The sequence below is a fragment of the Chenopodium album genome, chromosome 25 (assembly GCF_948465745.1).
Source record: "Chenopodium album chromosome 25, dcCheAlbu1.1, whole genome shotgun sequence".
Taxonomy (NCBI): domain Eukaryota; kingdom Viridiplantae; phylum Streptophyta; class Magnoliopsida; order Caryophyllales; family Amaranthaceae; genus Chenopodium; species Chenopodium album.
Genome location: NC_137858.1, coordinates 18660944 through 18733032, shown reverse-complemented (window position 1 = coordinate 18733032; position 72089 = coordinate 18660944). Strand labels below are relative to the sequence as shown.

Sequence of the window (72089 nt, the reverse complement as noted above, 5' to 3'; positions counted from 1 at the left end):
TACTATTAGTGCTAGTTCTAGTAGTAAAGTTTTGAATAAAGCTTGTGATATTTGTCCACAAGCCAAACAAACACGGGATAGTTTCCCTGATAGTGATAGTAGAGCAAGTCGTATGTTTGAGATGATTCACTGTGATTTGTGGGGGTCATATAAAACACCCTCTACTTGTGGTGCTCACTATTTTTTGACTATTGTTGATGATTTTTCACGAGGAGTTTGGGTTTATTTATTAAATAACAAAACTGAAGTTTATTCTTCTTTTTGTTCTTTTTTTGCTATGATTAAATGCCAATTTGATGCTTCTGTAAAATGTGTGCGGAGTGATAATGGAACAGAATTCAAACACATGATACCCTATTTTGATGAACATGGCATTCTTTTTCAAACCTCTTGTGTTGGTACCCCTCAACAAAATGGTAGGGTAGAGCGTAAACATCAACACATTCTCAATGTTAGTCGGGCTTTGTTGTTCCAAGGCAATTTGCCGATTAGTTTGTGGGGTGAATGTGTTCTTGGAGCAGTTTATTTGATTAATCGCACTCCATCTAGCTTGCTTGCCAATAAAACTCCATATGAACTTCTTTTTGGCAAACCACCTAATTTTGATGAATTACGAGTGTTTGGGTGTCTTTGCTTTGTCCATAATCAAAAGGCTAAGGGAGACAAATTTGCTCCCCGAAGTCGGAAGTGTGTGTTTGTGGGTTATCCTCATGGGAAAAAGGGTTGGAAAGTGTATGACCTTGAAACGGGGGATATTTTTGTTTCACGTGATGTTAAATTTCATGAAAATGAATTCCCTTTTTTGAATGGTGGTGACTCGATAAATTCTAGTGTGGATTTAGAAGGAGTGTCTCATGTTGAGGGAGGGGTTGATATGGATTTCTTAGAAGATCTTTGGAATGTGCTCGAATTAGGAGAGGTCTCCACTGAGCTTGGTTCACATGATAACATTATCCACAACCCGCATCATACATCTACTTCTACTGCTGCTCCATCTTGCTCTCACAATGCTGCTGCCCCGTGCTTTTCTACTGCTGCTACTCCCTGTTCTGCTGCCGCTGGTAGCCTGGTCCGCGACTCCCTTGCGGCTGCCAGCGCTGACCGCAGCAGCCCTGCGGTGTCACCTGCTGACCACGGCACTGCTGCAGTGTCTCCTGCCGTACCCACTGCCAACAGTACGGACAGCAGCACTGTGGCAGTCTCGGATCACTCTTCTCTTGATTTATCTCGTGGTCAACGAACGCGTCATCCACCGGGTTGGCACCGGGATTATGTCGCACATACTATTACTCTTCCTAGTCCATCTATCTCTCAATGTTCATCGTCTACTCCATCAGGTACTCCCTATCCTTTAGCACATGTTGTGAATTTTGATAAATTTTCTGTGCCACACCGTGTCTTTATTGCAGCTGTTGATACGGTGGTTGAGCCTCGTAATTTCAAGGAGGCAATGCAACATGAGGGGTGGAAAGAGGCAATGCAAAAAGAAATTGATGCATTGGAAAATAATGGAACATGGGTAATGGAAAAATTACCTCCGGGCAAGAAAGCTCTTGGGTGCAGATGGGTTTACAAAGTCAAGCTTAATTCTGATGGCACAATCGAGAGATTGAAGGCACGTCTTGTTATATTTGGTAATCATCAGGTTGAGGGTATTGATTACAACGAGACCTTTGCTCCCGTTGCTAAAATGGTCACTGTTCGGGCTTTTCTTGCTGTCGCTGCTGCAAAGAATTGGGAATTGCATCAGATGGATGTCCATAATGCATTTCTACATGGTGATCTTGATGAGGAAGTTTATATGAAGCTTCCCCCTGGGTTTTATGGTTCTCAATCTGGTTTGGTGTGTCGTCTTCTGAAGTCGTTGTATGGTCTTCGGCAAGCACCTCGTTGTTGGTACTCTAAATTGGCCGCCTCTCTGAAAAGGTACGGATTTGTGCAATCGTACTCTGACTATTCTCTTTTTACTCTGCAATCTGGGTCTATTCAACTGAGTGTTCTGGTATATGTTGATGATTTGATAATTTCTGGTAATGATTCTTCTGCGATTTCAGCATTCAAGTCATACTTGAGTGACTGTTTTCATATGAAAGATTTGGGTGTTTTGAAATATTTTCTTGGTGTTGAGGTTGCTCGTAGTCCGGAAGGCATATTTTTATGTCAACGGAAATATACGCTTGACATCATTGCAGAGTCTGGTTTGCTAGGTGCTCGTCCGGCAGGTACTCCTATTGAGCAGAATCATACTCTGGCGAAATCAGAGTCCTCTTTCTTTTCTGATCCAGAGCAGTATCGACGGCTTGTGGGCCGTTTGATTTATTTGTCTTTTACTAGGCCGGATTTGGCATACGCGATGCATATTTTGTCTCAATTTATGCAACAACCGCGACAGGACCATTGGGATGCAGCTCTTCGTACTGTGCGGTACTTGAAGGGATGTCCGGGTCAGGGAATCCTTTTGAGTTCAGATTGTGATTTACATATTACAGGTTGGTGTGATTCTGATTGGGCAGGTTGTCCCTCGTCTCGCCGTTCTATCTCTGGCTGGTTGGTGTTTCTTGGTGCTTCTCCTGTATCTTGGAAGACTAAGAAACAGGACACTGTGGCCAAGTCTTCTTCAGAGGCCGAATTTCGCTCAATGTCTAAGACTACTGATGAGTTGAAATGGTTGAAGGCCCTTCTTCTGAGCTTGGGTGTCTCCCATCCCCGTGCTATGAGTTTGTTTTGTGATAATCAATCTGCTTTGTATATTGCGAAGAATCCGGTTTTCCATGAGCGTACCAAACACATTGAGGTTGATTGTTATTATCTTCGTGATGCGATTCAGGATGGTATCATTAGTCCGTCTTATGTGAGGACAACGGATCAATTAGCGGATATTTTCACCAAGGCTTTGAGTAAAAGTCAATTCATGTATTTACTTGGCAAGTTGGGCATTTGTGATTTGCATGCTCCAACTTGAGGGGGGGTGTTAGGGCCTATAATTAGTGCTTATATTGTATAGTTAACGGGCCTATTTCTTGAGCCCTAATCTCTTGTATAAATACTCTATTCTACACTCTAATGATACCACGGAAAATTATTTTGTGACATTTATGGAAGGTTTTAACATGATTCTTGCCCTACTACTGTTAGTGTCATGTAAGGAACATCCCTAATTTATAGAGTCATGTTTAGGGGCAAGTTTTGGTATGATTTCATGCCCTAGATTGAGGTTGAGGTCTGCTGTATGTTCAGGGTTGGGGGCTATACGAAAATGGAAAATTAGGGAGTGAATTGCTCAATTTTTATGTTCAAACTTGTGCCTATTATGTCCTAGTATGGTTTATGGTATTATATATGGATGATTATATGGTGTCATTCTTAAAAAAATGACACTATAACATGACGAGGTGTCATGTTATGATTGGTCGAATTTTGATTTATTTTTAAATACCTAAATATATAATACATGTATGTATAATTGTAAATACATGTATTTTTTTTATAGAATACGTAATTATAGTTTTTAAATATCTATTTTAAACTTAATTAAATCATTTTCAAAAATTAAATTAGAATTACAATATAGTAAAAATAAAATCATCATTGTTCTTCTTCATTCCGTCCACAATTCCGACCAAAATTCCGACCACAACTCCGACCACAATTCCGACTAAATCTCGACCAAAATTCCGTCCAAAACCCCATCCAATTTCGGGTATAAATTTCGTTTAGGGTTTGATTGATGTAAAAATCACTTTATTTGATAGTTTTGAGAATGGAAAAAGCCTTAGTCGTGTGTAACATGATTATGTGAAATGCTTAATTTCTTGTTTTTTTAACGTCAATGGATAACGAGGGTTTGCTCTTCAGTTTAGAATTCGAGTTTGTTTTTTCTTTTTTGAACTGTTTGATCCAAAATTTTCATTTGCGATTTTTGTAATATGTTTGTGGTTAGGTAATTACCTGTATGTAGTTAGGTCATTACCTTTATTTATGTAGGTCATTATCGTAAATTTTTAGCTATAATTAATTAGGTTATTACCAATTGTGTTTAGTAATCATAATTTTACGATAATCATATAATAAAAAAAAAATGATTTAAGGAATTTTTATCTTATCATTTTTGCAAAAAATATTTATGGTATCATTATCTTATTGTATCTTGAATAAAATATTTTTGACATTTTTATCATAACATTTTAGCCAAAAAATATTTATGAGATTATTATCTTATTATAATTTGGAAACAATATTTTTGAAATATTGGGCATATAATTTAGTGGCTATAATTTTGGGATATTCCTAAATTAGTAAATTGTGCTTTATCCATGTTCTTAAGTAGAGTTTTACTTATTTTTCTTTTTTCACGTTCAATTGTGGATTCATAAGTCCTTCAATCGAAGTTGGTACTGCTGAACTCCAATCATGGTCAAGAACACATATGTAAGTGTGCTCACCTAATTGACTTTTTATCTTATTAAAAAAAAATTACATAATCATACTTGCAATTTCATTTATAACATGATTTTTAAACATAATAAAAGTAATTGATTTCTAAGGATTGGGTAATAGACGACTCTATTTTTTTGTAGGGTGTGTTTATAAATATTTATTTCTCTTAGGCTTGTAATTTTCAAATTTTAATTGAATTTTTTTCGCAAACCCTGTTTGATTCGGAGAAGTGATGTGCGAATTTGGTATTAATCTGTTTGTGATTTTGGCATTTTCCTGTATTCAAATTGGTCATTACCTAAAACGTATTTTTTGTTTTTTTTTTTAATTGGATTCCGCTTGTGGTTAAGGCATCCATCTTTAGTTAATCTGGTCATTACCATGTCAATTAATGTTATTTTATAATTGGAATTTGCTTCTGCAGTAGGCATTTATTCGAATTTAATTTTGGCATTATCTTTTTTTTTTTTAATAGAATTTTGGCATTCCCTAACAATTTAGTTATAATTTTTAATTGGACAGAAAAAGAAAAAAAATGAAGTCGAGGAGGATGTGAATCAAATTCGTTCACAAATGTCAAACTTGGAGAACGATGTCAAAGAAATGCGATCTTCAATTGAGTCTTCATTGGCGCAAATCATATCCAAGATCGATGCATTTACCATGTCAAATGGTGGGGAATCATCCAAGTGTAGAGGATGTTTTGCAAGGAGAGATGATGGGAAAACCCCAACAGTTTTAAATCGTTCTTGTTCACCATTTATTAACAATGATATAGAGTTAATTGTTAGCTCACGCACTAAGCGTAAGCTAGAGGGAGGGACAAGTGGCGATGATGAAGGGGATATAGTTGAAGACAAAATTGTTGAAGAGATAATGGGTGAAGAAAAAATAGATGAAGAAAAAACAGGCGAGGAAAAAAAATGAGTTAAAACAAGTTGAAGGCTCCGATATTAGATCCTTAAGCATTTTTTATATTCGTTTCAATGAGCCTCAATTTCCTCCTGGCCTAGAAACATTGAAGGACCTCAAAAAGATGCAAAATTTGAAGGAATTAAAAGGAAAGGACAAAGTAGAAAGTCCTTCCATCAAAGTCAAAACTCCAAAACAAAAAACAGGAACACAGGAGATGGTAATCGAAGAACCCAAGTCGGTGCCCCATAGGACGCCAAAAACAAGATCAATAAGTTCTCTTGTAGATAAGAATGCCATTTCCGCAAAGGTAATATATGTCATAACCTATCACTTTGTTAATCATTACTTTATATAATTGTTTTCATAATTTTTTGTTTGAAAGAAGTTTTTAATATAATTTTGGCTGTGATATCCTCCAATAATTATTTTTTACAGTCCCGATCATCAACATCAAAACCAAAAAAAGGGAAAAATAGCAATCTAGATCCAGTAGCTGATCATGTAAGTTATTTGTGGTCTATACAAACTATTGGCAGAATATTATTTTGGTATTAAGTGAAGTTGATTAATGTCATTACCTAACATTTTAAGAGATTCCCATTAAATTTGTATACTGCGTGGTGTAGCTTTCAATGGTTGTACATAAATCAACAATAAGCGCGGTCGAGAAGGATGACCAATCTCTATTAGATTTGGTAATCATATTTCAAATATTTATACTTACTTGATATTCAACCCAATATGGTCTCCAAGAGATAATACTTAGCAGTGTATGCAGATCCGTAAATCCAATTCAAAACCAAAAAGGCATAAGAAAAGCATTTCGAATGATGCAATTCCTGAAGAGGTGATGTTTTTCAAATTGTTTATCTATAATTGTGGTATAGTGTTAATTGGTTATAGTGTATTAGATGCAATATTTTTGTTTTGTATTATGTGGTATAGACCTATTATATTTTTGGTTATTGCCTATTAATGTTATTTATTTGTCTCTGGTTGGTAGTTGTACTAAAAAAAATGACTTTGTTATATATTTTGTTTGTGTTCTAAACTCTTGTGAAAAAAACGCAGGAAAGAAACAATAGGATTGAAGTACATAGTGGTGATGAATATGAAAATGAGACACGGCGAAGCATTAAAGGTGGCCGGCCACTTCCATTATTTCAGAGTTACATATCACAACTTTCATCTGTGGAACGTCAAATATGCGAAAAGGTTCTAAAGGAATCAAATTGTGATGAATTTTATTGCCCAATATATAAACCAATTCATCGGATGACCATAGGCGAATATTGGAGTTTTTATCCAGATACGAATATAAGTGATCATATATCCAATTTCTCTTGAATTTGTTTACAATTTTTTTTACACATGTTTACCTAGAATTTCTTGGTAACTAATTCATTTTTCTATTGTAGATTATTACTGTGTACTTATATGATATGCAATTGGAATTAAAAGACAGTACTAAGTTGATACTGCCACCAGCATTCCAGGTACTCTCATCATACCAAATTGAAAATTCAAATCCCCTTGTTTGATTTATTAATGATTGATAACAATGTGGATGTCCATGTTGCAGTGTGTCGTAATGAAATTGGATTCACGGAGCCCGATTTATGGATTTTAATCAATTATTGATTTTTGTGGCAAAATTGTGGCAACCTTTATACCTGATGGTGATGGTGATTTAAGCAATGTTGAGCAGGTTTGGATTTCTGTAGTTGTTTAATGGGTCATTTCCTTTATTTCTTATGCGTTTGAATTTCTGTAGTTGTTTCACTAATAGTATGTCACTCATCAGATATTTATCCCCGTTCTAGATGATTCTATAAAGCATTGGTTCCTATTGGTTTACTCTGTATTGTCAAAAACGGTGTATATAGTGGATTCATTGGGAGTCACGCACGATAGACATCGCCTGGCAATTGATGTGGTAACTTCTTGATTTTTATGTTTCTTTGTATACATCAGTTCTAATTAAATAAAAATATAATAGTCATGATACATGAATCCTAGTTTCCTAAGCATACATAAAATTTGTTGACATTATATGCTTATATGCTCTCTCCATTTAGTAAATTTATGTCTTGTTTGTCTTTTTAATCCTTTAAGTTGCTGATTTTGTTCTCTTTTTCCATTTTGAAGGCAATGTCGAATGTGAATTGAGCTATGAAGACTTTAGGGAGGTTTTTTGCTTCCTTTGACCCTACGAAGAGGCGCATTGTCACTAAAATGGGGTTTGGAAAGCTGTTGTATTGTGCCGGGAAAACTCTCCTTCAACACTTGTCATATTGGATTGCCACCAGAATAGATGTGAAGAATCAAACTTTGGTGACCGTCGACGGAAAAGAAATTCGGTGGGTTCTTAGCCTTCTAATGGGGAAAAGCCTCTTCCAAGGAAATGTGTTGATAAGGCTTTAGAAGACTATTTATACGACAAGTATGACACAGCTATGGGGCACGACACTTCTGGAATTTATAGGACAACTCTATTAAAGCAGTTGAGGCCCCTTTAGATGATGATGTGGAAGAGTTCAAGCAGGTTTTTGTGTTGTTGTTGCTTAACATTCTCTGTGCAACATCCTGTCATAGAGTGAGCAAGAAGCATATGCACCCGGTGCCGTAGCTACTCTGAAACCAAAGAAGTATGACTAGTGTTCTCTAGTGTTGGATGAGTTGGTCCACGCTCTACGTGGTTTCAGTAAGAGTAACTACGCAAAAGGGTGGGCTCCTTGTCTTGGAGGATGTACATATTTTTTGGCGGTAAGTTTCAGCTTTGTAATTTTTTTTTTTTTGACCCTAAATTTTTTAAATCAATGATCCTGATCTATCTTTGCTTACTATCCATGGCTGCCCCCCCCCCCACCCCCCTTTTTCCCTCTCTTCCTGTCTATCTATCTTCATGTACTCCTCAATGACTAAATGTGATTACTGATACTGTAATGGCTAATGTTTCTAAATGCATGCTACATAAACTTTACTGCTCATAAAGAGTATAAAAATAAATTGAACTTATGAATGCATGAATTGTCTCAGGTTACAAAGTGTATAATCATAAATTTTGCATAATTAGAAGTTAGTAATGACTAAATGTATGCAAGAATTCAACACTATATGTGTCATTGTAAGAGAGTACAGGAATGAACCAGTTAGGATAATATTCAAAAAAAATTAGACATATTATTTTTAGTGATTTTGATGCATGTTTTACAAATGCACTGCAGATCTTGTACTTGGATAGACTTCAAAGGGTTCCAGTACAATGGGATGTGTACCCACGCATTAAAGTGTGGACCACCGATGAGCTGAAGATAGCGGAAAAGGAAGATCGGTTGCCAAGTTGTGATTATGGCAAACTCGGGGTAAGTGATGCGGTGTCGAAACGCACACAAATTAATAATAATTACCCTAAGACTACTAACTTGTAATTAGCGAAAGTAGGGGTCGATCCCACGAAGAATGTGCTTGAAAATAACTAAGAATAAGATCCAAGACACTTAATAAAGACTCAAAACAGTAAAAGAACGATTGGGGGTGTTTAAGGATAAGGAACAACTAACAACTTGGAACTTCAACTAATAAGAACAAGAACAGATAAGGAACTTGAGATACTCAGCAACTATATATAGAAATCCACCATGCAAATGTATAATCACGGACATAATACTTGACCCCTTAGAATAGCTTGACTTATGGAACAAGTTCCTCTGTTTTCCCTTATTAATGGTCAGATCCCGTACGACTTTCACTAACCCTAACCAACAGATAACCCCTATACTACGAGCAAGGAATTTAACCTGATGACAGCATTGAGAACTAGGAAAACATCAAGCCCAGACAACCATGACATTATTGGAATACGATTTAACCTAGATCAAGAATTACTTTTCAATTAATAGAGTGGAACGTCCTCCTCTACAATTGTTTGCTACTCGATTAATGTTCCCAAGCAATTACGGACTTAGTAGTATTAATTAGCAAAAGAAATCAGACCCAAACAAATAGTTGTACACCTACTTATAAGAAATCATCATTCGTATGAACAAAACAATGATTCAAGAATACTCCAAAGCATTAATCATTAAAATCAACAATACTCGTCTCAAATACTTACTACATGGCTTCAAACTAATAGTTACTGAGCATAACAAGCTAAGGACTCATAATACAAAGATAAGAAAAGAAAACGAAACAAGAACCCATCAAGTTCCTCAGATTCGGATCTGAGTTCCTCTCAGGAAACTCCGAATTCCTCCGCTGCAATGTATCACGAACAGTGACCAACGACTCCTAACCCTAGAAGGGTTTTGGAGTGAAGCCTCCCTTCTCTCTCGTCTCTTCTTCAGTGTCTGGCTCGTTTTCTCTATGATTTCGTGGCTTTAAATAGGCTGAGAGATAATTGGGAATCTTTCAAAGATAAGGAAAGTAATAAGATAAGATTGTGAAAAATATATCTCTTCCATATCTTAACCAATTGATAAGATCTTCTTTTCATTCATATTTATCTTTTCCAACAGCTGTAGATCTTGTGAATTATTCCCCAAGATTTCCCAAATTCGTGGATTCAATGAACCTAGACGAACAAAACGTGCCCAGCAAGCTGTTTTCATCTCCGTCAGTTTCTCAAGTTCCTCGGCAGGAACTTCCAATTGTGCTCCGCATTGACACCTTCATTTGGTTGATCTTTTTACCTTCTAAAACCACTCAATATCCTATAAAAACACACAAATGATAAATAAGCCACAAAATATCAGAAACCTAAATAAAAACACTAAAATGCTAAAGGAACTTATCTAAAATCTAAGGAACATATATATAAAATAGTGTCAGAAATGACACTCATCAGTAAGTAATATTGTCTTTATAACATGTTCTGTTAAGGCTTCATTTGATTGAGTTCCAACCATGAACTTGGTGCAAGTCTTATGCTAATGCACTCCATTATGATTATGGTAATGCGCTCGCACACACATGTAGCATTTTTTTTGGTTTTTGTGTTTTTCTTTTGTTCATTATGGTTTAGCAAGAGAGACATTGAGGAGTAATAAACGAACCATCTGTACTGGCCTTCAATCCTTGGAAATGATTTAAATAGAGTCAAAACCCATTAATTTAGTTTCAAGGTGCCTTTTTCTTTTTCTTTCCTTTATTGGGTGGGCGGGATGATAATCTGGAAATGCAAGCAGGTTACTCAACTGTAATTGCCATTGCCTCCTTTTTGTTTACATCCTCAATTTACCTTTTCTTATCTTATCATGTATACTTCTGCATGCTTACCTGAAATCTTGTTTTTCTATGAGCCCGGTCATTGACACCCAAGCTGATTTTATTGGTGCACAAAGGCATATATCGTTGATGTATATTATACATGACATTATGTGCTCTTTGGCTGGACTATGGGTGCTGTATACGATAGGTTGTTTTCATATTTTTCATGGTGCATTGCTTTCTTTCTTTCCAATTGCACCATCAAACTGCCAAGAGAACCATCTTCCATCACTGTCTATCTATTTAAGTAAGCTGCAAGTATTGCTTTGAGCTATTGGCATTCACCTGGACCTTAATCATGATATACCTCGATGCTTTGCCCATTGGCAGTCTCTTTGGGTGGCACACACACAGTCACAGACACACACACACACACACAGTCAGACACACAGACACACACACATAGACGCACACACAGAGACAGACACACACACACACACAGAGTCACACACAGACAGACACACAGACACACACACACACCCACAGACACAGACACACACAGACACACACAGACACACACCAGACACACACACAGACACACACACAGACACACACAGAGACACACACACACACACACACACACACACATACACAGACACACAAACACAAACACACCTTGATTGCATTTGAATCTTACGATGTGTATTATACTAATAATTTGTCATGTATTGTAGTGCTTTACTGTGGATGAGGTTTCATACGGTATACTTAACCATCCAAAGCGAGAAATGGACACTCTCCCGACTCGAAGGCATTTGAAAAGGAGAAGGAATGATGAGGTGTTTGAGTCTTCTTCTGACTCTGACTCTGACTCTGAGGACACCGAGGTCGAGTTGGATAAGCTATGTGCAAATGTTAAACAAAGGACACATAAGAGAGGAAAGCCAAAGAAGAAAAAATGTAAATTTTTCAATTGCGGGTCAATCTTAAATTTCAAGTATTTTTTTTATTTTGTTAAAATCTTGATATTTAATTTCAAGTGATGATTTCTTTTTTGTAAAGGCCGCCATCGAGGTAGATCATGATGCTGCTGACTTTGAGGATGATGTGGTACCTGATGATGATGATGATGATGCACCAGGATCTAAAGTTGTTCCACCGGTCTAGGTCCAACCAGAGGTAGAACCGGTCCAGGTCCAACTAGAGGTAGGATCATTGGTTGAACCAGAGGTACAACCAAGGGTTGTACCAGAGGTGCATGGCCCTCTCCTCCATGAACTTAATCTTGATGACACTCATGTTCACACTGATAGTGATCATGAGCAACTTCATGATGCACGCGACGGCGACATGTTAGAATATGGAAGAGGGGATGAGCAAGAGCCTAGCAATCATGGGATGGAGGCAACTCATGAGTGTTTACCTGACAAAAGGAACCCTGTGCATGTGCATGGTGACCCTCAGCAGGTTAACTCTCTCATTACCCTTCACTGAGGTGCAAAATAATTACAGATGGATGCATAGTTGTAATAAATGGCTTACAGAATTAGTTGGCCATTATGAGATAATTTTTTGACAGTATTTTTGGGGAGAATTTTTTACACAATTTTTTGGTATCACTTTTATGGATTTTTGCATTTTGACAACTAGTTGGATATAAATAATTATATTTGAGACAATCAGACATTTTCTTTATTATGAAATTTTGGTTTATTCATCAATCAGACAATTTGAAAAAAAAAATTAATTGATGTGCCTTTTCTGACAATATTTGTGAGTTCTCTGACATATACATGCTTTTGACAATCATGTTTGATGTGAGAACTCTAACAGTATATGTGCATTGATGTGACTATTTTGACAATATAATTGAGTATATTGATGTGACTATAATGACAGAATAATATCATATAGGAACAGTATAATCTCATATAGGAACAATATAAGTATAATGCAGTTTACATAGGTATGCTTACATTGTAATGTCAGGTTACTGTTGAAAATCTGGATGTAAATGACAATGGTGATGATGAACAAGTAGGATCTGGGATATTGGCTGCAATAAACTACACACCCTGTGATAGTGAAGGCCCAAGTGGGTTGACAAAGTATGTGTTTAACAACCCGGTGGGATTGCCTTTGGAACGGAAAGGTTCTTTCTCTATTGAGGACGTTGAGAAATTCCTCAAACAGGTTGATGAAAGTCCATCCGTTTTCTTTGGGTCGAAGTCTTCCTTGGATGGTAAACATCTTGCGTTTGATCCTTTGGAGAGTAGCAAGCAGAGTAGCAAGCAGCCTGGTGATGGTGAAAGTCCATCAGTGATGGTATTTTCTTAGTTGCTTTTTAATATATACTGTCTTTACAACTTTTTTTGGTTGTTTGTGCATGCTTTTGGCTAGTGATCTTGAATATCAAACAACTGATATCGTTGTCTATTTCTTGCAGAGGACATGTACTAGTCAGGTCGGGGTGGCCTGTACGGGTGAAGTAGGTGTGGCTTCCACTTGTCAGGTAGGGTTGGCCTCCACTGATCAAGTAGGTGTGGCCTCCGTTGGTGAAGTAGGTGTGGCCTCCACTGGTCAAGCCACTAGTGACGTAGGGGTGGCGACAACTGCTCAGGTTGATATTCAGCAACCTAGAGTAATCGGAGACTACATAGGCTACTCTTCTGAAGAGGAACCTGTCACGCCACTTCACAAGTTCACTAAAGCTCAACACATGATACTCAAAAAGAAGACTGAGAGAAGCAGAAAGCGTAGGCAGTTGGCTCCAGCTTTGTTGGAAGCCTCTTACGTCAGAAAATGGAGGCCGAATTGTATAAGGATGTACTTTGATCCACTTTATCACTTTATGATGACCAACGCGGTAGCTTCACCAAGGTTCCCACATGATGAGTAAGTGTTTATACAAGTTAAATTATTACATATATTAATAGTTTATAAACCTTTGCATATCTTGGACTTTGCTTATATTTTGGTTACATGTTTTGTAACAGCTCTCCACACACATTCATCAAATGCGGAGTGGATATTGTTACGATGGTTTATTGTGGGAAATTATCCATCAGAATGGCATGGTTTATGATACGGTTAGCATCAATTAGTGTTCATCTTTATACGTGTCAAACATAATTTAGTCCTAAATATATTATTTAAGCACACATGATATTTGATGCAGTATGTGAGGACTTGTTCAAACCTGTATGAAAAGGTATGGGAGAAACAGTTTGGTAATCAAAGTCGGAGATTCATGCTTGACCCTGCATTTTCGGTAACAGAACAATTTATTAAAACAAACAACATTTCATAGTTAGTATATGTATGTAATTGAAACAACTATGTTATGCAGGTACTGGTCCAACACGGTCGAACCATGGAGGTTGGCCTAAAGAGGATAGCTATGGCTTACATAAAGAAAATTAATGGCACTCCTTTGAATAGAATAAATGCGGTAAATTAAGAAACTCTCTTCCCTTCATTTTTTACATTACATGATTGTTGGATATGGTTTATTACACTTAGTTAGAAGCTTTTTGTGCCTTATTTAATCCACATTTTCCTCATCTTATATTTTTGTTTACCAGATTTTCCTCACATAATTTATTTTTTTTTACCACAAGTTCATCATTTATTTTTGTTTACCAGATTTTTGTTCCAGTCATGTGAGGCGACCACTAGTATTGTGTTGCTTTTTCTCTAAATAGGGAAGAGATAGTGGTCATGGATTCATTGGATACAATCACAACATTAGAGAAGAACAAACATGCGATTACCAAAATGGTAAGCCGGTGTACATGATTTATTTGTAGTAATTTGTCATGAATAAAATCTAATGAATCTAACGTATATGTGATTTAAGGCCATGGCAATGGATCAAGCATTCATCCAATTGTTCGACGATTGGAGAGAGTACACCTTTACAAATTAGCCACGACGCGTTCTACCAACGCCACAACAGCAAGATATGTAAGTTCGGGTTGGCTCGATTGTTAATCTCAGGGTATGGTTCTTCTTAATTGTGTACTAACTTACTTGTAAATTATGTCATATGCATGCAGCCATAGCTGTGGAATACATATGTTGATGGCTATTAAGAGAAATGCGCAGATCTTTGTGACCGAAATGCCGGAGATAAGCATATGTTGTACTAATTTCTTATTGATTTAGAATCCAAATACCACATCTGATTCTTCAAAATATAACCAGGTTACTGATATGGCACATGAGAGAGCATGGATGTTGTGTGAAGATGTCATGTCATAATTCAACGAAGCTAGGCCGTATGTGCAAGAGTTGATTAAGGACTTCTGCCTATAGTTGTAGGGAAGATGGGAAAACTAGTAGTTTACATATTTGTAGTAGATGAAGTATTATTTTGTTGCTGCAACATTGATCCTTGACATGCTCTTAGTTTGAGCATATTTGTAGTAGATGGAGTACTATTTTGTGACTAAGAACTAATATTTTGGACAATTATCGGTGTAGTAATTATATTAATTATTTTGAAAGTGCAGGTAGTAATATTGTCATAAGATTTTCGAAATGCAAATATGGAAGTGCATGAAGTAACATTGCCTTACTATTTTTGGAAGTGGAAATATGGAGCTCTAATTCCAAATTGTATTGATATGTAATTTCAAAATTTGTTCAATTATCATTAGTTAGGATTGTTGAATAGTTAGGATTGTTGAATTGGAGGAGGTAAACAATTACAACTATATTAAGCTCTTATTCCAATTTATTAAACCAATCTAACAAATGACAATGTTGTTCACAAAATGATAGTATATTACTAATATATGATAGGGACATAACAACCACAACCAAAGATAGATCAGGAGGCAGACCCTTTAAAGTCAAATTCAATGTCACAAATTTAAATAAATTCAAAACCCATTTATTTTGTAACTTGAATTATTTAAAATAGAGTCAAAACCCATTATTTAACTTCAATTATTTAAACTAACTTGATTACCTAAAACTCAACAAACTTCAAGGACAAATCACATAAACAATCATCCACGTCATCAATCCCAGACCTCAGTCGAATTTGAGGTCATCAATCCGATTGACCCATCTAACTTGAATTACCTAATACTCATCCATGTAATCAATCTGATTGATCCAAAATTGACCAATAACAATCATTCAGCCACAAAAGGATCCAAATCAAATGTACCGACAATAGATAAATCTAATAATGACAATACGTCATTAAGAACTGACAACAACAAAATCACTTATGAAAATAACTTATACATAACAACTTTGACTTATGAAAAAGGTTATTCTTGAAAGGTTATACACTACATATTATGGATTTTATAGTGTTTTCATAATGTAATGCTTATCAATCAAAAAATTCAATTGATTTCGATTAAGGTTAACTCAAATCAAATTTTAATTGTTTGGGAATGTAATTAAGTTAAAAGCTGATTGGACCTGAACTGAACTTAACTTAAGGTAAATTAATAATCGTTTAAAGAAGAGACTCTTAAACCTAATTGAATCTGTTAAAGAATTCTTTATTCCTAATTGAATCATTTTTATATCTCTTTTATAGAAATTGAATCCAAATTATGAATCCTTATTGAATCCCTTTTATAGAAATTGAATCCAAATGTCTATTAACAACACTAAACAACCCTAATAATCCTAAATATAGTAGTTAAGCAAGGTAATTGAAAAGCTAATTGAATCCTTGGATAATCAACTTTGGGCCTTTTCTCATACGTTGAAATTCAGTTCAGTTCAGCTCAGTTTAGTTCAACTCAGTTCATTTCAGTTTAAGATCTTAATAATCCTAAACATAGTTTATAGAGTAATCTCTATTGTCTAATCCACAATCCTAAATTGATAGGCAAATCGTACTTGTAATTGATCCCAATTATGAATCCTTATTTAATCCCTTGTAATTCAATATAATTAACCATAGTTTTAAGATCTTAATACTAAACATAATTACAAACTATCAACTATGTAATTGATACTGAAATTATATCCTTGATAATAATTGCCAATAATGAAAGTATGATAAATAATAATTGATAATAATTGCCATTAATGAAAGTACGATAAATAATTGCCAACAATACTTTATGTCCTTAATGCTTATGTCTCGACTAGTTAAAATAAAAACAAGACATGAAGACATAAAAAAAAATGACAATACACTGATAGCCCTAATTCATTAGCCCTATAAACCCTCTATTAACCCTAATCCCTAAATTGTAAAACTCAATTGAGATATGACAGTGTATATGTCATCATAACAGTATCCTTGACCTTATAAGTTCAACTGGATTATAATGGCATTGGATTTGTAGTCATTGTCATTATGTAAACTATAATGTGAAAATATGGTTAAGGTACTGATACATATATTCCCAAGATATATACTCACATCTGTAATTTAAAAAATTTAATTTTGGTAATTAGGTCCATTTAAGGTTTAGATTATGTTGATCTAGATTAGCATGTGCCAATATAATCCATTTGGATTGTGGGTAGTAATTGTTGGTCCATATTCTCTCCTTCACTTTGAAACTGTCATTGTTGGCAAATCAATCCAAATATTTCCTTTGTCCTAATTTTAAAACATATTGTCATATTTTTTTTAAAAATATTTTCATAATTTTAAGATATATTGAAATATAAATCCTTTTTAGATCCCTTTTATAGAAAATGATTCCAAATATCAATTAACAACACTAAACAATCCTAATAATCCCTTATTTAACAATAGTTTAAGATCTTATTGAATTGAAAGTCTAGTCTACTGTTAAGCCGGATTGAAAGTATAGTTTATTTAACAATCCTAAATTGGATGGCAAATCCTAGCTGTCATTGATCCCAATTATCAATCTTTATTGAATCCCTTGTAATAAATCAGCACTTATTTAACAATAGTTTAAGATCTTAATAATCCTAAACATAGTTTAAAGTGTAATCTCTATTGTTAAGCTGAATTGAAAGTCTAGTCTATTTAACAATCCTAAATTGGAAGACAAAGCCTAGTTGTCATTGATCCCAATTATCAATCCTTATTGAATCCCTTGTAATAAATCAACACTTAATTAACAATAGTTTAAGATTTTAATAATCCTAAACATAGTTTAAAGTGTAATCTCTACTGTTAAGCCGAACTGAAAGTCTAGTCTCTTTCACAATCCTAAATTGGAAGGCAAATCCTAGTTGTCATTGATCCCAATTATCAATCCTTATTGAATCCCTTGTAATAAATCAATACTTATTTAACAATAGTTTAAGATCATAATAATCTAAACATAGTTTCAAACTATTAACAATGTAATTGAAACTCAAATTAAATCCTTGATAATAATTGCCAATAATGATAGTATGATAAATAATTGCCAACAACACTTTATGTCCTTGATGGTTATGTTTGACAGTAAGAAATAAAAATAAAACATGAATACAAAATTAAATGACAATACAATTATAGCCCTCTAAACCGTCTATTAACCATAAACCCTAAATGTAAAACCCAAGTGAATTATGACAGTGTATTTGTCATAATAACAATATCTTGAACCTTGTAATTCGCATTAGCCCAAAACACAACACAATACCCCAAACCCCTAAACCCTCTGTTAGCCCTAAACCCTGAATTGTAAAACTCGATTGAATTATGACAGTGTAAATGTCATCATAACAGTATCCTATCATGGATAGGGGTGGCAATATCATCCAAACCCGATGGATAACCATCCACCCAATCCAAATATATGGACGAAAACCCGAACTTAAGCGGATGACGGATGGATGATGGATGGGTTGGGTGACGGATCGGGTCGGATACGGATGATGATACATCCAACCCATCACCCGATCCATCACCCGACCCATCCATCCACCCGTTAAATTTATATATAAAAAAAATAAAAATAAATATTTTTTTTTAATAAATTATTGTCTATTGTAGTGTTAAGAATTGATATTTGTTTTTAATTTAGTAAAAAGGAACGAGTATTAGAAGGATGTATAAAAGTTTTAATTAATTGATCATTTTTTTTTTCAAATCTCAATTTTAATTATTAAAGTGCAAAGTTGTATTTGTATATATATTTCACCCGAATTATCACCCGATCCACCCGATTCATCCATGGATGACAGATGGATCGGATGTGGATGAAGGAAAATTAGGTGATGGATGGGTCGGGTGATGGATGGATTTTTGGCGGATGGAGGCGGATGACGCATCACCCGACCCACCTCCGACCCATTGCCATCCCTAATCATGGACCTTATAAGTTGTACTGAATTATAATGATATTGGCTTTGTAGTAATTGCATTATGTAAACTATAATGTGAAAATATGGTTGAGGTACACTGATAAATATTCCCAAGATATATAATTTTAAAATATTAATTTGGGTAATTAGATCCATTTAAGGTTTAGATTATGTTGATCTTGATTTCCATTTGCATTGTGGGTAGGGATAACCAGTATATGGTAATTGTTGGTCCATATTCTCTCCTTCACTTTGAAATTTTCATTGTTGACAAATCAATCCAAGTATTTCCTTTGTGTCTTAATTATAAAACATATTGTCGTAATGTTTAGAAAAATTATCATAATTTTAAGATATATGGTCACAATGTAATGAAAATTTGCAATAATGATCTATAAAATTGGCCCTTGCAATGACCCTGCAATGACCTTATGCAATTAAAACAGTATTGTTAAACACAATTAAAATTCAACACAAGTAAAAACTCTACACTGACTACAAATACCATTAACATTCCAATGGGAACAACTACAGATAATATACACAATATTAGGCTGTTTGTGGTTTCTAAGTTCAGCCCCACTGCACACCATTTCTCTGTATGAACTCGTCTTCTACAGACATAATGTCCTCGTTATTTGAATAATTTCTTTCGACAAACTTATCATGAACAACCAACATGTCCGCGGCTACATGTTGTTGTAGAGAAGCCTGCAACAGTTAAAGGAAAGCATTAGAAAAACTTATCTGTAACAATTCCAACAACTTATAAAGAGGAAGCTTACCAAATGCATTTCACCCATCCTTAAGTAGGATTCATTCACAACAGTGTCTTCACTAACCTGGTCAAATAAAGTGTACATCAAAATATTGTAATTGACATAACTAACAGCAATGGGCAGTTAATTATAGAATTGTTAAGTACTAAAGTATACTTGTATACACCTATTTTCAATTGAAGTAACAATCAGACACTCATCGCTCTTTTATTTGTCAATGGCCTTTTGTTTTGCCTTTTCTTCACGAGCCTTTTTTTCTTCATATTTTTTCTTGCGCAACTCCTTCTGTCTTGTCACCTCTTCAAATGTTGCCATAAATCTAGTACAACGAATGGTACCTGCACCCCTTTTGCTAGGAGGATCCTTGATTGACCCAACAGTATCTTGACATCCAAGTTGCTGAACCTGTCCACCAGGAACAACAACACCTTGAACCCCACTCTTACCAACTGATGACGGAGTTTTAAATGTTAAAGCCCTCCTCGTCGCACTAGGAGGAGTGGATGTAAACCGGTCTCCCCAACACTACTCATAGGAAGGGCGGGAGTAGTTTTCTCCTTCACTTTCATCTCCAATTCTTTGAGACCCACAATAACCATAATCATTGTTTCATCATTGTCACTTGCTAGATTTGAAATAACAACCTTCATCTTGTCATAGCGAACCAAGTCAGCGGTTTTTGTTGGATCATGAAACACAACTTTCACCCTAGTATGCTTTCGAAAAATATCTTTCCTCCACCTATCCAATATATACATACTAGACACATGAAAAATTTGTTGCATTTCTAACACCTTGATGCAATGTCTACATAAAATCCCACTACATTCAAATAACTTGCATTCACATTCAACACTTTTGTTTTCACTAAAAAATAAAACACGGTAAGTACGGAACTTGCCAATCAGCTTTTCCTTCTTATCAAATTCACTCCACACATAAACTCTGTCAACTATGTGATGTGCCACAAACACCACCTATGCCTTGTTTGAGGCATTACTGCTTTCAAAGCTTTGCGCATAGCAGGATCTTGATCTGTCAAGATAACAACGGGAGGTTCACTACCAACAGCATCTAACCAAGTGTTGAACAACCAACTGTTGAGATATATACCATAAATAATAAAATGCAAAATCTTGACATATATGCATATATAAGATATGGAAAAAAAATATAAGCAGTTACAAAATCATATAAACAGAATATGCCATATATTTCAACCAACAAACTTAGTGTTATTCTCTCTGTTTCGAATAATTTAATAATATACATTCATTTGGCATCAGTGTAATTATTACTTATCCTAAACAATCAACTAAATGGTTAGATAGATAGGATAAAAATATTGACATGGTTAGATAGGATAAATACATTGACATGGTTACCTCATTTCATAAATTAAAGAATGGTTCAATAAATTCAAAGATAAAGAGAACAAGAAACAAGCTACACAAGCTACACAAGATTAACATCGTCTCAATTTTAGTTAGGCTATAAGTTAGTTTAGACAAATATTAAAACTATACTAAAATGCCAAATTTACAGCATAACAAAATAATACATACGTGAAGGTTTTAGTGTCCTCGTGGGATATGAGAGCACATCCAAGTAATATTGTTTGCCCATGGTGGTTGACTCCAACAATATTTGCAAAGGGCAAGTCGTACTTATTCATCAAAAAAGTAGTATCAAAACACACTACATCCCCGTAATCCTCATATGCAGCTCTGCTACGCGCATCAACCCAAAACACATCTTGCAATACCCTATTGACATCCAACCGATGAATGTGGTAGAAGTTCTTATTGTACTTTTGCATCATTAGGAAATAATTCATCATGGCATTGCTGTCCCCATCCTTCACTTTTAGCTTCTTTTCCCTTGACATCAAATTATTCACATCCTTCTTAGTAAAGGGCATATTCTTAACCCCATTCCTCTCACTAGCCAACCACTTGTGCATAGTAGCAGTGGGGAGCCCCACATCGTCTCCAAAATGAAGTTTACGCCTCACATACCGCATCTTTTCTAACTCCTCCAACCTATACTTTGTCACTAACATTGATTTTGAAGGTGATACTTGATGGGCTTTATGCTTCAACTCCACTCTTACTATCTCCCACTTACCATGATCCCTTAAAGCAGCATACATCCCAGCTTTGCAACCACATTTTTTCGACTTCTTTGTTGCAACCGGCTCCCCCTGTAACTCCTTAGGTAATCACTTTCCACCAATCCTCCTTCTGGTGTCTGGCAAACCTGAACACTCACATTTCCATGTAACAACACGTTTAACCTTCCGACCATCTTTTAAATTCTTGTATGCACTTTGGCCGAGTACCACACCAAACCCTTCCTGCTTGCCAAAAGCATTGTAGTACATATCAATTTCTTCCCATGTATCAAAAACCATTCCCACTTCAAGAGGGTCTATTTTAATTATGTTCAGATTCACCATATTACCTCCATCACCTCCATGACTATCCATCCCCACTCCACCTTTATATGGAGTTAATTGACCAGTATCACCAGCCCCTTCCCCTTCCTCAAAGTTTATCAAATCCATAACACCACCTTCCTCACTATGAGAAAATGATACACAAATATCTTCTGAGCTTAACATCACTGCCACAAAAGTAAACAACATGTGTATGTTAAAAATTTCATCCTAACAATCCATGCATCATAACAACCCATGTGTGTTTATAAAGTCCTCCTACAAAGAGAATTTCCAACATATTTTAATGGCATTTGTACAATTAATGCCAATTCGAATAGTTTGATTCTAGCTAACCGATATTGTCAGTTATCATGTTTAATATTGTCATTTTCTAACACAATTCTATAGCTAAACAAATAAACACCAGTTACAAAGACAACAAATACTCCATATACACACTTGTCGAACTCCATAACTAACAGTCGAAGAATCAAATGTAATCCCATCCAACAACAGAGTCAGTGAACATACCTAATTTTCGCCAATTTTGTTCTAGCCTCAATTACTCTCATCCTTTTGTCATTGCTCCACCAATTTCTTCAATTTGCTCATAATAGCTCTGTTCTTCAATTTCTTCATCATGCTCAATTGCTCCACCATTTACAACGACAACAAATTGCTCCAATTTCTTCAATTAATCAGCCCACAATTGCTCCACCAATTACAAAGACAACAAAATAGAGCCCCTAAAGAAGATGGGCATTGAATGACAAAGAAGATGGGGAATGAAAGGGTGAAGCTTAACAAAGCTCAAGAATGAAGATATGGGGATTGAAAGAGAAAGAAGATGGAGAATGAAGAACCCTAAATCATCTATGTCTCTGATGACTAAAATCAAGCTCAATTGCATAATGGAACGGGGAGAAATGGTTGTCACGGTCTTGGAAAGCGCGCCACAAGTGTATACATACAAGGACACAAATTTATACGTACAAAACACAAACCAATACAAGATAGGGACCCACGCTTAGAATTTAATATTCCCGTCAAAAAAAAAAGAATTTAATATTGTTAAAATAGTTGTTCTGATCATGCACTTTGCTGGGCTAAGCGGCACCCAGATCAGACGGACAGTCATTTTTGACACCTTTAGTTTATGGGTGTTCAACCGCCTCACTTCCAAAGAAATCAAAACACACGAGTGACTAGACCCTTCTGATTCCACCAGTGGTTAATTTCTCCATTTCAACACCAATTGGGTTCATTTTAAATTCCTGGAATCATCTCTTCATTCATCAATCAAACATATTTTGATCACTGATTACTGATTTCTGGGATAATTGCTGTTTCTCTCCTATAATCTACACCATGGATACTTCAGGTTTGTTATAAAATGGCTCTTTGAATTTCTTTGAAATTGGGTAGTTAGAATTTTGATAATGCATGCTATGATTGTTAAATTTCGTTGTATATTTCAAAATTTTGATATTCTAGGGTTCTTGATTATTATTTGTATTGTGGTTGATGAGAATTATGTTTCATTTTACAAATGCTTTGATTTGGGTTATTGGTATATATGGGTTTTGTTGATGATTATGATTTCGATTCATGTAAAGTTTGAGCTCCTTCGTGTTTCGAATTCATCAACAATGCTATTTTTAGGAACTTATGGTTATGATCTTAACTGTTTGCGATTAGAGATATAATTGATGGGTCTATGCATTTTGGATTAACAGGGAATTCTCAGGAGGTGATGGGGCCTCCTGTGGAAGGTGTAGCGGGCGGAGGGACGTCGTATGGATGGAGTGATGCCGGTTCTCATCTTCCAAATGTGATGAAAGGGGACATTGATCCTTTAGAAGTTCCATCTTCTGAATTACTGAATGTTTGGTGCATGCCTAGTACCGCCAATGTCGGGTCACAGGAGATGCCTAGACATTTGGAGCCAGTATGTTTTTTGTATCTTATTTTTATTTGACGCGTACTCTTGTATATTCTTGATGAACTTAGTGTGATCAAGACCTCAGACATTTCACTGTAGTATTGGTGGTTAGAGCTCTAGAGGCAAAGTGAGGTATGTTTTACCTAGACCATCAGGGTTAAGGTTTTCAGGCTAGGTCAATTTCTACAGTAACATTTATTTATCGAAGTGAAGCAGGTTAGCTGTTGGCCTACGTAATTGTATTATAGTTGTACATGAATATAAACATAACATAAAGGAGGTGGGTAAAAGTGTATGGACATCAAAAGTTTATATGAGTCTTAGAATTGGATTACTAGAAAATCAAGTCTTAAAAAAGTTCTCTTTTTTTTTTTTGTTATTCTTAGTTTCTATTGATTGACTATATTGTAAGAATGTATGATCTCAACTATATTGTAAACCTTTGATAGGTGATTGATGGTGTGTTATTCTTAAGGAACACAAGTTGATGATAATAATGACCTCAATAAGCATCTTATTCAACTTTTGCTGGCATATTTTATGATGGCTGATGACCTTTTGTCTTCGTTTTTCTTTATTTTACCACTTTCTCTTTTATTTTGAAATTTTGGCAGCAACATGATTTGTGTAATTGTGTTATGTCTGGAATGTTCCTCATTAGGTGTACGTCGAAATATTAAACAGTGCTATGTTATGTGGCGTGTTCGGAGTGTGTTAGGTACTTGAATACATTTTGGTGTTTGGGTATTGGATATCTGACCTGCTTGAAGGGTCCATATAATCTGTATTGAAAGACTATTGTAATTAGCTCTCCCTCTATTCCAAATTTGTTGCCATAAAAAGCTTTTTCAATCTCCAAGGCACAATTTTGAGCATTAAAATCTCAAATTGGGAATTGGAAAATAAAAAACCCTTTTGTAAAGTTGATGTTTCGAAGATACACATTCAGATGAATCTAAAAGTTCCTCATGAATGTTTCTTTATTTATTTATTTATTTATTTATTTTTTTATGTATTGATGAAATTTTAAGGTCAATGTTTGTGAAACTTGATCTTGAAAAAGCGTACTTGTATGTGGCAATTTGTTTGGGATGGAGGGAGTATATTTTAAGTTATTTCCTAATATAAATTTTAAAATCTTTAATTACAACAATGAAATACAATATCTGATGTTTGAGCAACATGATGTAAGAATCTCTCTGTACTTTCAGTATAAACTCAGATTGTCAATGACAGTTCACTTTGAGGTTTTTTTTTTTATTTTTTATTTAGTTTTATTTTTTTTAATTTTTGGGTTTTTCTACGTGGTACCCTCAAATTATCGCGTTTTCAATGTTGTACCCTTCTAAATCCAAACTTCTACACGGTGCCCACAAGTTTAATTAACTTATTTACTTTTAACCATTTATTAAGTTAATGTTAAACACTTTAAAATAGACTACTAACTATGGTTAGCAAAATATTTTTTTTTTTTCACTTTATTTTTTTAAAAAAAGAGGTTAGTATAATATGTTATTATAATTTAGTTATAATTCCCCCAATTAAGCTCACGATCTTCCATAGCTTCTTTCTTCTTCTTCTCCAAAATGAACTCTTTTTCTCTGAACTTTCTCAAACAACTTATCACTAATTAAAATCTGAATTTTGCAACATTGAATTAGCAAACAACCTCAACCAATTTCTAACCCGCAACCTTCCCCGTTAAAACCCAGAAAAATTTTCCCCGTAAACTCCTCAAATTCAGCCCCATATTCACCGTATCGTCATTCTCCGATGTCAAATCGACTCAAATGTAATCCAAAAAAAATTGTAAAACATGAAAGTAGCAATCCAAAAACACAGTAGTTATGTTTGTATTGTTTGTCTCTCATTTTTGATGAAGTGATATTTGTCTCTCAAATGTAATCCAAAATTTTTTTGCAAAACTTGACAGCAGCAACCCAAAAAAATTCAGCCCCCTTTTTTTTTTTTTTTATGATGATGTGTTTTTTTTTTTTTTTTTTTTTTTTTTTTTTTTTTGTATTCTTTTATATTAAAGAACTGAGAATTCTGATCGAAAAAAGCAAAGAAGAATTCTGGATATATATGTTATTGTATATATTAATCGATCCTTATTAGCTTTGAATTTCTGAGTAAAAATCTTAGGGCTTTAGCAATTGGGAATTCAATGAGATAGTGATCAGAATGAGGTTTTATTTTGTATTTATGTCCTTTAGATTAGCATTTAACTAAGGTGGGTGGTTAACTTAACTACTAGTTAATTACCATCAACAAAACCACTTATAAAGGGCAAATATTAAACAATACGTAAAATTTGTGGGCACTGTGTAGAAGTTTGGATTTAGAAGGGTACAACATAGAAAACGCGATAATTTGAGGGTACCAAGTAGAAAAACCCTTAATTTTTTTTATTGATTATTCTGTGTATTAGGAGTAGTTTTTAAATTTTGGACAAGCAGTCTCTTAACGCTGTTTAAATATAGACATTATCTGAAAGTAGTGTAACATGTCACATTTGTACCGGACCTACCATTACATGGCCTGGGTAAAGTTATCTGATTCACATTTAGTTTTGTTAAATTGATCTGAAACTCCACATATTCCACAGCAAGTGTTCTTGTGCATCATGTACCATGCACCAATTTGCATGTTTCCGATTCTAGTTCAGAGTTAAGTGGATCACTAACTGAATTTGAATGAAATCTCATCCAATGTTGTATCTGCTGAAATACCATTTTAACTGGTATAAGACTTTAAAGTACTCCCCTTCCGTCTCTTAATGTTCTTGTCTTGATGGTGATTTTCTCACCCAAAAAAAAGAAGAAGAATACAAAAGAAAGATACAGTAGTCAATTTGCTTTTATTGCTGGTATTCAGAACTTCCCTTAGGGTGTTAAAATGTATTATTGTACTGTATCTCTTCTAATTGTGTACTGGAGTGTTGGCTTATATCTTTGTTGACATTGTTTTTGACAACCACAACATGTCCTGGCAAGTCACATCATTGAAAGGGGGGTTGGTTGCAAAGGTTACCAGTTTCCTTTGTATGCTGCTTACTCTAAAATCATTCTGTCGTGCAGGTAAATCTGTTGGCTGCTAGAAATGAGCGAGAAAGTGTTCAAGTAGCTTTACGCCCAAAAGTTACTTGGGGTGGTTGTGGTATAGCTGGAACTGTACAAGTGCAGGGTAATGACCTTATATCTGCTTCAGGAGACCGGTTAGTTTTTGTGCTTAACCGTGGTTTTAACCTTTTTTGTTTTTTTTTGGAGAGGGGGGTTGGGGTGCTATTGTTCATAGCTTTTATACTCTTCGAATTGAAGGAAACACACTAACCTGTTGAATGGATTAAAAACTGTTATACCATGATGGCTGATTCAAACTTTCAAAGACTAAAAATGTGACTATGATGTAGCTTTTTTCTATGTCCAGGTTGGTTATTGGTCAGTCCCTAAAGATTCGACGGGTAGCGCCCATTTTAGGGGTTCCAGATGCACTTGTACCTCTTGACCTGCCTTGCTCTCAGATAAACCTATTTCCTGGGTATATCTTCTGATAGACTGTATGTGAGAATTCTGGATTGCATTTGAGCTTTCTGAGGCAAATTTTTATCATCGTTGCAGAGAAACAACAGCATTATGGGTTTCCATTGATGTATCGAGTGATCAACCTCCTGGCATTTATGAGGGACAGTTATACATCACTGCTGTAAAGGATGATGCACCGTGATAATCTATCCTCCCTCACTCAGTTAATTTTTTTTTTTAATATCATAATTATAATACAGAACCTAGTGCTGGCTTAAATTTATTTACTGCTGTGGTCTTGATATTAATAGGTTGTTTTTAATACTAGCAGTGTAGTATTTTTCATCTGCCCACGATGGTTTATTCTGAGTAATGTAATGACAGATCTAGAGCATCATGCATGGGCAAGGCTGAAAAGCATCAACTATTCAGAGAATTGAGGGACTGTCTTGAGCTTATGGAACCAGTCGATCAGAATTCAATGGATGAAGTGGTGTGAATACTTTATGATGTTTTTCCTGTTTGATGCTCTGTTACAGAACATTTGGCTTTTTTTCTGGAGTATTTATGTACTTATTTGGTTTTATAGGTTGACAGAGTAAAATCTGCTACATCAAATCTGAGACGTGCTCTTCTGTCCCCATCCTTTTCAGAGTACTTGTCAGATAATGGTGCTGTCGATTCGATGGACGAAGACGCCATTTCTAATCGTTCTATTTGTGTAAAACTCAGCTTGACAGTATGGGACTTTGTGCTTCCTGCTACACCTTCACTTCCTGCTGTAATCGGTGTATCCTTATCTCATTATTCTTTGGGCTCATTTAAATAATTGTGTGTTTATTTTTATTTTATTTCTATAGCCTGTGCCCTGAGGTTTGCTATATTTAAGTTGAGGTAAGGTAAAAGTTTGATAAATTACTTTTTTTTTTAAAAAAAAAATTTTATTCAAAAGAGTGATAAAATTACATGTAGATGACTTATTGTGAATGTATGACTGCTCTTAAATCTGGCAAAGGAAAATAAATGTACTTTGCTAAAAATTGAAAATTACTAATATAACCCATATTAATTTATAAAGCTCCCGTCAAAAAAAAAATAAAAAAATTATAAAGCTAAACGTTGTCCTTTCCAATTTCACACCAAGAAATACGAAGTATGTACTTTCCCCATTCTTTTTTAATTGCAACGTTGCGAAATTCACACTATTTACACAAAATCCTTTGACCCCTTTTTTTGAGTTAAGCGTTAGGAAAAACATAGTCATGTAGAGTCTTGTCATTCGTTTTAATACATAATCTTTAACTTTTTATAATTTTTACTTAAGTAATTAAGGATAATAATGGTACAAAATGTGCATTGGAAAGCATGAAAACCCTAACTTTGTAATTAAGAAAAAATGAAGTATGTAGCAAGAGTTCAAATGCTATTTCACCATTTAAATGTGCTCAACCCCATTGATTGAATATAGTACAATTTAGAATTATACTTCGATTAGTTTGGTCCATTAATAGAATACCAAATTTCCTTGTTATAGGATGCATTATTATTAACAAATTAAATAATCCATAAAGCACAAGTTTAATAGTTATCCAATTTGACAAATTTATCCTTTCATTTACAAGAATTTGGCGGTGCAGTGGAGCACTAGTGAAGATGTGTAGCTCTTGTCATGGCCTCAACTTCTTTTTTCTAAGATTTGTGTATAGCTGGAGTTAAGTATCATGCTTTGTGCATTGCTCAACTTATTCTGATATTTGTAGATAGAATACTTCATGATATTTTGAGGATATGGCTTTTGGTCGTTAACCTTCATTCTGTCGTGGGTGACAACCCCTTCAAAGATTTTTGATGTATCTTCTCAGTGTTTTTTGAATGATTAATGCATACTTTACAAAAGAGATTTCTTTTATACCAAAAGGACACATTCTATCTTTGTTATATGAAGGGATGGACTTGCTCCTTTTTATTTAAAGGCATTTATTTTTTTTTCTATACTATAGTAGGTACTTAGAATATTCACCAAAAAACTGATTTACTAGATGTTTTTTCAAAGTGGGCCACCATAGTGTTATTTGCAAAGTGTGAGGCTTCCTATGTGTTTATAGGTTGAGCCTTAGGGTACCTAGTTGAAGTTTTCTTACACATTTACCCCCATGTGGCAAACATCCTATTTTTAAAATATGAGAGTGTACCATAGGCTATATTATTTATCTTCCCCTTCATCGGTCTGCTTTTGTGATGTTTTAATCCACTACAGAATAATGATACTTCTTCCACCTATGAAATCCTATTCATTAAAATCTACCTCTGGAGTAAACAGCAGTTCCCAATTTAGAGCTAACCATATCTGGTGGTCTGAGTGTTTGACAGAGCCTGATATATACCTAGATCAGCAGACTATAAAATATAGTTATTTTGATTGTATGATTTGTTTGATGGAGCATTTTAAGATAGGAAAAATGGAAAGACAAGACCCATATCTGAAAGAAGAGCAGGACAGAAGTAAAGATGTGCCAATGGAAAGGGCTATTCAACTACTCTCTGGGGTCGTTTCACTCGTTTGGTTGGATCTTTTGAAATGGATCGGAATGGAGTTAGTGTCCATTCCATCCATTTTATTGTTTGGTTAGGTGTTATTGGCATGGAATCTCATACCAAAAGGGTTCTAGCTCCACCCCATTCCCCTAGAAATCTAGAATCCATACCCAAGTCACCCCTAAGATTTACAATCCATTCCTTTGAATTAAATGTAAAAACCATTCCAACAAATAAACCAAACAAGTTTAGACTAGTATGGGGTTTAGAATCCATACCTCCCTAGTATGAGATCCAATTACCAGCCATTCTAGTTTGACGAACTAAATTACCCCTAAGTGTGATTAGGTGCTTGAATGGATTGATATTATTGGAGGACTAAAGTGAGTAAATATAACCATGACCATGTACTAGTATCAGGGAATCCAAATTTGTTTATTGTTTGTGTTGAAGACAAAATTGATCATGCTTTCATACACATGCAGTCTTTTTAGGTAGAGCTTTTTTGCTTCAAACTTTCAAGTTCTATCCTTTGATGTTACTGTGTAGCCAGAGTAAATGTAAATTTTTGAGGGACTCTTTGACATTTACTGATTTTGTAGATTAAATGTTGCATTGTATCTTGAGGGCAGGGGTTAATTTCTCCTTAGCCCTCCTTTTGTATAGTGTTGACACCCCTTTGATGTCTAATAATGAAAATAATTAAACCCTTGGATTTGAATCCATCTTAAGAAAGAGTACTATTAGTATGCAGAATCTCATACAGAGTTTTTCTTGAGAAACAAACATTCTACATTTGCAAACTGAATGCACTGCACTTTATTTAGCATAGGACATGTAAATGTGGTCACATGATAGACTGTTCTAATCAGCTTGGATAGTTCTATCTTATTAGTCTTCTGATTGGGTAGCATGGTAGGACTGATAAAATGCTGTCCTTTCCATGGTTATTTACAATGTACGTAGCTTTTCTGGTGTGAACATGCCATGACTTTTGATTGACTCTGTGCCAAGAGTTGTAGGTGTGTACTTGTATGTGTTTTTTTGACTTTATTCCAAGATATCAGATACAGTAATTGAGGATCGATTTGGCGTGGAACATGGAAGTAATGAGTGGTTTGAGGCGTTGGATCAGCATTTTAAATGGCTACTTCAGTATAAAATTAGCCCATATTTCTGTAGATGGGGTGATGGCATGCGTGTTTTGACTTACACATGTCCGTGGCCAGGTACTTAATTTACTCAACCTCCTATAGTCCTCTGACCACTGAAATAAATACTTATTGTGATTCTTTTATTCTGAAATGTATACACTTTGCAATATTAACAATTTGGGGTCAGAGTTGAATTGTGAGGTTGATTTGTGGTATGTTACTTGGATTTGATTACTCTTGTCACACATTGGTGTGTCCAAGTTTTGTTCTAGAGAAGTGTCAATTGTTCATACCACTGTCATAGTGTCAATGATCTGACTTGGTCCTAGATATTGAATGAGGAGTTTTTCATAGTGTTTGGATGTCGATTTTGGTTTTGGGAGCATATTCGGATATTGCACTATTGCTGTCCATATTTTTGTTAAACATATGTATAGATGTACTAAAAATCCAATTTAGCAAGTGCCTAAGAAAAATATGATGATCATGTACGTTTGAATTTTCTTGTTTCTGGCACTAATAAATATGGCTTATTGGACCTTCATCTGCAGCTGGTCTGTTTATCTGTTGAATTTATAATCAAGAAGAATTAAATCTTCAGTTGTAAAGGGGAATTTTCTGTTCAGATGTGTATTGTTTGCTGAAGTGGATCATGGTTAAATTACCATGTAGCTTCAGTTGTGTTGGCTCAAAGCAGTCAAATGCAAATTGCAGTGTTCACTTTTAGTATTGCAGCCACCCCCGCCCCCCCCCCCCCCCCCCCCCCCCCCCCCTCCCTCCCCAAACCAAACCAAACCAAAAAAAAAAGAAGGGAAAAATGAAATGGGAAGTTTGTGTTGTAGCTGTTTCATTTAATCATTAGTAACAGATGATTTACCTTGTTTCTTTTGTCAGGAAGCTTTTTTTTTTTTTTTTTTTTCCGTCATTATTAAATTACTCTTCTTTTACAATGGTTGCTCTTAGGTTTGCAGATAGTCTTAGGTGATTTTCTTAATTCAAGTCATTATGTGCATTAGAAGGTTAATCGTTTAGCTTAAGTTTACTTGTCGGGACACTAAATTTTCCCAATTGATCTTATCTGTACAGCCGATCATCCAAAAGCAGACGAATACTATTCAGACCCAAGGTTGGCAGCATATGCTGTTCCAATCCGTCCGGTAGTATCATGGTATATGCCTAATTGTTACTTTGTAGTCTCTTAATATACTTAAACCTGATTTTTGTGACTTTTGATTTATTTTTGTGTGCCACAGTGTTGATGCTGGGCCCAATTTTTTGCAGAAAGAGATTGATATACTGAAGGCTAAGGACCACTGGAAGAAAGCATATTTTTATTTGTGGGATGAGGTAATACTACGCTGTAACTTTTCATATTGAATTGGTATGAGCTCACCTACATATATGGCATGTAAAGCAAACAAATAGAATCAGGCGATTCATAGAGGTGCAAAGCATCAAGTAATTGAGTGATTCTTTATCTCGTGAATATGAAAAGTAAGGCATGTAGAGCTAGCAAGGCTTTATACAAGGAAAATAATGTCTTAACTTGCCATTTATTGGTCACTAGGGGTGGTAGCTTAGTAAAAACCTGGTTGATATTTACAAATTAAACTTTGACTTAGTGAATGACGCCAAAGATAGTGGTGCTGCACAAAAGGTAAATCTCATTTGTGAATTTGTTGCCATTTGATCCAATGGTTTGCACACATAAAGGTAGTGCTTTCAAAAAATAAAAAAAAACAAAGAAAAGAAAAAAAAAAGAAAAAAAAAAAAAATAGAACAAGAAAATGAAGGGTACAAACTAGTGAACATGTCACAATGGGATCGTCCTATCCATTTATAATGTTTTTCCACAACCCAAGTGAAGAGCTATGATACTTGACCTCGTAGAATATGAGTGCATTCTTGCATGTTGGATTCATTAGATTCTTAGTATCTTAGTCACAGAGTCATGTTAGATACTGATGATCCTAGACTTTTCAGGCACTATGTGATTAGCTTTCTATGTTTGAGTTTTTTGATTCATCAACTTTCACATCTAGGTCTTGAATAAGAAACTCCTAGATCAAGATGAAACAAGCAAGTAGGCTAGCCCCAAAGTTTAGGTTAGGAAGTAATATTTATGGGGTAATTGTTTCCTTTTTCAAGTTTCAATTGGGAAAGTTTGTTCAGTTCTTTAGATTAGGTATTTTAATTATTCCAATTACTCAGAACAGGATTAATTGGGGGTGCTAGTTGATGATAGATTCATAAAATTGACTATAAGGTTTAGTATTTGCCATTCATTGACTGTAATTGTTTCGCCCTTTTCATTGTTGGTTCTTAAGCATGTGTTAGAACTACCCAATAATTTGTATTTCCCAAGATATCTACCATATAGCAAGTTTTGGTTTGAGTGGCACTACCAATTTTTGAAAAAGTTAGGATATTCTAATGGCTGTCATTTGTCAGTAGTGCTAGATGAATAAAAACTTGTTTGTTGGATCACCTCCCTTATTTTTTGTTGGTTACTTTTGCACTATCTACTTTGCCCTTATCTTAATGCTGTTTACGCTTGGCTTTTTTCCTACTTTGGTAAAAAAATTATGAGACAGACCACTTATACAACATTCTACTCTTATGAAAACCCTCGTACAACACTCTCTCCTATTTTTTCTTACACGTCTTACATGCTATGGATTTCAAGTCATGTATACAGTAGACAATTAGTTTTAGGATGTAGGGAAAAGTACTGGACAAAGAAGTTGCTTTATAATTATTTTTTTACTTGGAGTCTGATATGGATGCAATTTATTGGCAGCCACTACAAGTGGAACATTTTACTTCAATCAGGAAGATGGCTAGTGAGATTTATAATTTCGCTTCAGATGCACGCGTTTTGACTACATACTACTGTGGTGAGTACAAATTTCTGTATTGATTTCTCATATTAAATTACTCTGGTCTTACATGTTGTAAGCTTGTAATCATGATGGTGACAGAGTATTAAAGACTGGTAATCTTTTTGTTGATGGTGTTTGCGCCTATGGAGTTTTTTTGTAGGACGTTTAGGACTTTTCCTGGATCATATACTTTAATCTGTGATGTTTTTTTTTTTTTTTTTTTTTTTTTTTTGGGTGCTAATGAAGTTAATTACTAAACACTTTCACAGACGTGTGATTTGTCTGAGCTTAATAGTGTAGAGGCTAGGTTGCTGACATTCACTAGAATTCTATCTCGCTTGAGTTGGGGCTTTGTGAAGTGGGCTATTACTTCTGCACTTTTGAAATACTAGCAATGTAGAGATGTAATATAATGCTATTTTGAATCATGCTTTATTTTGTTGCAGCTGTTTGACTAGTTTGAATGGTTATATGCTTTGATGCATCTTTGAAGATACCTATTATTTTCTTTGTAGGCCCTGGTGATGCACCTCTGGCCCCTACTTCCTTTGAGGCGTTTTTGAAAGTCCCGAAATATTTGCGACCTCACACTCAAATTTACTGTACAAGGTAATAAGAGTTGTTTAAGCCTTTTGTGTAATTTATGATCAAATGAGGTTATTGTTTCAAAGTGCTTAAGTTATTTGATTGTGTAGTATATGAAAAGTCAGTGATATGCACGTTTAAAAGAAAAAGACGTGAAGAGGCTAAAGTTTTGTTCATGAGAGAGCGTTCTGAAAGAATTTGCGTTGAAGATGGAAGCAAGAAAGAGATGATTGTAGTTGCAGTATACAATTTGCAGTTGGAAAGTGGTGAAATTAAAAATTCAGAAGGAATTTTATAACTGTTGAATGTAGTTAAGTAGATCTTTAAGTAGCATTTTGGATTTAACTAGCTAGCCACTAGGGTACACTGATACAGCAAGGTACCTTTTCCATAAATTATACTTGCTGCATAAATACTTGAAAATTGCGTCACTCACTTAGTAGTAAAAATAAAGCTGATATATGTAATAGACCTCTTGGCCAACTCCGATTTGTACTAATTCATGGAAATTACTCACTGAAATTTGGACCTGTTTTTTTCTCTCACCTATGCATGAAGGGATTTGCAGTCCTTTATCTCTCTGTGATTCAGGTCATCTGTATTCCCTTTTGCAGTGAATGGGTACTGGGTAATCGAGAGGATTTGGTGAAGGACATAGTTGCAGAACTGGAGAAGGATGAGGTATTACTTATTATTTTACTCTCTGCTCCATAAATTCTGCATTTTTTCTTCAATTATTGGTCATTGAGCTTAGCATATGACTGATGTTTCCTGCTTCTGTTATGTTCAATGAACTTGTTCTAAATGTATGGAATTTGTTTATGAGCATGATGTTACCAGAGAATAACTTGATACTTTGCTTACATTACAAAATAAATCCCGAATATGTTTTGTGAAATTAAATCTTATTGAAGTTGGCTGGAGTTGATCCTCAACTTCTTCTCAACTTCTTTTGGAGTCATATTGTAGCGATAGTTGGCTGGAGTTGATCCGTAACTCCTTTTGGAGTTGTACTGCGTAACTAACCACTAGCGATATTACTGGGTTGCTAATGATTAAATTGAGTGTGAGATGAGATGACTGAAGCATAAGCCTCCATGACAAGGAAGCTTTCCAAGCTCATTAGGCCTAAAGTTGTTATAGACTTATAGTTTTATCTGTTTCGTTTCTGTTTTGAATATGCTTTGCTTAGTTTATCCTCATTCAGTCTTGTTCTTATTGGAGGCAGCAGGCTGTAGAAAGCCTTCTAATGTTCTTATTAATAAACATTGTTTACATGTTAAGAGCAGGAGTCAGATGATATGTTTATTTTTATTAATTTGTGGTACTTAATCAAGTAAACTCAGAACTGTATAATTGAGTTGGTTGGATTTTAGTCCTTCAACTTCTTTCCCGAGTTATGAGGATCCAAATCACAAGAAACATTAGGAACTAAATTCTAGTGCATTATCTAGGCTTTTAGGCTTAAACTAGTTATTGGCCTGGGCGGATCATCATAAATTTACAAGTTCAATCAAAATAAATTTAGAAGGGTTAATGTTGAACAATATTAATAAATAAATGAAAATATAATAAAAGGTTATATACATATGAAGAGTTCTTTAAATAAGTTAAACACTATTATATAATAGAAAATTAAAATTACATCAATGAAGAGCTTTTTAAAGAGTCTAAATATTAGTACAATCAATGCTGTGAGAGAAGGGTGAGGAACATAGAGTGACATGTGCAATTCAATGCGGTGAGAGAAGGGTGATTACACATAGAGTGACACGTATCGCACATGTGGCATCAAATCATATTGAAGGAAGGGTGACACATGGTGTTAGCATGTTGTCTCTATGAGTTTTAATAATATTAGAAATTGTATAGGCAAGTCTATTTTTTTGTCTACTAGATTAGTGCTCGTACAATGCACGGTAGTAATAATTTTTTTCCCAAAAGTAATAAAGCAAAAATTATTAAAACTACAATTGAGAAAAAAAGATTTATTGTTGATTAGTTGTGTTAAAAATATATTAAAGTAATATGCATTATATTACATTGATGATGCATATTATTTGCCAACTATACAATGTAGTGACTAATGACTAAAGACTTATTTATTGGCACAACGTACATGTAAATATATAAATTACAAATAGTATATATCACTTTTTTTATCCAACAAAATAATTTCAATGGAAATAAATACTACTCGGATCATTAAAGGCAATAATAATCCACAATTAGGCAACACTAACCTATATATTAATAGTGCATTTTCTGTTTATTAATTTATGCTCTACGTGAAATCATCTCTCTTTGTTATTATATAAAAATGTGTTTCAAGCTATCTAGTAATTGTAGTATGATCATTGTTTGTTTATTTTCTTTTTTTTTGAAACATTGTTTGTTTATTTTCTTAAAAAATTATTTGTAGATGATAACTATTTATCAAAAAAAAAAAAAAAAAAAGGATGCATAAGAAGATGACACTTGTCAGTACGTACATGATTTCTAACATCGAATATATTAAATTTATTATCTCAGTCAAATGTTTTAGCAAAAGATAATAATTTTTATTTTGTATTTACTAAGATATTAATTTATTTAATTATGTATTAAAAAAAATTACACATTTTTCTAGAATAAGACATGATATAGTTGTCGAACACAACATTTATTTTATAGTCATATCTCCATTAGTCTAAGAAACAAAAATTAGAGGTATTTGAAAAATAAAAAGAAGTGATGTTTTAAAGTAATTTCCTTAATATCAATTATAAGAATCAATCTTATTATTTCTTTTTGGGCAAAATTCAATAATACTCCGTCTAAAAGATGTACAGGCGGTAATGATGGTCTTGTACCTAAACCAGTGACTCACTTTTTCTATAATAAAAAAAGAGTTGGAATAATATTTTAGGTAAATGTGTATGGAAGAATTAAGAACACGAAATAAAAAGAAATGCATTTTAGGTAAAGATAATAGGAAAAATTGCTTAAAATAATACAACATTTGAGTCGTCCGCTAAAAATAAGACAAACTTTGGATTATTTCATAATAATGCAACCTTTGGGGACATCATTTATTAACATGTTGTGACACGTTGATAACTTATTGAGGCGGTTAAAAGTGACATGTGCCACTATTTAATTGGTTGGGTTGTTTAAGTTTAATAATATTTAAATCTAATTTCTTATTAAGTAAATTAAATTTATTTTTGACTTCTATTGTTATTTTTTTTTTTTAAAAAAAGAACCCTCTCTCTCCTTCCATTGCAAGTTTGCAACACCATCCATAGCTCCTCCACTTGGACCATCTCCCTCCAACCCTCTCTTCTAAAAACCCCTCTTTCTCCTCCCTTCTCTGCCGCCCTTCTTTTTCTCCTCCCACTTCCACCACCGTCTTGTGGCCACACTAACTTCGAACACCACATATACGCTGGCATCAACCCAGGCCTCCAATCAACAAATCCAACCACCCACCTGCACCGCCCTCTTTTCGCACCACAAATCACCTCCTCACCCTCATCTAATACCAGCCCCAATCTTAACCAGCCAAGGAGTTCCAACCCACAACATCTACAACATACACAAACACATAACCAGCCAAGCACCACCAGCGAGCAGCACATAAGACAATCGGCAGCCATATAAAACAGTAGCCACCATGGAAACCTTCATCTCACGGCCAAATGGCCAATTTAACTCCAAAACTCCCAAAATCAACCCTAATCCAAAGACCCTCGTGGTTCGGACAGGTGTGTGAACATAGAATCGGGACAGTTGTAATTTAGGTGGGTTAGAGCCTTAGAGGAGTGAAGGGTGGTTTTCGATTTTGTGGGTTGGATTTCAATTGGTGAATTTAGGGTGGATTTATGGTGGGTTTGGAGGTGGTAATACGAGTTATTGATTGTTTATAAGGTGGACGTTGAAAAGTACCATGGTTTTGTAGGGGTGGTTCAGATTGTTGGTGGTTTTGGGGGTGGACGGTGGTTTTGGTACGGTGGCTCAAGTTGTTGTTGATGAAAGGTGGGGGTAGAGATGGTAGTTAAGAGGTGGACCGAATGGTGATGAGATAATGGGCGGATGATTATTTTTTTTTTCATTTTTGTTTTAAAAGAAAAATAAAGAATTTATTTGGTTTTACCTTATAACTAGGTTACAGCCTGTTAAAAGGAAATGTGGGTGAAAGGTCGTATTATTATGAAATAATCTAAAGGTTATCTTGTTTTTAGCAAACAACCCAATTGTTGTATTAATTTTGTCAATTTTTCCAAGAAGATAATATGTAAGATTTGGAATAATATTATTATACTTATATAATACAAATATTCCAAAATAAAAGTTTTTTTGCGAAAAGGGGAGGGGAGTTTTGGAGGGAAATATAGCACCACGGAATAACATGTGTTATTCCTGGTGTCTGTTTTAGTATTATGTTACCGATAACAAATTTGGTGTCATTTATGAGCCCACCAGTTATTAGGATTAGGACAAATTCCTGATAGTGCTCATGTTGCTCCCAATCTCCTCCAATTTTTTTGAAATAGTTACCTGCTAGTTCTTCTTGAGTGATGACAACAACCCCCACCCCCCCTCTTCCCCCAACTGCTCGTTTTTTCGAATTGTCCTTTGTAATTGTGAAAATAATTATATTCCTTCCGTTTCAATCCAATTGCTACATTTTTTTACTGCAATTATACTAACTTTGGTCGTGTTTTTTCGACTAACATATGAAGTAATGTTTAGTATTTCTGTATGTATGCTCCTGTTTTTATATAAATGCATCATTTTGATTTTTCCACTATTCATACATTGATTTTGACTTAATTTTATTACTCCTAAATTTGAATAAAAGTAATTATCAGGGATTGTAGGTGTAATATATAGTCTCTTTGTATATTTTTATTCTGCCACTCCATTTTAGAATCTGCATCTGCCTGTGGCAGTTGTTTCATTCTTCAGTAATCTTTACCTTCCAAAGTCCCCACATACTTGTATTTTTTTTCCTCTTTCCCTCCCATCTTCGAGGGCATATGCCTTGCCCTTGTGAGCAGAGTTGAGAGAGGGGGGGGGGGGGGGGATGGAAAGATTGCAACTAATTATGGATATCAATTTTTTCAATAATTTTTTTTCCCCATGGAAAATGCATCTGAATGTTTACACTGCTTTTTCTCTCTACTAGTAAGAGTAGTATTGGTACAGTAGACTTTGGTGTTGACTTTATATTTAATGAATGAGATTATTAAAGTAATCATTTTATTCCAAATTTCCAACTAAAATAATGAAAACTTTCTGCAGGAATGGTGGACATATGTCTGCATGGGACCATCTGATCCTCACCCAAATTGGCACCTAGGAATGAGAGGTACGCAACATCGTGCGGTGATGTGGCGAATATGGAAGGAAGGTGGAACTGGCTTTCTTTATTGGGGAGCTAATTGCTATGAAAAGGCTTCAGTTCCCAGTGCAGAGGTAGAATGCTCTCTATTTATCTTTTATTATGCCATATCTGTCTAACCTAAAATAAAAATAAAAAAATAAAATTAGTGGTGTTCAATAACAATAGTCTATTGATGGTTCGTGTATGGATCATAGGTGTTTTTGGTTTCTCTATCTCAGGTAGCTAATTAGGAATTGCAAGAAAAAGCCATATTTCTCAGTGCAATGGTAGAATATTCTAAGCAGTGTCTAGTTACTGTCTGTTTAATTTGGTACTGGCCTTGTTATTTCTGTTGGGCAAACAATGGCCTATTGTCCTCCTATGTAAATGTAATATTGAAGAAACTCGTTTCATGAATCACTGCTCAAATGTGATGAGATGAGCTGGTAGATTCATTTTTGGGTTGTAGGCATCAAAGGAAGAAATGAAATTGGGGTGTCTGGTTTAGCGTTTTAGCAAGTCAGACTATTTACTAGATTGGAGACCAACTTGCCACCTGGTTTAATGTGTTGGTGACTTGTTCATTTATTGTTGTGAAATTGGACAGGTACGATTTCGGCGTGGGCTTCCTCCTGGAGATGGCGTTCTCTATTACCCTGGTGAAGTTTTCTCATCTTCAAAAGAGCCTGTAGCTTCACTAAGATTAGAGCGCCTTTTAAGTGGCTTGCAGGTAATTTTGGCAGAAAGTTGATTTGGATTTTCTGGTCATTATTTTCAATATTGAAAATTAATTGGATTTTCTGGTCATTAATTTCAATTGTGAAGATTAATTTGGATTTTCTGGTCATGGTTTCCAATGGTTCTTTGGCTGTCCTTCCTATATTTGAATCCCAATAGTAAGGGAAGAAAGAAAAGGAAGAACTTTTCTTAGTTCAGGGCTGAATTGCAATATCTCTTTGGTTCTGATCTGTTTAGATTTATTCAGGACATTGAGTACCTAAGGCTTTACGCCTCCCGGTATGGAAGAGATGAGAGCATTTCACTGTTGGAAAGAACTGGAGTTTATGTTGCTCCTGAGCGCTACACATACGAGCATGTTCCTGTAGACATGATGCGTGGGGAGATATACAACAAGTGCAGATCTTTGTAACTTCATTGTTGCAGTATCAGCCTTTTGACATTATATTTAATCTCTGCTTTAATCAGCTTTTATGTATAAAGCAGGGTCTTGTAAGTTCCTCAATGCTGGTTATCTTTCACATAATGGCAAACTACACAGGTAGTTGATTTACTTGAATTTGTAGAGGATGCAACTTTTGTATGATGTGTCCGTTTTCGGTTTTCCCCATACTTGAAAACTTGTGGCTTTTATCATCACTTAATTGGTAATTAGATCCTACATGCGACATATATATGCCCATTATCCTCTAGAAGTGTACACTAATTCGTCACTATATTGATCATTCTCGAATATAGGTCGCCTTGTAACCTCTTTCCCTCTCGATTATAGTAGGGCTTCATTCTCTTTTATTCCTGTTCATCTTTTTCTCGTCCTCTGCTTCTTTGAAGTTCTTTCTACTCCATTGTAATGCTTACAAACATCTTTCCAAATCTATTTCCCAATTTTTTGGAAAAATATGTTATTGAAGTATTTAGTCAGCGGAAGTATATTTAGTGTTGATGGGGTGAAACAATAAATTAGTCTTCGTAGTTAAGGTGGAGTTAGTGGAAGAGAAATGATATATAGTAATAGCAGTGAATTTTTATCAAATAAGAAAGTGTCATATTTAGGAAAAATTGCCCAGAATAATCCCACCTTTGGATTATTTTTAAATAATCCCACCTTTATACCCACTCCGCTATAAATGGTCCCAACCGGTCATTTAACTTGTTATTACAAGTTACCATACACGTGGCAGCCTGTAATTGGTCAAAAAAATAAACAAAAAATAAAATAAAATAAATCTTTTTTTAAAAAGTAAAATAAAAAATTAATATTCAAAAACCATCAACCACCCAAGCCAACCCCAACCCCAGCTACGCGGCTCCGGCCATCCACGCAGCTCCGGCCAGCCACACGGCTCCGGCGCGAGACTTACCCCCTCCCCCTCCCCCTGAACCACCCTAACCCTCTCCCTCATTCCTTCCCCCGCGAAAACCCAGGCGAGGCACCGTCGAACTCCCTTAAACCCAACTCCGGCGAGCCGACCTCCCCCATTCCCAGATTCTGCTCGCGCCAATCCCCCCGTCCACCGTTTCCAGCCGCGTAATAGGTAATTGGTTCATCCCCCGATTTCGGCTTCAACGAAATCCCCATTCCCCGATTCCGACCTCACTGAACTCCCCTGCCCCAATTCAACCCGTTTTCTGGGATTTGGTTTGGTGGGTTTGGTGGATTATCGAATGGTTGAGTTGATGGGTTAGTGGGGTTTTGGGGTTGGGTTGGCTGGGTGGGTGGGTGGGATTCCGGTGAGCGCGATTTCCATGGCGGTGGTTTCAGGTCTGGGTGGATGGTGCCATGGTGGTTCTAGGGTTTGGCTTTGGGTGGTGGTGGGATGGTGGTGGCTTAGGTGGTGCTGGTGTTTTTTTTTTTTTACAAGGTTTTTTTTTTTAAATTTGACCAATCAAGTAGCTACACGTGTCAATAAAACTTTTTTTTACAAAAAAAAACCTATACAACCGGTTCCAGGGAAAATGGGACCATTAAAAAAAATCAGGGGGTAAAGGTGGGATTATTTAAAAATAATCCAAAGGTGGGATTATTATTAGCGGACGGCCCAAAGGTGGGATTATTCCGGGCAATTTTTCCTCATATTTATTCAAAAATATATTTTTTTTAATTTTTTATTGTAACAGTGGTTTGACTGGACACGTTTAATTGTACACAACTTTTTGTTTTTTTACACATTAACACAGCATAAACTTTTTTTGTTTTCTTGTTGCACTTGATGTTGTTTAATTATACACAACTTTTATCATTAACATTTTTTCTACTATTAGTATAAGTTATTAGATGTTGAAATTATTAACAAAAAATTGAAAACTAATAATCCCACTTTTACCTTTTCTACTGAAAATAATCCACACTTTTAGAATTCTTAGAAAAATCCAACCTTTAAATCTCATCTTCTTAAAATAAGTCTTTTACTGATTTGTAAAATTGGTAACTTATTTTAGAAAGTGACTTGCCACATGTGACGTTCTAATTGGTCCAATTTTAATTTTTTTAATTTAAAAAGAAAAAAAACAAAAATTATTTTCCCTTGTCACCTCCCCCACCACTGCATTCCCAGCTCCCCACCACCGCATCACCACCCCCTCCCCTTTCCCCACCTCCCTTTTCCGGTTTCACTGCCATCGTAACCCCACTTTAGCTATCCTACAAACCCTTGTAACGTTGCACCGATCCTCGTTGCAGTGGTCGAATTTCGTGAACATGAACTTGTATTTTTAGAGTGTACTAATGGACTATGGACAAAGTTATCATCACTTGGATTCATCCTAGGTCATTTTCCACTCAATTAAGCAGAAAACGCCACATAGCTTGTCGATGAAGTGACCGAAAACCTATCATTGTTCTTTGCTCAAATAAAATCATGCCAACTCCACTATAATTTCCTCGCTTAATTCACTTTTCTCCTCTTAAATTCACCCAATTTTGGGTTTCTTTCTTCACAAAACCCACCACAATTTCTTTACTTTTTTGAGTTTAGGCAATGGTGATTCCCACTAGTTTGAGCACCATTCGTGAAGGTGGCCGGATTTAGGGATTCCGGAGTTGTGTGGGTCTGCTGGACCAAGCGGTGATGTACATAGTGGAAGGGGTTTGCGTGGTGGGTCAGCTAAACCAGTTAGGTGGTGGTGTGGTTGGACGGTGGTGTTGATAAGGTGGCTGCAGTGGTCGGTTTCCGGGTAAGGGGTGGTAGGATTTAAGGGTTAGAGGGTTTTCGGCTATGGAAGGGAATTGGTATGATGGTGGCCATGGAAGACTTGAGGTGGAAGCTAAGAGAATTAAATAAATAAATAAAACCTGATTAACAGGTTATAGGTCGAAAGGCCTGTTTAAGAAGATGGGGAGTAAAGATGAGATTATTCTGGGAATTCAAAAAGGTCAGATTATTTTGAGTAGAAAAGGTAAAGGTGAGATTATTAGTTTCCAATTTTCCTGTTATTAAAATTATTTCCTCAATTTTCTTCTAAATACATCTTCTTGGCTTCATGAATTCATGACATATACTTTGATGAAGAGATTAAGTAATGTAATCAAAATAATTTATACATGTTTTACCTAACCCATTCTCTAATCACAGTGTTGAAATTACTTTGTTAAAGTAGCATTTACCAACTCTAATAAGTTTCTTAAAAAGTATGCTAAAAAGATGTGTTGCAGCTAATAGAAACGGAGGAAATACATTATAACTAATCCAACAATAAATTGCATGAAAAAAAAAATAACTTGTTTCCTTCATTTTTTCTTAAAAAAGTATTTACACTTTGATCGCCACCTAATTACAAATAATTTAATCTAAAAACTAGATTAGTTTCATATTATTTGCAACGATTTGACATACATGTGAGAGAAAAAAAATGTCTAAGCATTGCAAATAATATGAAACGATAATATAAGAAGATGGTAGACGCACTTACTATCTCTAACCAATAACTCCACCATTACCAACTTTATGTATATAAAACAATATCCATGACCAAGAAAATCAATAAAGGTAATCAAACAACTCACTCATCAAACAACTCCATCACTTAAACACTCTCTCTCCTCTACTCCTCTGTAGTCTGTACCAAATAATGCAACCACTCATCATCCTCTTCATTCTCATCATACTCATCCTCCTCAAGCTCACTCACACCATCTTATGGGTCCCATGGAAAATCCAACGCCACTTCAAGAACCAAGGTATAATGGGCCCCACATACCGCCCAATCTTCGGAAACACGACCCAGATCCGACTGTTGTATACCCAAGCCCAATCAAGGCCCATTCAAATCGAACAAGATGATAACGGTCAAATGGTACTGAATCATGATATAAGTAATCGGGTCATGCCTTTCTACCATAAATGGTCGGCCCAATATGGGAAGACTTTCTTGTATTGGTTTGGGCTTAGGCCCATGCTTGCTATTGCTGATCATGAGATGATTAAGGAAGTTTTGGTTAACAAAAGTGGGTTGTTTAGGAAATTGAAGTATAATCCTTTGGCTAAAGTGTTGTTTGGTGAAGGACTTGTTGGGCTTGAAGGTCATAAATGGGCTTTTCATCGTCGTATTGCTAATCAAGCTTTTACCATGGAAAGGGTTAAGGTATGTTCACTGATTAATGATCACCACTTCTTGTAAATTAATGATTACCACTTCTTGTAAATTAATTTATTTGATGAATATTATTTTTATTAATGAGTAAAGTAATACCTCTGTTTCTTATTATCTGCAACAAAGGAATATTTTATATCTCACAAATAATACCCCTTTATTGCAGATAATAAGAAACGGAGGTAGTATATATTTCATGAAAAGATAACATATTATAAAAACATGGTTTGTTAAGAAAATTTTTAGTTTGCATAATATAATCTTCAACTTGTTACAAAGTCGTACAAAATATGGACTTTTAAAGGACATAGGAATATATATATATAAGTACTCACTTTAAGGGTCTGTTCTCTTCAGCTTAATTCAGTTCAGTTCAGCTTCAATCAGTTCATTTCAGTTCAATTTAGTTTAGCTCCTAATTTCCTTCTCTTATAAACAATTCATTTCAGCTCTATTTAGTTCAGCTCCAACCAATTCAGTCCCGTTTAGTTCAGTTTTGTAAATCAGAACATGACCTAACTGCTCTTTTTGTTTCTTTCATTTGTAATATAATGTTCAATATAAGGTTTAAAATTTTAAATGTATATGCTTCAAATCTATTAAATGAATGGTGCAATCTGGTAAAAAGGATTGATCAATACTCCTAAAGTTCACTATGTCCCTTAGCTTCTCTAGCTGTTAAAAAGGATTGATCAGTACTCCTAAAGTTCACAATCTCAATAACTTCTATCATATTCTTAATTAAGAATCTTCAACTAATCTTCTCCATACAATCTCCTAAAGTTCACAATCTCAGAATGCCTTTGTCCCTGGAAGACAAATGTCTGATAACGGTCTTCTGGCTCACGAGGTTCTTTCTTATATGAACCAATCTCGAGGACATACAATGTCAGCTGCTTTAAAACTGGACATGAATAAAGCATATGATAGGGTTAATTGGGATTTTTTGTGGAAGGTTCTCCAAGTATTTGGATTCCCAACTTACTGGATTCATATCATTAGACAATGTGTCTCAACTGTCTCTTATCAGATTTTGGTCAATGGTAACCCTACTCGAGTTTTTAAACCAGCTGCAGGTCTTCGTCAAGGAGATCCACTTTCCTCCTATTTATTCGTTCTTTGTATGGAGGTTTTCTCGGCTATGATTCGGAGGGCGGAGAAAGAAGATCTTTTTAAAGGCATTCGCATTTCTCGTCATGCTCCTTCGATTTCTCATCTCTTCTTTGCTGATGATTCTCTCCTTCTGTTTCAGCCTAACCCTCACCCTCAGTCCTGTTTAAATGTGCTCCATGTTTTGCAGCAATTCTGTGATCTTTCAGGTCAGATGGTGAATCTACAAAAATCCTTTGTTCGTTTTAGTCCCAATGTTCCCGAGGATTACAGAGATTTCTTGGCTTCGTCTTTAAGGCTTAAGGTTCTTCCTTCTTTGGGAACTTATCTTGGACTTCCTGCGGACATTGGTAGAAGCAAATGTAAAGCTTTTCAACCTCTAGTAGATAATATTGCCCGCCGACTATCTACGTTTGCTCCGCTGCATCTTTCTTCCTCGGCAAAGTTGGTTGTTATCAACTCTGTGATAGTGGCTTCGTTAAATCATGTTATGTCCGTGTTTAAGATCCCTTCTACAATCACGGACAAAATAAATAATCTTTTGGTTCGGTTTTGGTGGAAAACAAATTCCCATTCCAAAGGTTTGGCTTTGGCGCCTCCGTCTATTCTTTTTTCTCCTAAAGGAATGGGGGGTCTTGGAATTCGGCATGTCGGCTCCTTCAATCGTGCCTTACTAGCTAAACAATCATAGAGAATTATTCAGAATCCGCAGCTTTTGGTGGCTAGGGTTTTCAGGTCTAGGTATCCGTCACTGTTTTGCCTTCGGTCGACTGCTCCTATAGCTAGACCTTCATGGGGTTGTCGCAGCATTTCGGAGGGCATTCATACTTTAAAGCTAGGCTTAGCTTGGAATATAGGAAGTGGTACTCAGATTAATATTCTGCAGGATTCCTGGCTGCCGGATACTTCAGTGCAATTTAAGGATTCTCTTGCTGGATCGGCTCGGCCGACTCTGGTGTCTTCTCTTTTGGTTCCAGATTCAAACAACTGGGACGCTACCTTGATTCATACATTATTTCCGTCTTCCACTGCTTCCAAAATTCTGAGTCTAGAGCTCCCTCCTCATCCCATGGATGATTATGTCTACTGGAAGTTTACTCGAGATGGTGTCTTTACTACAAAATCAGCTTATGCTTTTATTATTCGGGAGTCAGACTGGTTTTCACCGTCTATGCCTTCCGTGCTTCCTCCTACATGGAGCAAGTTATGGGCCTTGCCTATTCTTCCTAAATGGAAGATGTTTCTTTGGAAAATTTTTCAAGATGCGCTTCAAGAAGTTATGCTCTAAAGGCCTCCCAATTGATCCTCTATGTACCTTCTGTCATCTGGTTCCGGAGTCTCTACAACATTTGCTGCTTTACTGCCCCTTCTCTACTCGTCTTTGGGCTTGTGGTCCCTTAGGAATTCGTCCTCCTTCTTCTCAAGTTTCGTTTCAACAGTGGTTTCTCTCTCTGGTTTCTACAACTATCAATACAAAGGACTGGATTGAGCTTGATTCCATTTTGGCGTTCGCCTGGGCTATTTGGGTTCTTAGGAACCACATCCGTTTTCGCCAAATGGATTGTTCCCCTACTACAGTTTTTCATATAGCTCAGGATTGGAGTAGTCGTAGTTCGGCCGCTAGAGGTTTCAATGCAGTCGATCCTAGTCCTCCTCCAGGGTTTGCTTCTTCTCCTCTTTCTTTCAGACTTCGAGGTACAGATAGCGTCTTCCCTTCGGTTTTGATTCTTGTTGATGGGGCTTGGAATTCTTCCAACTGTACGGCGGGAGTGGGATGGTGTTTCTACTCTGTAGAGACAGGTATCAGCTTGGGGGGGGGGGGGGGGCAGCTCGTGCGTGTTTCACTTTGTCTGCCTTTCGGGCGGAATTACTTGCTTGCTTGTTAGCTCTTAAAATGGCGATCCAGCGAGGTTTTGTGCGTATTCTCCTCCAAACGGATTGTGTTTCTTCCCTTTCTGCTATTCGCAGTGCAGTCTCGCAGAATATTTCCACTGTTTGGATTACTCGACAAATACAGGATACTCTCCCATATTTTCAAGTTTGCCATTTTCAGAAGGTTTCTCGGAATGTGGTCCTCCCAGCTCACAGTCTAGCCACTCGTGCTAGGACAAGACAGTTACTTCGTCACACTTTCTAGTTTTTTTTTAGGTTGCGTGGTTTTTTTTTTTTGTTGTTTTCCTGAGTTGATCTTTGTCAAAAATAAAAAAAAAAACTAATCTTCTCCATGATGTAACTATTGCTGCATTTGTAGAGTTGGATACCAGACATTGTTGCTAGTACAAAAAAGACACTAATAACATGGGAGGAAACCAAGGGAGGCCAAGAAGAATTTGAGCTTGATGTGCACCAAGAGCTTCATACTCTCAGTGCAGATATCATATCGAGGACCGCCTTTGGAAGCAGCTACGAAGAGGGAAAGCGAATATTTCAGTTACAAGAACAACAAATGAACCTTGTCTCCCTTGCTCTCAGAAGCATCTACATTCCTGGATTTAGGTTCGTATTCTCTATTACACTAGAGGAATTAGTGAATTAGTGATCACCCATATGTAATTACAAGTGTCTGGGTTTGAGTACATATCTAAGGGTCTAATTGCGATATATCATACACTTAGATATGTACCCCAGCCTGATACTTGTAATTAGACATGGGTGACATAGATACTTAATATGCGAGGTTACATATCTAAGGACATGTTCTCTTCAGCTTAATTTCATTTCAGTTTAGTTCCTAATTTCCTTATCTCATAAACAATTCAATTCAGCTCAGTTCAGTAAACTAGAACAAGCCCTAAGTGTCTCATTAATTCATTGTTATTTTTAATTTGCTTGTTTAATTTAGATTCCATTAAAGAATTATCCTAATCAAATGATGAAAGTTTTGAAATTTTGAAATACAGGTTTTTACCGACTACGAAAAACAAAGAGAGGTGGAGGTTAGATAAGGAAACTCGTGATTCGATTAAAGTGTTAATCTCAAGAAACAAAGATTCAACTAAAAACCAAAGCAAGTTGGTGAGTTTATTCATGTCTGCTACTGACTATGATGAGGATGGGAAAGAAAGGAGATTGAGTATAGACGAAGTCGTAGAAGAGTGTAAGACTTTCTACTTTGCAGGGAAAGATACAACTGCTAATCTTCTTACTTGGGCACTCATCTTACTAAGTACAAACCAAGAATGGCAAAACAAGGCAAGGGATGAAGTTTTTCGAGTTTGCGGTGTCCATGGATTCCCTACTGCAGACAACATCAATGACTTCAAGCTTGTGAGTTTCTTTCTTTTCCACCCTTCTGATCTCTTATTTAAGTACCGTTAGTGGCTGGAATTCTGGTAGTAATAAGCGTGATACTTAATTGGCTAATACAAATTCTTAAATGTACCAAGTTCACACTAATTTATTGTGGACCACTAACATTAAAGAAACTATGGTTGTTTTATTAATTAAAAAAAAGTCACTATATTAATAATTAAGATTACTGTGTTGAAATAAAAGTCATTTTAATAATATATATATATACTCTATAAGAGGTTAATTTTTTCAATGAAATATTTTATATAGTGGTCAATATAAAAAGATCACTATGTTAAAATTAGGGTCATACGCCGTACTTCAACTTCACAATAATAAGCGTTATACTAGTTTTAATAAAAATTACTATGCTAAAAATAAGGTTAATATGTCAAAAATAAGGGTCACTATATATGTCCAATATACTGTCAGTTGCGTGTGTATAAACCTCTGATCCACAATAATATTATTGTGAGCCAGGTCCACGCAAGTCTTTCTGTTTAATTTTTAATTGTTTATATTTTTTTTTTAGTATTGAGAGAGTTGCAAACTTGTAATGATAGTAGTGTAGACCAGATTTGATCAAAGTTGTCCGTTGTCGCTCCTCAAAACTATAACTAACAGGGGCGGAGCCAAGCGGGGGAGGGGTTGGCGGGGCCTTGGCCTCCCCCTTGGCTCAAGATATTAATTAAATTTGCTCTTAGTTGTCATTAATTTTGGTGTAGAGGAGTTGGTTTTTTCCACGTGATAGTATGCAAGATGTCAAGGATCAAATCTTGTAGACTAGCTAACAAAATTTGTTCTAGCTCCGTCACTGATAACTAAGTAAGCTAGTTAGCATCCGCGAGCATAATATCTTGCTTTAACTACAAGGGCCTGACTTTATTCTGGACAAAAAGAAGAGTAGAACTGTAGCAAATTTGATGATTTTATACAATATATTTTTTTTTTTTTGAATTAAATCAAATTGACCTTCTACAAATGTCATTGTTAACAGATTAACATGATACTCAACGAAACCTTACGATTATATCCGCCTGCTGTGATGATGAAGAGAAGAACTATCAAAGAAGTGAAGTTAGGAAATCTTACAATTCCAGCAGAAACACAGTTGTATCTAGCCATGACGGATGTTCATCATGATGTGAATGTTTGGGGAGAAGATGCAAACAAGTTCAACCCTTTGAGATTTTCGGAACCTCGAAAGCATCTAGCCACATTTTTTCCTTTCTCATTAGGTCCAAGAGTTTGTGTTGGGCAAAACTTGGCTATGGTGGAATCAAGAATTGTACTAGCCATGATTGTTCAGAAATATATGTTGGTGTTATCTCCAACTTATGTTCATGCACCAATGCAATTGTTGACCTTGCAACCTCAATATGGTGCTCCTATACTCTTTAGGAAAGTCTAGTAATTTTATATGGACTGTTTTGGAGCTTTTCATTTTAGTTTATGTAACAAATTACCATGTAAGAGATATAGTTTAAAGTGCTTACAATGTTGACCATGATTTCACTTATTCCGATCCTTTTTTTTTCTTTTTTAATGTTTGTGTTTTATACCAAATATATACTTCTTCCGTTATGTTAATATTGCAATAATATACTTTTTGCATTATTCATCACTCTTGTTTGATCATATAATATGATTTATACATTAAGCAAAATATGGTCATGTAGGATCGTGTTGGATTCGTTTCATAAAATACTTTTACAATATCAACTTTTTATATTTTTTAGTCTCACACAATTATAAATATTTTGCATATTTGCATTGGGATGCATAATTTCCTCCTTGTTGCAATATTAATAGATCGAACAGAGGAAGTATGATACAACAACATCAGTGTTTTATACAAAGTACTTGACTTTTATTTACTAATTTATAAAACATTAATGTGTAGGTATAATACTCCTTTTGTTCCTACATAATTAACACGTTTGACTTTTTTTTTTTTAATTTTTTTTATTTTCCACTATTCACATACTAACATATTAACATTGACCTTTATTTTTATTATTTACTAATGTACACAAAAATTAATTAATCATGAATATATCATTAAATAGGAATTAATTATAAAGTTTCATAATAATAATTTCTAATACATTTTTTTTTATATTTAATTATATACTACATATATTTAAGATCAAAATTATGTATTGACATTATATGTGCCAAGTTTGACGGTGACTTATTAAGCCACTAAGGGGTATATTTTAATTCGTCATAATGTATATTCTTGCACTATCAATTTTCTTCTAATATTTGCTAACATATATTATTGGATAAAAAATATTGTAGTTACAGTCGTGTCTAAACATCAGTGTTTGATCAAAGCTAAAGGCCTGTTCTGATTGACCGAACTGAGCTAAACTGAACTGAACTTATTTGAGTTGAACTGAACTGAATATTTTATGAGAGAAGGAAATTAACATAAGAACTGAACTAAAGTAAAAATAAGTTTAAGAGAACATGCCCAACACTTTAAAAAAAAAATTGAGAGATTAATACGAAATACTTCCTCCGTTAACTATTATTTGCAACATATACTATAAATGGATGTTAACTATTATTTGCAATGAATGTTTTCTTTCCTTTTTAGGTTATCATTTTTCTCTATCTCTCTCCTCATTACATGCATCTAACTTTTTCTCTCTCCATTTTACACTCACAAACAACTTTGCCTAGGAGTCCTTAAACACCCTTTTGTTACAAATAATCCCTCCGTTTTTTTTATATGCATCACTTTCCTTTTTGGGGTGTTTTTTTTAAATGCATCACTTCTATATTTGATAACTTTATATTATATTTTATTATTTCTCTATCTTTATTAAACCCCACTCAACTTATTTTATCATTTCTCTCTCTTCTATGGTCCCTACTAAAATAATAAAAATATCTATTCTCTCTCACATAGTTTCTCTTTCATGGTCTCCATCTTATTTTTACTACGTAGTATAATAATTTATTCACCCACTCACAATATTACATTACTATCTTAAAACTTTGTGCCATCTAAATCTAATCTAATATATATAAATAAAGTAGACATTTTTGGAGAGCATTGGGAGCGCCACATAAGAAAAGGTATATTTTCGACCAATTAAAAATTAGATTTCTATTTTATTTTAGAATTAAAAAAATCACTCGCCACCTAAACAAAAGTGACGAATGAAATTTTAAATTTTTGCCACGTAGGTAAAAACGATGAATAGTAATTTATTAGGATTTTAATTATTTAAAAACACTAAATTTTATCAATTTTATTTGTTACAAAACTAAAAATTATCTTTAGATATTAGGATTTATATTATTTAAAAAACTAAAAATTATATTTTGATATTTAAAAAATAGAAATTATCATTTGATGTTAATGGTTTTATGTAAATATCTGATGATATGATATTTTCATACAAAAATTTTAAAACTTATAATGCAAGAAAACAATTAAGATATCACCAAAAAAATATTTATATACAAAATGTATATGAAAATTCGTGCATCGCACGCCACATAAGCAAAAGTAATATTTCGACCAATGAAAAATAAGATTTATATATTAATTTATAATTTATATTTTTAGTCGCCATTTAAGAAAAAAGTTAACAAATGAAATTTGAGAATTGAAAACAAAAAATAGTAATTTAAGATTTAAATAATGAAAAAAAACAAAGATTATCTATTATATTATCTTTTACATTAGGATTTATATTATTTTAACAAATAATTAGAAATTAAAAAATATATTTGATTTAATGATTTTATCTAACTATCCGATGAATGAGATAATATTTATTTCAATTTATAAATTCAAGTTCTATATACGTGAAATTTGAATAAGAATAATTTAAAACTTAACAAAATATTTTATCTTAAATTAATGTTAAAATAATAGAATAGAAAATAAAAACAAAAAATATTAAGAAATTACAAAAAAAAAAAAAAAAAAAAAAAAACAATTCAAAAATGAAATATTTAAAAACCGTGCATCGCACGGGCTTACATCTAGTATATATATATATAAAGGGGAGTTTTTTCCCGAGGTTTTAGAGAGCCACGTAGGATCTAATTTTCTTAGCGCGCCATATAGGATAATAAATCTTAGTAATAGCCAATTAAATAAGAGATTATTAATTTCTTTTAGAATTAAATAATTCAAATGCCACGTAAGCAAAATTGGCGAATGAGATTTTTTATTTTAAAATAATTTAATATTAAATATTATCTTTTAATATTAGGAATTTTATCTACATATATAACAAATTTTAGCTCATAGATACATGAAAAAAAAATAAAAAAAAATTAAACAAACCGTGCATCGCACGGGCTTCATCTAGTTGATGCATATAAAAAAAACGGAGGGAGTAATAGTTAATGGAGGAAGTAATTGAAGTCAAGCCCAACAAATTTGTTTACCAAAATAATGAAAAAAAAAAAAACAGAAGTACTCCATATCTCAATAAAAAGCTGGTAGATCTGATGATGAGAAGGATAAAACAGAAACAACGACACAACAGCCGACCCAAATTCTAAGAGCAAGGCCATTGGATGACCCAAAAAATTTGGTCATGAAATTGTTTATTAGTATTTTCTATTTCACTTCATCAATGACCAAATTTCATGACCATTCACAATTTTATACCCCAATGGTTGCCCAAGAAAGTTTGGTCATGAATTTTCTCTCTCCTACTTTTACCATTCCCCACCATACATTCTCTCTCTTAAATCTCACCATAATGAAAATTATTATTAATATAAATAGTATAAGTACCATAATTTGTACTCTTAATTTAAAAGAATTATACTTTGTGATATAATTATTAATAAGCAATTAAGAAAAACTTAAATTAGAACCTCAATACATAATAATTAGTATACGTAATAATACAAGAACACATTTTCTAAGCATGAAAATTGAAAAAACATACATACATATAAAAGACAACAAAATACATTATTATATTACAAAAAAAACCATAATACATTGTCTAACCAAAATATTATTTATAATAAAAACTAAGCATACTTAATCAAAGGAAAAAACTCTTAAACTAACGATAATACATCCATTACTGCCTATAACCCCCATACTTACTCCATAAATGCTCTACTAAATCTGACTTGAGGGTCGTATGCATAAGTTCATCACGAACACGAGCTCTATTAGACATGTAAGTCCTTAAACTTGCTGGTCGATCGCGACTGTTGCTGAATTGAAAAGGTTCCTCCATGTTTCTCCTACGTGAAGACGAAGGAGCAGCTTGATCATATTCATTTGGATCATAATATGTTGAATACGTATCTCGCTCATCTTCAACGATCATGTTATGCATAATAATGCAAGCTATCATAATTTTTCCCAACATACTAACATCCCGAGCTAGAGCAGGATAACGAACTATTGCAAAACGAGCTTGTAGTACTCCAAAAGCACGTTCCACGTCCTTTCGCCTACTCTCTTGCTTTTTGGCAAAAAGACCCTCTTTTTCATTTTGGGGGAGAGATATTGTGGGAATGAATGTTGCCCATAAAGGGTAAATGCCATCGGTGAGATAATACCCCATATTGTATTGGTGGCCATTAACAACATACTGAACAGGAGGTGCTCGACCTTCAAAAACATCATTAAATAATGGAGATCTGTCTAGAACATTTATATCATTACACCTTCCTGGGGTCCCGAAGAAAGCATGCCAAATCCAAAGGTCTTGTGAGGCCACTGCTTCCAAAATCAAAGTGGGCTTATTAGCTCTTCCAGAAAACATGCCCTTCAATCTAAGAGGACAATTCTTCCATCGCCAGTGCATGCAATCAATGGATCCCAGCATCCCTGGAAAACCTCGGCGCTCCCCATCTCGTAGCAATCTGACCAAATCCTCTTCGTTGGGTCTTCTTAAGTATTCATCGCTAAAGTAAGAAACAACTCCTTCAACAAAATGTTGTAAACAGTCTCTCGCCAGAGAAGCACTAATACGTAGGTAGTCATCAACAGAATCAGCTGCACCACCGTATGCTAGCAATCTAATAGCGGCAGTACATTTCTGCAAAGCTGTTGCACCTAATCTACCAGTAGCATCTGGTCTTTGTTGAAAGAACTGATGGCGTTCTTCTAAAGTTTGCATTATACGAAGAAAGACATGCTTTCTCATGCGAAATCTACGACGGAACAAATTTGGAGGGTAGACCGGCTGGTCAGAAAAGTAGTCATTCCATAAACGGTTATGTCCATCTTCACGATCCCTTTCAACCAAGGTCCTTGGCGCCCTCGGAACTTGATGAATCATTTGGAAGAATTCAATTGGGTTGGACATTATGAATTCATCCATCATCCTATCAACCAAACGATTCGCTTGTCTATGTCTCTCATAACGATGGTCAGATTCATCATCCGAAGAATTTTGGAGGTTGTGATTGGTAGATGAATTGGAAGAATTAGAGGATGAGTTAGAAGAGTTAGTACTTTCATTGGACATGTTTACAGAGATAAATTATTTGTTGTAAGAGGTAAGAAATGGCTTGTAGGCTTTGGTGTAGTGAAGTTGATATGTACACCAATATATAGAATAATAATTGATCAGCAATGTTAGTAATTTAACAATAATGGTTGACACTTTTTCTGAGAAATTGCATACACACTTCATCAGGGTTATATCTCATCACTTTGAAAAATTGCAATTGGCTTATGTGATCAGTGTTATATCTCATCAATGTCATTACTGTATTGCTTTTATTGAAGAGTCAATTCATTTATGACAGTGAGAAATCACATCATATGACAAAGCTTCTACATTTGTCACAAGTGAATAGTGTCCATAAAATTTTGCCATCTAGTACTTTCAAATGTAGTTATTCATGAACGATACAATGACAATACATTAATTAAAAATGAAAAGATCATACATTACAATAACCATTCATTAAAAAGTTAAAACTACAGCTTAAACACTCATTACCTAACTCTACAACATTAAGTGAAAACTATATTATTAACTTCGAGGAAATAATATTTTCACTAAATTGTTCCTTCTTTCTTGATCTTCCTCTGATAAGTATGGTTTTGCTTCAAGTATCTTGAACAATTCGAGATTGATTTTTCGCTGCTTTCGTGCTTCCCTATCCTTTTCTAGTTGTGCTAGTCCAGCTTCTTTTTCTCTACGATACTTAATCTTTTCCATTTCGACCTCAGCTTCAGTTTGTCTAGCTAGGTTCATGTGTTGAAGAGTATCCAACCATTGTTGAAATGAGTCAGAAGGAACATTCATCACTTTGCTCTTACCTTTACTTTTGTTGGAGTCAGCACTATAGGGGAAGCCGGAACAACCTATGTCACCGCTGGTTGGTGTTTCTGGGTTTGTTGAAGATGAATAGTTACCCGCTTCATTGATCCTTGATCTCTTAGAGACATTTGATTGGGTTGAAGTCTTCTGCTTACACGTCTCAACAAAATTTTCATTTTTGGCCCATGCTTCTTCGTTTTTTAAAATATCCCAATCATGCTTGTCTTGAAATACTGTACTGGTATTCTTTTTTGATTTGCCGTCTCTGTAAATTTTACGGGCTACCTTAATAACATCATCGTCTGATTGCCCACTCCCTCTTCTTTCCTCAGCGTGTGCGTAAGCACCAGCAAATTTTGAGCAATTGGCATTCAACCTTCTCCAACGACATCTAAGCTGCTCCAAACCCCTTACTCTTAATAAATCACCCTTCGTAATGCCATCAGTACCTTGTTCAAAACACCTCTCTCTATATTGTCTAACATTATTAAACATTTGCTCAATTTTTCCCCAAAATTCAGCCCCTTTTTGGTTAGTGTTAGTTTTTTTGTTTTTACTAACCTCAAGCCAAGCTCTTACAAGAACCTCATCTTCGGGGTGTGACCAAAAATTTCTTCCACCTCCTGTATCGTCACCTTCATTATTTTCCTCAATTTCTTCAACCTCGTCGTCATTTTCATCATCTGAAGCAGCGGTAGATCTATAAGCCCAATTAAAATTTGAAAATGCACCTTCGCCTTCACCCATCGAAAAGTGTTGTGACATAGGAAATGTTGTTTCATGTTCAACAAATTGATAATTTTGAACAGATACATTTCCTTCAGATGAAAAAACATTATGAGAATGAGAGGTATATGGATTTTGTGGTGGTCGTAAAGGGACTTCTGTGTTGGACACTGAACTTGCAAAATTCATATTATACATTCCATAATTTGGAAATTGTGGGAAAAATTGAGAGCTTGGTTGTAGTTGAGCATTAAGATCAATTTGACTATTAGAAAATGAAGGTTGATTATTCGGATTATTTAGTTGTCGAGAAGGATTTTTTGATTTGGAGGGATTTTTTTTTCTATTGGATTTATCCATATCCAATATCGTATTTTTGAGTTTAGTAGATAAGAAAATGTTTCTATTTGAAAGTGTGTAATTTAGAGAGATGAATAATTGTATGAAAATACTTCAATATTAGACTCATTTTATAGGGAAAAAAAAATATAGTCGTTGGAATAATTTTTTTTTTTTTTTTATTAAACTTCGTATTTTAAAAATTATTACCGTTATAAGAATTATAACGTTATTAATAACAATGGTTTTGGACCGTTAGATGTATCTACAATTGATGCATGCTAACCATTGGATTGCATGAGTAAAAAAAGATGCATGCCTTTTCTTCATGGAAGTTACAGCTTTTTTGTCTTTTGCAAAGTAATTTGGGACATGCAATTTCACGTGGCCTTCTCCCATGCTTTGCCCAAAAATCATGTTTTGGTCATGGTGAAGCCCGGGTCATCAGCCAAATACACCATTTTTTATTTAGTTCCATTACTTTAATACTATTTTAAGATTCTCTCTCTTCATGACCAAAGTTTTGGTCATCCAATGGGCATACTCTAATTGTTGTAGCATAAATTTCAAAGTAATAGGCGCCAACACAAACACAAACACAAACACAAACCCAAACCAATTCAAAATAAAAAAATTCCTTTATTTCCAGCCAAAATAGCAGTAGCCACAAAAACTACTCGTCTTTTGTCCTTTCTCACTCATCTTCCTTATCCTCCTACCCATCATTTTCTTCTTTGGGTCCTCATTCCTTTTGTGGTTCTTCATTTTCGATTTTTCATAAATTATTCTAACCCACAATTATCTCATTCCTTAATTTTCATTTATGTTATGTAATTCATAATTCTAATTTTCAATGGATCAACTAATAACAAACCCATTATAATTTTCGTGTAGAATGTAGAGAAATTCATTGTTTTTCTAACAAAATGGCAAAGGTTTCGCAAAGAGAAAAGATTTTGTTAGGATATGGTTCTTCTAATTCAAATTCTATGTCAAACTCTTCTAGTAGAAGAAACTCTGAAGTTGATTTTAGTGATGTTTTTGGTGGGCCACCAAGGTGTTCTACTCAAGAATATTACCAATATGAAGATGATGTTAGTATTAATTGTATTGATGATGATAATGATATTGATAAAGATAATGATAGTGATTTAGGTGATGGGTCTCGGGTTTCGTTGTTCGGGTTGGAGAAGCCTGTGTTTGGAGAACAAGTTGGGGGTCGGAGGAGGTACACCAGTGAGGATTTTTATGGAGATATATTTGGTGGTGATCAACCATTGTTGAGCTGTTCTTTATCAACAAGTGTGCCTATGCCTGGTAGAAACCCGTATTCGTCGGCCCCGGGTTCGAGGAATATGAGTCCTTCCCGCCAAATGTATCCTGCAGCTGAGCCCTGTGCAGCTCCCTCTAAGTTCAGGTGATGCATATACTATGTTTATTAGAATTTCAGTAACTTAAAACTGCTATATCACTAAGTATACAAAGTCAAATATGTTTAAAAAAGCTTTTTAATTTCGAATTTATTGCAATTAATTAATCATTGATTAGTCAGATGTTTAGGTTGCACATTAGAGATGAAATTGCTTAAAAGAATGATACACCATGACTTGAATATAATTGCAAATCCTTAGGTGCTCATGATACACGTGGAATTAGGTGTATCAAAGAATAACTTTTGTGCGTTATAAACACTTCAAATGAGCAAATAATACCATTGGGTACCCCTTTTTTTAAAAGCGTATCTAGTTGTAGAATTGAGGGCCTCTATGTTATGATAAAAGTTGTTAAAGGAAGTAGAGGGGGTAAAAGGGAAGAAATGAGTTTGAATTTTCGTTCCACATTTTTCGACTTTGAAAGGATTTGGTTTATTAATACGTAAGAAAAGTGAAATCCTCTCATTCTTTTCCCTTCTCTCTTCTTCCGGTCATATCCAAACAAGGGAAGACGAGTTCCTTACATTTTTCCCATTCTTTTACCTCCAAATTACACTATTTACATATTTTGCTAGACATAAATATGTAGAGGTTGATGTGATAGAGTAGTGACATAACTTCTCACCTCAGATCCCTTAGGTCTAGGCCTCTAGGGATCATTCTTTTGGGACTCATTAAAGAGATTTCCGTTTTCTTCCTCTCCTCAATTGACTCCCCTTCTTACAATTTAAAATTAAATAAGCCTTTGAAATCGATTGTTTGTAGAAGATTGTTTCCTTACCTTCCATACTCAAAGAGTTGAAAAAGTTTGTTTTCCTACAGCTACAATAGTATATAATTCCATTGAGATAAGTTCTCTGATCTAAAAGCCATAGCAAAATTTCTGCTATGAGTGAAACCATACTAATTTGTTTCCCATAAAATGATCATGAGGCAGTTATAAAATCCCCTTTACATGATGAAATTTATGACTCAGATGAATGCTTGCTGCTATTCATATTTATTTTCTTTGTAAACAATTCTTCAGACTCCACACATTTTCGGTCATACCCTTTTGTTCTATCCTGCACACAATTCTTTCAGACTCCACAATTCTTTCCTCTAATGACATTTCTTCATAGTGAAAAAAAGAACCAACAACTGCAGGGCAAGGAAAGCTTCGCGTTGAAGTAGTCTCACCCTTCACAACTTAGATTAGTATAGAACTATAGATGCTTACGAAAAATCAGTTTTACAGTTTTTGACATTGTGTTAGAAGAATGTATATGACAACACAAGATTGAGTAAAAAGAAATTTATCTTTTTGTCGTCAGGCATACAACTTTGTTTGCATATCTTTATCTGCTGTACAGGAGGATGACTATAAGGTATTTATTAACTATTTGCAGCTTACCAGGAAGAGCAACAAGCCCAGATACTTTGACATCTACCTCAATGAACCAAAGCTCGAAATTGTCTGGGCGTTCACTTTCCAGATTTAACCAAACCATCCAGAATCATTCTGCTATGCATGATAATACTTCATCGTCTTATCAACCTAGCACTTTATCACGTGAGGTTTCTATTGATGGTAAAGAGTCAACAAGTGACAGAAATTTAGATGGAGCAGATTATGAAGGCGAGTTTATAATAAATTCAAAAGATTCAGAAATTCGTAATGAAAACATCCAGTTTCATTTCTCAATGTATAAATGGCCTAGCAAAGGAGTTCCAATAGTTATGTCTTCTAGGAAAAGAAGCAATTCAAGATCAAAAGAAAATATAAAAAGTACCAATAGTTACCTGAGCACTAGTGAAGGAATTAGCAGAGCTTACTTGGTTATGGAAAAGCATAAAGGAGATGTAACTGTTAATGAGTCTCTTTCCTCCAGTAAACGCCGGGTGCCATCAACTTCACACAGAGAGCGTGACCTCAAAACTGAAGACACAAGTGTACGTGTCATGAGTGTAGAATGCAACTCTGAAAATGAAGTCGGAGAAGCTCCATCTGATGTACTAGAGGGTACAGAAAAAGTGTCTGATATTTCGCAGAAAAGTTCAGAAGCAGTAGCAGATGATTTTTCACTGAAAAAGTCCTTAAAGAAGACAAAATCAAACATGAAATCTCTAGGTTCCCTTTTTGGAGAAGAGAAAAAGGGTATCATGACTTGTTATATATGCTTGTAATTTGCAAGATTATATTTTGTTGTTGCTTCTAATTTCATAGATAAAATTTTATTATTTCTCTAAGAGGTGATATCATGCTATGCAGGGAAAAAAAAGGCAACTACTGAAAATGGAGGGAAGAAAAACAAGGTCAATGAACCAAAAAAACCATCTATGAATGATAGCCTCTCAAGTAATATTAACAAAGGAAAGGTACATTCGTTGAACACTGGAGAAAGAGAAAGTAATGATATCTCAAGTTACGTTGTTAATAAAAGTAAGGTGCATAAGTCGTCCACTGGTGAAAAAGAGATGGATGATATCTCAAGTAACATTGTAAACAAAAGTAAGGTGCATAAGTCCACAGGAGCAAAAGATGATATATCTAAAGGCGATGGTTCTGGAAAAGTTAAAGATTTTGTCAAGATATTCAATCAGGATTCTACTTCAACAACAAAGAGTAATGCTGTGGGTGAAAGTCGTAGTTGGAGATGGAGGAGCACAACCAACTTTGAAGCAGAGAAGGAAGTTGACACCCTTCCAGCCAAAAACCATGATGAAATGCATGCTTCCTATGTCAATTTGGAAAAAACTTGGTCAGAGACCATTGAAGTGGTATTTAAATCTTTACTCAATATGAATCAAATCTAAGATAACTTAATAGGGTTGTGCACATCAGATATCCGATCCAAAATCATATTTCATATATTGGATATTCATTTGAAAAATAACATTTGAATTGGCATCTGGTATCACTTTTTATGTTACATATCCAAAAGTTTAACTGGTAATGGATCATATTTTCAGATAGACAGCCCTAGGCAGTATTAGTTTTCTCTATAATTGATAGTGGAAATCATCACTCATAATGGTAGTTTCATTGTGTTCTAATGTTCTACATCAAAAATCTTTGAGGTACCATCCTAACATACTTTTTTGTCTAATTTTACAGATCGATGAAGAGTCGTTTTTATCAGAAGAACAAGTATTCATGGTCAATGGTAATGATAGAGTTGCTGATACTGCTACCTCAGCATCAAGTAATGGTTAGTTAAACCTTTTTTATGACTAAGTGTTTGATTCAAATTGTTTTGCTTATTACTAATTAAAGCCTGTTTTGAAATTCGAATGGATAACTAGACTGAAGTGACAGTTTCATTAGTTGTCAATACAATCCTATCACAGAGTATTATACTTTCTATGCGATACAAGTTAATATTAAGGATTGATTATCCTCATTTTCTTCTGATATGGCTCCAAAACCCAAAAATTATTTGAAAGGTTAGAAATTTATAGCTTGGAGTTAATTCTAGATTTCTAGTCCTTTTGACACTATCATGTTTAGCCTCGAAATGTTAGAGTTGCTTATAAATACTGCATATAAGTTTCAATGAAATAAACCTTTTAAACTGCTGAGTTTTAGTTTCTTGCCTTATCATTTAATATATTCATAGATAAAAGACTTAACTGCTGAGTTTTGGTTTCTTGCCTTATCATTTAAACTGCATATAGAATGTGTTCCCAGACATCTTTTTGTAGTACTTTGTGACAATTATTTAGGGACGAGAGGAGTACGTATATTATTGGGAGAGACTTAACTCTATTTCTAAGTATAATTATGTCTTCAACTTATTTTAATAAAACAAGTGATTCATTTTGATGACTCAAATTTTCTTATCTGCTTAGAACCAAATATTGATGGCATTGGAGTTTCTGCTACGAAAAACGAAACTAACTCTGTTGATGTCATCCTGGTATGTAATTAAACCTATATTTCTTTCTAAAAATTCTCTAATTAATATTTTTATTTATAGTATTGAACACTTGTTCTTTGTCACAGTCAGTAGTCCATGCTTCTTATCTTCAATTAATCACTTTAATTTATGTTATGATTCTTATTAATAGGATAATGGAATGATACAAGACATTGATACACAAATAGCAACTGAATCACAGGAGGAAACTAAGGTAGCCAGTGTCCTTCATACCCCTCCTCTTCACCTTACCTAAATACAGTGAAATGCTGCTACTAATTTACTACATTACTTTTCAGATTTATGAACGTAAAGTACGCCAGTGGTCTAAAGGAAAGGAAGGAAACATACGTGCATTGCTTTCAACAATGCAATATGTAAGTGTGCACAATTTTCTGTCAAGATTTAGTTGTTGCATCACTAGTTCATTTAGATTAATTATGTTACACTTGATTTCAACAAGAGGGAGTATAATTATCAATAGGCATAGAAGTTGGACTAATTGTAACATAACTTAAAGTAGTAACTAAATACGAAGTATATCTTAGCTATATACCTTTAAACAAACCCATATCAACTAAGATATCTAAATTCGCAAATATGTCACATGTGATCTAAATGACTGAAAAATGCTTTAGAAGTCGAAATTTTGAGCTGTGTCAATCAATATCGTAGCAACTAATATATGTATTATCTGTTCATAGGTTCTTTGGCCTAATAGTGGATGGAAGCCAATTCCACTTGTTGATATAATAGAAGCAAATGCAGTGAAAAAAGCATATCAAAGAGCTCTATTATGTTTGCACCCTGATAAATTGCAACAGAAAGGGGCAGCTCCACATCAAAAGTTAATTGCTGAAAAAGTTTTTGATATCTTACAGGTAAATATAGTTTTTAATTTTTACAACTTTTCTCTATTAGTTTTAAAGATACAATAAATTAAACATCGTCTAAAGAGAATGGTATAGGATTGTTGGTTGTTTAATTTGTTAGCAGTTTTAAAAATCAAAATTGCATGTATAGCATCTATGATAAACTAGGGTGAAAGAGATTAATAGAATGGCTTGATTATTCATCTACTTGTTTGAAGTTTCATATACTGTGATTGCATGACATCTATCTACTTGTTAGAAATTTCATTTACAACCATTGCATGACATCTAGTTACTTGTTAGAAGTTTCACATACCACAATTTCATGTATGGCATCTATCTACTTATTTCATATATTGCGATTGCATGACATTAATCTACTTGTTTGAAGTTTATATACCATGATTGCATGTCATCTATCTACTTGTTTCAGATACCTCGATTGCATGACATCAATCTAGTTGTAACAAGTTTCTTATACCAAAATTGTGTGACATCTATCTACTTGTTGGAAATTTCTTATACCACAATTGAATGACATCTATCTACTTGTTAGAAGTTTGGAATACCACAATTGCAAGGTATCTATCTACTTGTAAGAAGTTTCATATATATATATATATATATATATATATATATATATATATATACTTCCTCCGTTTCTTATTTCTTGCAACATTTGCCATTTTGGGGTGGTTCACATTTCTTGCAACAAACTTATTTTTTTCCTTATTTGGAAACTTTTTTCGGTCAAAATGACCAATATACCCTTACTAAAAATTTTTTAACACATAATGCTACCCATAATAACAACCCATTATAACCTTAATCTAAATTGATTATCAATAAAATCACACCCAATTAATCAAACCCATTGTCTTTCTCTCTCCTCCTTCATCTATCATTCCATCATCTTCATCTCTCATAGTCAAATTCCTCTTTCTCTCTCCTCCTTCATCTATCATTCCATCATCTTCATCCTATCATTCCATCATCTTCATCTCTCATACTCAAATTCCACTTTCTCTCTCCTCTTTCATCTATCATTGCATCATCTTCATCTCTCATAATCAAATTCCAAATCACCTTTTGGTGGGTTTCAGATCTGATTGGTGGGGTTGGTGGCGTGGGTCTGGTGGCGTGAGTCTGGTGGTGGCGTGGGTCTGGTAGTTTCGTGGGTTGGTGGTCGTGGGTTCCGTGGGTTGGTGGCGTGGGTTGGTGGTCGTAGGTTGGTGGCGTGGATCTGGTGGTTTCGTGGGTCATAGGGTTGGTGGCGTGGGTCTGGTGGTTTCGTGGGTCTAGAACTGGTCGTTTTCGGTGGTGTTGGTGCCTTGGTGGTGTTGGTGGGTCTAGATCTAGTAGTGTCGGTGGTTTCGCAGGGGTGGAGGAGGGGTTTTGGTGGTTTCGTGGGCTAGGTGGGTGGATTTGGTGTGGTGGGTCTGGGTGGTGGTTGTGGTGTCGTTGGGTGATTGCGGGTGGTTTCGTTGGTGGTTGCTTTTCGTTGCTGGTGAATCTGGTGGCGTGTGTGTTCATTGGTGGTGGTGCTGAACTTTTAGTTATTTAATTAATTATTCACCCTCTCTCCTTAATTACATTATTAACATATACCCTTACTTTCTATTAAACATGCTTAAAATCTTTTGACTTGGGAACCGTGCAACCCCCCTTTGTTGCAAGAAATAAGAAACGGAGGGAGTATATATATATATATATATATGGTCAAATGAGAAGTTTCTTAAAATGAGAAGGATATTTTGTGCATAATTTTTGTACTGAATGTGCATTTTTTTGAACTGAATGTGCAAAAAAAAAAAAATTGAACGAAATTTGATGTGCATAAATTTTGAACTTAATGTGCACATTTTCTGATTTTCCAGAAAATTCGAAAATTTTATTATTTCGAAAATCTGTTTTGCACATTTAGTGAAAAAAATATGCACATTTAGTGAAAAATTTATGTACATTTCATTTTTCTCATTTTAAAAATCTTCTCAATGGATCGCAACCCATATATATATATATATTTATGTTACTTAAACCTATTGTGAACTTAGCAGACTCAAATAGACAACTTTTTTTGAAGTACGCAATTTCTCTTGCAATTTTGATTAGAGAATTGATTTTAAATTACTTTATATTTGTATATTTAGGGAAAACTAATATATTGATATTTTTATTATTTCGGCCTGTACAGGAGTCTTGGGATCAATTTAATGCCATTGGACTTCTTTCTTGACAGTTTATGTTAAATCATAACATTAATTGATGAATTCATAGACTGTTTTTGTTAATGGATGTATTACAATAGCAATTAGTAACATGATTGTATAGACGATTTTCTCTTCTTCTTTTTTTTTTTTTTTTTTAATTTTTTTTAGTTTTTTTTATTTTTTTATTTGGAGAAAATACAGACAATTTTCTCTTTGTTTATAGTTATTTGATTTATTTCAAAAAATAAAATACATTGTATCTTTATTTGTTTTTCTTTATTGGGGTGACATTATAAATACAACCGAATGTCTACCCAAATAAAGTCTAATGATGAAACAACCTTCACTGCCTAATTTGGTTCTGCTCGCATAATGAGTCTAAGAATTATTAGAATAGTGTTTTTGTTCTAGCTCATTATCATTTTCTAAACCATTTTAGCTATTGTAATTACCCAAACTCTTTTCTAATCCAGAATTTATAAAACTTCACCCAATTTCAATTCTCTATTATAAGTGCAGTCCAAATTCGAGCAAATCTAATTTTCGTACCTCATAATTTTTATCCAAATCCTACATGGTATTATACATTTTTTTTTATTCCGAAATCTGGATAAAACGTGATGATAAAATAAAAATTGTGAATCATTAGCCTTCGCGATGCGCTTGCGAAATTCTATCTTCTTCTGATTTTAACTCTATTAATGCCATCCTATTTTTTGATATTTGGGAGACAACATTGACACCTCGACATGAGTTATTGATTTTTTAATTTGAGTTATTTATCAATTTGAATGATCAATATCTAATTAAAATAAGGGTCTGTTCTGATTTACTAAAAACAAATGAATTGAACTGAAATGAACTGATTGGAGTTGAATTGAATTAAATTGAACTGAACTCAATTGAATTGTTTATGAGAGAAGGAAATTGGGAACTAAACTGAACTGAACTAATTGGAGCTGCACTAAAAATAAGCTGAAGAGAATAGGCCCTAAGTGGATGAAACTTGAAAGATGCTTGACATGTATTTTTGTAATTTAATTGACATTGTTGCATATGCATCCACATCCATGCTTGGAAAGAGTATCCAATCCCTATTGATTTACGTTAGCTTATTTGCTACTTGACATGTATTTTTTGTAATTTAATTGACATTGTTGCATATGCATCCACACCCATGCTTGGAAAGATCCTTCAATCCCTATCGATTTACGTTACCTTATTTGCAACACAAGTACGTGTTCTAAGTATGTGGCTACCCTTAGGGATTTATGCTTTGCCAACCCAAAAACGCTCATGGCAATTAGCGTCTGTCTAACTTATTAAATGCACCGAGCCACGGAGTCATATTCGATTTTCATCACGAACTCACAAAGCAATCCGTAAGCATACACCCTCAATGGAGGCTGCCTTGCTTTCGTACCAAAACTCTTAACTATGGTACCTTTGACAACCTATTAATCCGACCATTTGTATGAACATAGAACCAAGACTCTAGTTTGCAAAGTTCATTAAATCATGCATGATTATGTGCCTATGTGTGCATATTATGTTTATTTTATTTCACTTTTTTTTTTTGTCTAACCATCCTAATTTATTATAATCGAGTCATAGGAGCCCTCTTTATAAATTTTGAGTCAACCTGGATTTTTCATTGTCCTTTTTTGTACAAACGTCGAATTGATTTGGTAAAGACCGAAATTCTAAAAAAAGTTACATGTTGTGCCACCTATTGATTTATAGCTTCGGATTTTATCTTTTATTTGGTGCTGGTTTTATCCCAATAAGAGTCGCAGATCTAAAGTTATGACCACAATATGACAGCTTGTAGCAATTCTATCTTTGGTGTTGGATGATAAGTTTTTTTCTTTTTTTTTTTAATTTTTTTTTAATCTTTCCTTGTCTTGTTTGGATTTAAGTCATAACCAATCTTTTTTTAATCTTTCCTTGTCTTGTTTGGATTTAAGTCACAACCAATTTTTTTCTTCATTCTAATCCATGTCAAACTTCCATAAAACAGAATTATAGAATTTTTTTATTTTTTATTTTTTATTTTTAAATCTTAACTCATGAGTTCTAACATTTTTATAATTCTAGTCCATGTCAAACTTTTAATATACTTCCTCCGTTTGTTTAGTTGACACCGTTTGACTTTTACACTATTCACACAACACGCTTTGACTCGTTTGATACGATAAAACATATTCATGTAGGATCTTATTTGAATCGTTTCAATGTATATTTTATTAATATCCAATTTTTATAATTTTACAATGTTCATAATTAGAGATATTAATCGTTAAAACAATGCGTTGGCAAGTATGATAATAGAAAGGTGTCAACTGGAAAAAAAAAAAAAAAAAAAAGACGAAGTATATTATTTTCGAATTCTATTCCTATTCTAATAGTCATATTTTAAGAAATCATTTGAATATTATATTTATTTATTTATTTATTTTTTATCTTCCTAGTCCATGTTTAGCAGTCCCACTCTAGTCCATCTTCCTAGATTTTTTTTCCTATTTAAATTAATTCTAGCTACCTCATATATTTTTATCCTTCTCATAATTTATCTATTATATTTCTATCATCTTCATTTTCTATCCATTCTAATATTATCCTTCGCGTTGCTATTTAATCTAACACTATCCTCCTCATTTTCTATCCATCATAATTCTATCCTTATTATTGTATCCTGCTCATTTTTTTTATCCATTTCAATTCTATCTTCCTTATTTTCTAGGAAAAATTGTCAAAATTAATACAAACTTTGAGTGTTTTGCTAAAAACAAGTCAAACTTTTAATTATTTCTAATTAATACAAACTTTAGGAGGTTTCCGCCTAAAACAAGTTATGTCCGGTTAGTAACTTGATTTACAGGTTATACAGGACACATGTCAAAATTTTATTGGTTTAGCAATTAAATTGATTATTCATTTATTTATTTTTATTTTTAAAAGATTATTATTCATAATTTTTTATATATTTTTATTTCTTAAAAAAACCCATTCCCCACCCAACCCAGCCACCGCATCCACCCTTGCCTGCCCATCCCATGCGCCGACGTCGACCCCCCTCCCCCACGCATCACCCCCTTCCCTCCCCCAAATTCCCCAATCCCCCGCAAAAACCACTCACCAAAAACTAACTCATCTCCCACCTAAACCAACGACCTGTCAAACACCCCCCCCCCCACCCCATCCATCCACCTTCAACCACGCACTACTCCTGCCGACGAACCCCAATAAGCCCCCTTTCCCGCGAAACCTCACCAAGCCCCCACCAAAATCATTATCCAAAATTAAATCAAACACCAAATTACACAAAAACACAATCCTAATTCAAAATTAAAACAAAATTTAAAACGTTGATACTTTAAGAAGATGATGTGGGAGCAGGAGTAGCAAATGTCAGCTCTGACGAAGTTTCTAATGGCTCCGAGGACAGCGTTATTACAAAAGCGGTTGTTGCTTGTTGATGATTCGTTTTTTTTTTTTTTTTTTTTTTTTTTTTTTTGTGGCGGTTTTTTGTTGTTATTGCGGTAGCAGTCGAGGTGGAGGAGGAGGAGGATGAGGATGAGGAGGAAAAGGAGAGAGAAAGAGTTGCATCAGTTTGGGCGGGGTTGGCTATTCCTGGTGGGGTGGCTGGACAAGGTGGTGGCTGGTGGAGGAGATGGTTTTTTTTTGTTTTGAAATTTATTTAGAGTTAATTACATTGTTAAATGAATTTACTAAAAGAAAATAAATTTAAGCTGTCATTCAGGTTGTAGGTATAATAACTTGTTTAAAGCAGACACCCCTATAAGATGTATTATTTAAAAGTAATCAAAAGTTAGACTTGTTTTTAGCGGACTACTCAATGTTTGTATTATTTTTGATAATTTTTCCTATTTTCTATCCATTTCAATCATATCCTTTGTGTCTTGGTCACCATGAATCAAAGTCAAATCTTCAAGTTGGGCCTTTTATAGACCAAGGCCCAATGGGTTAAGCTCATTCATTTAAATAAATGTCTTCTTGTCAAAGTCCAAGCCCATAACCAAACTCACTCAAGTGAAAACCCCACTCCTCTAATCCATTTCAAGTCTAATTAAGTTCGAGTCACACGTACTAATGTCAATATCACACTCAAGTCCATGTCCATCACACACAAAGAGCCTACTAATGAGTCTAAGTCCAATCTCATGTATCATGCACACACGTCACATCCTGTGTAAAGTAAGTTTTCTAGCCCACATATATTGAGTCTAGAAACGTGATCATGCCGCACTTTATAGTCTAACCAAATAGGTAAATCCTTAATCCACGTGTTGTTAGTGACGAGGGGGAAAACTAGGTCGTTGAACTAATCCTCCCTAAGCCAAACAAAATTTAAAATCACTCAACTAACCTAAATACAAGTATAGAGGTAAGTCAAGGGTCGAACCACAACGGTTATGTTTAAGTGCTCTCGATTAATGCCTAATCTAAGTCGAAGTCTAGGGATAAGAGGTAAACACTAACCAAATAATCAAACAAAGAACCAAACAAATAAAGCACTAGGGATTAGGATCAACAAGTAATCATGACAATTGTAGCAACTCGGGAATAACATGCAAATCAATGGTTGTGAGGACTAATGGAAAACTCAATCAAAAGAGTCAGCAAGCTATTCCTAAAGGTTTAACTAGCGCCAACTACGAGAGACTCTAACAAGGAGCATCACTAATCAAACTCAATCGACAATTGCAATTCCTAAATCAATGGGCCGTATCATTAAAACCTACAATGCAATCTAGCATAATTCTCAAGGCCTAATCGAATTACACACATGCAAACTTCCATTAATCACTTTAATCTCAACAATTAATCAACACAATCCCCAAATTAGCACAATCAATCAATCATACAAGTTTCACCCTATCCCTAGCCAAAAAACTACTCAAGATTCATCATCTAATCACAAACAACTAAAGAAATCAAGAATCAACAATATATGAAGAACAATTACACTATCAAAGATCAAACATCAAAATCAAACCAAACAAACATGAATTAACTAAACAAAGCAATAAAATGAGATAGAGTTAGAAATCCTCATTGATTGATTTCATGATCTTCAATACAATTGTCATCTTGAATCTTCAATCACTCAAATCACCATTGAAATTCCTCACTTTCTCTCTCTAAATCTACTCCTAAACAAACCCTAAAACTAGATAGAGAAGCTCTCAATTAAGCTAAGAAAAATATGAATTCTAATTCTAATTCTACTTGTTTCTCTCTCTAACCCAAAAATGGGTATTTATAATTACAACAATAAAAGAAAATAAAAGAGAAAAGAAAAACAAAAGAAAAATAAAAGAAAAGGAATGAAAATAAAATAAAATAAGAAAAGAAAAAGAAAGTAAAAGAAAACTAAAAATAAAAAGAAAATAAAAGAAAGAATTAAAAAGGAAAACGGCCCCTAATTCGGTTTGGCTGCTCTTTGTGTGGAAATTAATCCCCTGCCACGCACATCAAAAACATTCATCATCAACTTTCGACCTCAAATTCCATCAAGATCAATGGCCGAAACTTGAACCCAAATAAGC

General features: G+C 34.6%; 4 protein-coding genes across 4 annotated transcripts; 3 read left to right on the top strand and 1 right to left on the bottom strand.

The window, feature by feature from the left end:
- Window positions 1-19392: 19392 nt before the first annotated feature.
- On the bottom strand, window positions 19393-21750 carry LOC145613837 (protein FAR-RED IMPAIRED RESPONSE 1-like). The gene is made up of 6 exons (XM_081668882.1): window positions 21164-21750; window positions 20582-20695; window positions 20090-20339; window positions 19833-20003; window positions 19605-19661; window positions 19393-19530 (listed from the first exon to the last, which is right to left on the bottom strand). Exons 1-6 carry the CDS (start codon window positions 21748-21750, stop codon window positions 19393-19395), a joined length of 1317 nt encoding a protein of 438 aa, XP_081525008.1.
- A 1395-nt stretch (window positions 21751-23145) lies between these two features.
- Window positions 23146-41436, top strand: LOC145614475 (uncharacterized). Its single transcript, XM_081669530.1, has 16 exons — window positions 23146-23419; window positions 23775-23986; window positions 27061-27197; window positions 27410-27520; window positions 27601-27702; window positions 27889-27997; window positions 28094-28294; window positions 31100-31268; window positions 32280-32361; window positions 32447-32540; window positions 33994-34090; window positions 34591-34684; window positions 35275-35341; window positions 39947-40120; window positions 40636-40758; window positions 41014-41436. The coding sequence occupies exons 1-16, from the start codon at window positions 23407-23409 to the stop codon at window positions 41176-41178; spliced, it is 1950 nt and encodes a 649-aa protein (XP_081525656.1). The 5' UTR covers window positions 23146-23406; the 3' UTR covers window positions 41179-41436.
- A 3031-nt stretch (window positions 41437-44467) lies between these two features.
- Window positions 44468-51303, top strand: LOC145615083 (cytochrome P450 734A1-like). The gene is made up of 4 exons (XM_081670156.1): window positions 44468-45347; window positions 48718-48962; window positions 49367-49733; window positions 50755-51303. The coding sequence occupies exons 1-4, from the start codon at window positions 44835-44837 to the stop codon at window positions 51166-51168; spliced, it is 1539 nt and encodes a 512-aa protein (XP_081526282.1). The 5' UTR covers window positions 44468-44834; the 3' UTR covers window positions 51169-51303.
- A 7388-nt stretch (window positions 51304-58691) lies between these two features.
- On the top strand, window positions 58692-66781 carry LOC145613503 (J domain-containing protein required for chloroplast accumulation response 1-like). Its single transcript, XM_081668621.1, has 9 exons — window positions 58692-59519; window positions 60924-61672; window positions 61787-62295; window positions 62633-62726; window positions 63367-63434; window positions 63586-63648; window positions 63734-63811; window positions 64139-64315; window positions 66501-66781. Exons 1-9 carry the CDS (start codon window positions 59029-59031, stop codon window positions 66540-66542), a joined length of 2271 nt encoding a protein of 756 aa, XP_081524747.1. The 5' UTR covers window positions 58692-59028; the 3' UTR covers window positions 66543-66781.
- The last annotated feature ends 5308 nt before the right edge of the window (window positions 66782-72089 follow it).

Coding starts and splice junctions, on each gene's coding strand:
- LOC145613837 (XM_081668882.1), bottom strand. CDS start 21,750: ATGTATGCTGCTTTAAGGGATCATGGTAAGTGGGAGATAGTAAGAGTG. Junction 20,696..21,163: donor GAGGACACTAAAACCTTCAC/GTATGTATTATT, acceptor ATATCTCAACAG/TTGGTTGTTCAACACTTGGT. Junction 19,662..19,832: donor AAAAGGCTCGTGAAGAAAAG/GCAAAACAAAAG, acceptor TTATTTGACCAG/GTTAGTGAAGACACTGTTGT.
- LOC145614475 (XM_081669530.1), top strand. Junction 28,295..31,099: donor CACTTCCTGCTGTAATCGGT/GTATCCTTATCT, acceptor CTTTATTCCAAG/ATATCAGATACAGTAATTGA. Junction 35,342..39,946: donor CAGAACTGGAGAAGGATGAG/GTATTACTTATT, acceptor AACTTTCTGCAG/GAATGGTGGACATATGTCTG.
- LOC145615083 (XM_081670156.1), top strand. CDS start 44,835: ATGCAACCACTCATCATCCTCTTCATTCTCATCATACTCATCCTCCTC. Junction 45,348..48,717: donor TTACCATGGAAAGGGTTAAG/GTATGTTCACTG, acceptor CTGCATTTGTAG/AGTTGGATACCAGACATTGT. Junction 49,734..50,754: donor ACATCAATGACTTCAAGCTT/GTGAGTTTCTTT, acceptor CATTGTTAACAG/ATTAACATGATACTCAACGA.
- LOC145613503 (XM_081668621.1), top strand. CDS start 59,029: ATGGCAAAGGTTTCGCAAAGAGAAAAGATTTTGTTAGGATATGGTTCT. Junction 63,649..63,733: donor AATCACAGGAGGAAACTAAG/GTAGCCAGTGTC, acceptor ATTACTTTTCAG/ATTTATGAACGTAAAGTACG. Junction 63,812..64,138: donor TGCTTTCAACAATGCAATAT/GTAAGTGTGCAC, acceptor ATCTGTTCATAG/GTTCTTTGGCCTAATAGTGG.